The 72089-nt window shown below is 41.2% G+C and overlaps 2 protein-coding genes and 1 long non-coding RNA gene across 9 annotated transcripts; all 3 read right to left on the reverse strand.

Moving 5' to 3' along the window:
* Positions 1–3545: 3545 nt before the first annotated feature.
* On the reverse strand, positions 3546–6553 carry LOC145866067 (NACHT, LRR and PYD domains-containing protein 3-like). The gene is made up of 3 exons (XM_082970932.1): positions 6331–6553; positions 5419–5946; positions 3546–3550 (listed from the first exon to the last, which is right to left on the reverse strand). Exons 1-3 carry the CDS (start codon positions 6542–6544, stop codon positions 3546–3548), a joined length of 747 nt encoding a protein of 248 aa, XP_082827058.1. The 5' UTR covers positions 6545–6553.
* Positions 6554–26628: 20075 nt separating this feature from the next.
* LOC145866110 (uncharacterized) lies at positions 26629–30373 on the reverse strand. Its single transcript, XR_014383152.1, has 2 exons — positions 30266–30373; positions 26629–27587 (listed from the first exon to the last, which is right to left on the reverse strand). It is a non-coding gene; the product is annotated as an uncharacterized LOC145866110 (long non-coding RNA).
* Positions 30374–31171: 798 nt separating this feature from the next.
* Positions 31172–56618, reverse strand: LOC123735046 (NLR family CARD domain-containing protein 3-like). Of its 7 annotated transcripts, XM_082970948.1 has the most exons (10): positions 56401–56618; positions 54771–54914; positions 47779–47895; positions 45820–45936; positions 43679–43798; positions 42498–42560; positions 36075–36310; positions 34109–35909; positions 33605–33778; positions 31172–31376 (listed from the first exon to the last, which is right to left on the reverse strand). In XM_082970948.1, exons 2-10 carry the CDS (start codon positions 54896–54898, stop codon positions 31187–31189), a joined length of 2946 nt encoding a protein of 981 aa, XP_082827074.1. In that variant the 5' UTR covers positions 54899–54914; positions 56401–56618; the 3' UTR covers positions 31172–31186. The 7 variants fall into 7 exon arrangements, with proteins under 7 accessions (XP_082827074.1, XP_082827076.1, XP_082827077.1 ...); XM_082970950.1 differs by lacking the exon at positions 47779–47895; XM_082970951.1 differs by lacking the exon at positions 45820–45936.
* Positions 56619–72089: the final 15471 nt, after the last annotated feature.

Consider the following 72089-nt stretch of genomic DNA (forward strand, 5'->3'; position numbering starts at 1 on the left):
ACCATTACCAATAACAGAGGCTACAAAACATGCTAACCTCTCACCATTAACAATAAGAGGTTACAAAACATGCTAACCTCTCATCATTACCAATAATAGAGGCTACAACAAAACATGCTAAACTCTCACCATTACCAATAACAGGGGATACAACAAAACATGCTAACCTCTCACCATTACCAATAAAAGAGGCTACAACAAAACATGCTAACCTCTCACCATTACCAATAACAGAGGCTACAACAAAACATGCTAACCTCTCACCATTACCAATAACAGAGGCTACAACAAAGCATGCTAACCTCTCACCATTACCAATAACAGAGGCTACAACAAAACATGCTAACCTCTCACCATTGGCAATAACAGAGGCTACAACAAAACATGCTAAACTCTCACCATTAACAATAACAGAGGCTACAAAACATGCTAACCTCTCACCATTAACAATAAGAGGTTACAAAACATGCTAACCTCTCATCATTACCAATAATAGAGGCTACAACAAAACATGCTAAACTCTCACCATTACCAATAACAGGGGATACAACAAAACATGCTAACCTCTCACCATTACCAATAAAAGAGGCTACAACAAAACATGCTAACCTCTCACCATTACCAATAACAGAGGCTACAACAAAACATGCTAACCTCTCACCATTACCAATAACAGAGGCTACAACAAAGCATGCTAACCTCTCACTATTACCAATAACAGAGGCTACAACAAAACATGCTAAACTCTCACCATTACCAAAAACAGAGGCTACAGCAAAACATGCTAACCTCTCACCATTACCAATAACAGAGGCTACAACAAAACATGCTAACCTCTCACCATTACCAATAACAGAGGCTACAACAAAACATGCTAACCTCTCACAATTACCAATAACAGAGTCTACAACAAAAAATGCTAACCTCTCACCATTACCAATAACAGAGGCTACAACAAAACATGCTAACCTCTCACAATTACCAATAACAGAGTCTACAACAAAACATGCTAACCTCTCACCATTACCAATAACAGAGGCTACAACAAAACATGCTAAGCACTCACCATTACCAATAACAGAGGCTACAAAACATGCTAACCTCTCACCATTACCAATAACAGAGGATACAACAAAACATGCTAACCTCTCACCATTACCAATAACAGAGGATACAACAAAACATACTAACCTCTCCACATTACCAACAACAGAGGCTACAAAAAACATGCTAACCTCTCACCATTACCAATAACAGAGGCTACAAAACATGCTAACCTCTCACCATTAACAATAAGAGGTTACAAAACATGCTAACCTCTCATCATTACCAATAATAGAGGCTACAACAAAACATTCTAAACTCTCACCATTACCAATAACAGGGGATACAACAAAACATGCTAACCTCTCACCATTACCAATAAAAGAGGCTACAACAAAACATGCTAACCTCTCACCATTACCAATAACAGAGGCTACAACAAAACATGCTAACCTCTCACCATTACCAATAACAGAGGCTACAACAAAGCATGCTAACCTCTCACCATTACCAATAACAGAGGCTACAACAAAACATGCTAACCTCTCACCATTGGCAATAACAGAGGCTACAACAAAACATGCTAAACTCTCACCATTAACAATAACAGAGGTTACAACAAAACATGCTAACCTCTCACCATTACCAATAACAGAGGCTACAACAAAACATGCTAACCTCTCACCATTACCAATAACAGAGGCTACAAAACATGCTAACCTCTCACCATTAACAATAAGAGGTTACAAAACATGCTAACCTCTCATCATTACCAATAATAGAGGCTACAACAAAACATGCTAAACTCTCACCATTACCAATAACAGGGGATACAACAAAACATGCTAACCTCTCACCATTACCAATAAAAGAGGCTACAACAAAACATGCTAACCTCTCACCATTACCAATAACAGAGGCTACAACAAAACATGCTAACCTCTCACCATTTCCAATAACAGAGGCTACAACAAAGCATGCAAACCTCTCACCATTACCAATAACAGAGGCTACAACAAAACATGCTAACCTCTCACCATTGGCAATAACAGAGGCTACAACAAAACTTGCTAAACTCTCACCATTAACAATAACAGAGGCTACAACAAAACATGCTAACCTCTCACCATTACCAATAACAGAGGCTACAACAAAACATGCTAACCTCTCACCTTTACCAATAACAGAGCCTACAACAAAGCATGCTAACCTCTCACCATTACCAATAATAGAGGCTACAACAAAACATGCTAACCTCTCACCATTACCAATAACAGAGGATACAACAAAACATGCTAACCTCTCACCATTACCAATAACAGAGGCTACAACAAAACATGCTAACCTCTCACCATTACCAATAACAGAGGATACAACAAAACATGCTAACCTCTCACCATTAACAATAACAGAGGCTACAACAAAACATGCTAACCTCTCACCATTACCAATAACAGAGGCTACAACAAAACATGCTAACCTCTAACCATTACCAATAACAGGGGCTACAACAAAACATGCTAACCTCTCACCATTACCAATAACAGAGGCTACAACAAAACATGCTAACCTCTCACCATTACCAATAACAGAGGCTACAGCAAAACATGCTAACCTCTCACCATTACCAATAACAGAGACTACAGCAAAACATGCTAACCTATCACCATCACCAATAACAGAGGATACAACAAAACATGCTAACCTCTCACCATTACCAATAACAGAGGCTACAACAAAACATGCTAAGCACTCACCATTACCAATAACAGAGGCTACAAAACATGCTAATCTCTCACCATTACCAATAACAGAGGATACAACAAAACATACTAACCTCTCCACATTACCAATAACAGAGGCTAAAAAAAAACATGCTAACCTCTCACCATTACCAATAACAGAGGCTACAAAACATGCTAACCTCTCACCATTACCAATAACAGAGGCTACAAAACATGCTAACCTCTCACCATTACCAATAATAGAGGCTACAACAAAACATGCTAAACTCTCACCATTACCAATAACAGAGGCTAAAACAAAACATGCTAACCTCTCACCATTACCAATAACAGAGGCTACAACAAAACATGCTAACCTCTCACCATTACCAATAACAGAGGCTACAACAAAACATGCTAACCTCTCACCATTACCAATAACAGAGGCTACAACAAAACATGCTAACCTCTCACCATTACCAATAACAGAGGCTACAACAAAACATGCTAACCTCTCACCATTACCAATAACAGAGGCTACAACAAAACACGCTAACCTCTCACCATTACCAATAACAGAGGCTACAACAAAACATGTTTACCTCTCACCGTTACCAATAACAGAGGATACAACAAAACATGCTAACCTCTCACCATTACCAATAACAGAGGCTACAACAAAACATGCTAACTTCTCACCATTACCAATAACAGAGGCTACAACAAAACATGCTAACCTCTCACCATTACCAATAACAGAGGCTACAACAAAACATGCTAACCTAACACCAATACAAATAACAGAGGCTACAACAAAACTCGCTAACCTCTCACCATTACCAATAACTGAGGCCACAACAAATATGCTAACCTCTCACCATTAACCTCAAATAAAAGGTGACATTCTGTACTGTCACCTAATATGAAACATTCTATCTCAAATCCAAAATGCTGGAGCATAGCACCAAATGTAAAATGTAAGCTTCACTGTCCAAACACATATGGTGTGGACTATGTGTGTCTGGTAAACACATGTGGATCTGGTGAACAGTTATCACTTGTTGACCAACTACAGGAATACTGACCTCAGAGTCTCCAGTTTACAGTGGGGATTCCCCAGTCCAGCAGAGACCAGCTTCACTCCTGAATCCTTCAGGTCATTGTTACTCAGATCCAGCTCTCTCAAGTGTGAAGGGTTTGACCTCAGAGCTGAGACCAGAGAAGCACAGCCTTTCTCTGTGACTCCACAGCCTGACAGCCTGCAACAAGATCATCATGACTTCACAAACACACTGTTTATTTAACACCAGTAGTGTAGAAGGACAATGATATTCATTTCTTCCTGATGATAAGTTCTTAAATGTCATTCTATTTACTCACAGAGCAGCTCTGGAGGCTTTGACCACTGGCAGCAGCCTCAGAAGACCTTCCTCTGATCTGGAGAATTTCTTCAGGTCAAACACATCCAGCTCCTTTTCTGAAGTCAGCAACACAAAGACCAGAGCTGACCACTGTGCAGGTGACAGGTTGGGTTTTGAGAGACTTCCTGAGCTCAGGAAGCTTTGGATCTCCTCCACTAGAGAATGGTCATTCAGTTCATTCAGACAGTGGAACAGATTGATGCTCCTCTCTGGAGAGGGATTCTCCCTGATCTTCTCTTTGATGTACTTTACTGTCTCTTCATGGCTCTGTGAGCTGCTTCTTGTCTTTGTCAGTAGACCTCGTAAGTGCTTCTGATTGGACTCCAGTGAGAGTCCCAGAAGGAAGCGGAGGAACAGGTCCAGGTTTCCCGTCTCACTTTGTAAGGCTTTATCCACAGCACTCTTGTAGAAAGAAACTTCAGACTTGTCTCTGTACAGCAGAGAAAAGATACTGGACTTTGTTTGCAGTTTGTCCATGAGATTCTCATTGTTGTTGATGAATGAGAGGAACACATACACAGCAGCCAGAAACTCCTGAATGCTCAGATGAACGAAGCAGTACACCTTGTCTTGGTACAGAACACATTCCTCTTTAAAGATCTGTGTGCACAATCCTGAGTACACCGAGGCTTCATTGACATCAATGCCAGCCTCTTTCAGGTCTTCTTCATAGAAAATCAGATTGCCATTCACAAGCTGTTGAAAAGCCAGTTTTCCCAGTGACAGAATGCTCTCTTTATTCCAGTGTGGACCTGTCTCTTCTTCCCCAAGATACTTTTCATCCTTCTGTTTGGTATAAAACTCCACAAGGTGTGTGTACATCTCAGTCAGAGTCTTGGGCATCTCTTCTCTCTTATGTTTCAGCATGTGTTCGAGGACTGTTGCAGAAATCCAACAGAAGACTGGAATGTGGCACATGATGTGGAGGCTCCTTGATGTCTTTATGTGTGAGATGATTCTGCTGGCCAGGTCCTCATCACTGAATCTCTTTCTGAAGTACTCCTCCTTCTGTGGGTCATTGAACCCTCGTACCTCTGTCACCTGGTCAACACACCCTGAAGGGATCTTATTGGCTGCTGCAGGTTTGGTAGTTATCCAGAGGAGAGCAGAGGGAAGCAGATTTCCCTCGATGAGATTTGTCAGCAGAACATCCACTGAGGTTGACTCTGTGACGTCCCAACAGATCTTGTTCTTCTGGAAGTCTAGGGGCAGTCGACACTCATCCAGACCATCAAAGATGAACACAACTTTGTACTTGTCATAGTTGGAGATTCTTGATTGTTTGGTTTCCATTGAGAAGTGATTGAGAAGTTCAATGAATGTGTGTTTGTCCCCTTTCATCAAATTCAGCTCCCGAAAAGGGAATGAAAACACAAATTGGACATCCTGATTTGCTTTTCCTTCAGCCCAGTCCAGAATGAACTTCTGCACAGAGACTGTTTTTCCAATGCCAGCGACTCCCTTTGTCAGCACAGTTCTGATACGTTTGTCTTGTCCAGTTAAGGGTTTGAAGATGTCGTTACATTTGATTGCAGACTCTGGTCTTGCTTGTTTCCTGGTTGTTGTCTCAATCTGTCTCAGCTCATGTTCATTATTGACCTCTCCTGTTCCACCCTCTGTGATGTAGAGCTCTGTGTAGATCTTATTGAGAAGTGTTGGGTTTCCTTGTTTAGCGATCCCCTCAAATACACATTGAAACTTCTTCTTTAGATTAGATTTGAGTTCACGTTGGCAAATCATAGCAAGCTCATCTGAATCTAGAAATAACACAGAGGATATTAATATTACGTCTGTTTTAATAACTACAGTATTGTAGGACTGTTATAAAGTTTTAAATTATAATCATTTATTCTCTTAACTGACTGTATAATTGTGTAAATATTTTCATAATACATTACAGACTGGTGTGACTGATTATATTATTATTGGTATTATTGATGGTATTATTAATGTTGTCTCTCTCTCTCTCTCTCTCTAAATTAATCAACACAACACATCCCTGCTGCTACTTGATGAGGTCACTAGGTGTTGTGTTAAGGCTGCTACAATATCATTGAGTTACACAGCTACTTTTGCTGTACTTTAGCTACAGCTTTTAAATGTTATAAAACAGCATTCAACACGAGGCAGACAGATCTTACAGTTCTCCAGTGTGTCAGCGAGCTCCTTCTGGTTCATTTTCCTCAGGACGTGCAGTGTGATCTTCAGAGCCCCCTCTCTGGCACTGCTCTCCTGCTTCTCATCTTCAGCATCCACCACTTCCTCATCCTGCTTCTGACTCTCAAAGCATTCTGGGAGTTCTGGACTAAGAATCCTCTTGAACATCTTCAGCTCGTTCTTCACAAATGTCATCATTTTCTCTTCAAGCAACTAAAATAAATCAAGTAAATAAGTTAATCAAGAGAAGAAATGCTTTCTCATTAACACATTAATGAATGATTGACAGATCAACTTTACTTGAGGTAAACAAAAACAAATGTACATAACAGGATCACATACACTGAATATAGAGTCCAGGTCTGTTTGATGACTCTGGGAAGACTGACCACTGAGAATCTCTGACTCTGATCTCTCCTGTTGGTTTCTGTGGACAAAACATGAGATTACAGTACCCACACACACACACACACACACACACATACACACACACACACACACACACACACCACACACACACACACACACACACACACACACACACACACACACACACACACACACACACACACACACAGGGAGGGAACGTTGTGTTTGTTTAATTAATATTGTTTTAGGACTATGAAAATGGACAAAAGTATTAGCCTATGGATTATGAAAACAACAAAAAGAAATGTGAAAATGGGAGAGGAGAAATGACTAGAGACAGTGTTGTTTAACTCACTGACCATGACCCATGAGTTCTTCTTACCTTTGTTCAGTAGAAAAGTCTCCCTCTCTAAACTCTATAGGATGATTCATAGACCAGTCACTCTTCATGGACACACAGCTGGGAACAGGGGAGTCTGGTCTCTCCTGCTTGATTGGACTTCAACACAACAGAGACAAACATTACATCTCTCATCTACTCTGAGCTCAGATGGGAAACAAGAAGAGTTCTGGATCAGACAGACAGACAGACGGAGATAGATACAGACAGACAGACAGACAGACAGACAGACAGACAGACAGACAGACAGACAGACAGACAGACAGACAGACAGACAGACAGACAGACAGACAGACAGACAGACAGACAGACAGACAGACAGACAGACAGACAGACAGACAGACAGACAGAGCTCAGATGGGGAAACATAAGAAGAGTTTAATTCCAAAACGCTACATATCCATTTTCAGAAATGTTGGTAAATTAGCTTTTATTGTTTAAACCTGTTAGGGCTAGGGTGCAGTATTTGCACGGCCGGATTAAAAAACGTACCCGATTTAATCTGGTTATTACTACTGCCCAGAAACTAGAATATGCATATAGATAGAAAATACCCTAAAGTTTCTAAAACTGTTTGAATGGTGTCTGTGAGTATAACAGAACTCATATGGCAGTCAAAACACTGAGACAAATCCTGACAGGAAACTGAAATCTGATGTGTGGATATCACTTCAAACATTTGCCATTGAAACACACAGGGGCTTGCGATTCATTTAGCACTTCCTATGGCTTCCACTAGATGTCCCCAGTCTTTACAAAGTGTTTTGAGCCTCCTACCATCAAAATTGACTGAAAGAGAGGATGTTTACCTTGGTCACAGGAAATGGGCCATTACCATTGTGACGTCGGCGCCCATGGGTACTCTCCCTTTTTGAAACGTTTTGAAAGACAATGCAACCGTCCCAATGGAATATTATTGAAGCCCTGGATGAAAAAGCCCCTAAAGATTTATGTTATACAACGTTTGACATGTTTGAACGAACTTAACCTGTTAGGGCTAGGGGGCAGTATTGACACGGCTGGATAAAAAACATACCCGATTTAATCTGGTTACCACTCCTACCCAGTAACTAGAATATGCATATACTTATTACATATGGATAGAAAACACCCTAAAGTTTCTAAAACTGTTTGAATGGTGTCTGTGAGTATAACAGAACTCAAATGGCAGGTCAAAACCTGAGAGATCCCTTTACAGGAAGTGGCCTGTCTGACCATTTCTTGAACTTCTTTTCCATCTCTATCTTTTACTAAGGATCTCTGCTCTAACGTGACACTTCCTACGTCGTCCATAGGCGCTCAGAGCCCGGGAAAAAACAGAATGTCGTCATCCCAGCCCCAGGCTGAAACACATTATCGCCTGTCTCAAGTGGCCGATCAAGGGACACTGGGCTTAGGCGCGTGACCCGACCGCCCCCGCCTTTGTGATTTTTTCCTGTGTTTGCCGAAAAGGAGATTCCCGGTCGGAATATTATCGCTTTTCTACGAGAAAAATGGCGTAAAAATTGATTTTAAACAGCGGTTGACATGCTTCGAAGTACGGTAATGGAATATTTAGAATTTTTTGGTCACGAATTGCGCCATGCACTACCATTTCGGATAGTGTCTGGAACGCACGAACAAAACGCCGCTATTCGGATATAACGATGGATTATTTTGGACCAAACCAATATTTGTTATTGAAGTAGCAGTCCTGGGAGTGCATTCTGACGAAGACAACAAAAGGTAATCAAAGTTTTATAGTAGTAAATCGGATTATGGTGAGTGCTAAACTTGCCGGGTGTCTAAATAGCTAGCCCGTGATGCCTGGGCTATGTACTTAGAATATTGCAAAATGTGCTTTCACCAAAAAGCTATTTTAAAATCGGACATATCGAGTGCATAGAGGAGGTCTGTATCTATAATTCTTAAAATAATTGTTATGCTTTTTGTGAACGTTTATCGTGAGTAATTTAGTAAAATCAACGGCAGAGTTCGGTGGGAATGCTAGTCACATGCTAGTCACATGCTAATGTAAAAAGCTGGTTTTTGATATAAATATGAACTTGATTGAACAGAACATGCATGTATTGTATAACATAATGTCCTAGGGTTGTCATCTGATGAAGATCATCAAAGGTGAGTGGTGCATTTAGCTGTCTTCTGGGTTTTGGTGACATTATATGCTGGCTTGAAAAATGGGTGTCTGATTATTTCTGGCTTGGTACTCTGCTGACATAATCTAATGTTTTGCTTTCGTTGTAAAGCCTTTTTGAAATTGGACAGTGTGGTTAGATTAACGAGAGTCTTATCTTTAAAATGGTGTAAAATAGTCATATGTTTGAGAAATTGAAGTAATAGGATTTCCAAGGTATTTGAATATCGCGCCACAGGATTAGACTGGCTGTTGCGTAGGTGGGACGCAAGCGTCCCACCTAGCCCAGAGAGGTTAACACAACAAGGTTGTGAAATTGCCATAATATTATTATTATATTTAGCCAGAATAAGCGTAATAACGGTAGACTTAGGTTAGCCATGTGTCAACAGGGGGGATAGTAGAGCAGGTTCGGAAACACTTTGTGGCCTATTGGATAACGAACTACTTAAAAAAAAAACATTTTTTATAATAGATAAGTATATTAAATGGGAAGAAGCGGTCCCAACTTACTGGGTGGACACGATTAGGGTAGTTGGTTTACTAGGATCTATCTCTTTAAATAATAGATTACATTTTAGCTGATCAGGTAAACCATATAGAATGCCAGAGTTAGGGAGGCCAGAACAGGTAGACATAGAAGTTGAAGATATATTAACAGAACACATGGTTAACCAAACCCGTATGTCCGCGACTTTGTGTCCAACAGGTGAATTACAGGAGAAGATGATTCACTCAATCCAACCAGGAGACTGGGTGTGGATCCAGTCCCTGAGGAGAAAAGAACTGGAAGCAGCCACGGTGAGAGGGCCCATACCAAGTGTTCCTGGTAATAGCCTTCGCAGTGAGAATAGCTGAAAGAGCAACCTGGGTTCATATCACACATTGCGGGAGGGTAAGACACACTGACACTGTCGAACAATCACAGAGTTAGGAGAAGAACCGAATACCAATAAGGTTCGGGGGTTACCTCTCTAACGAAGATTCCCTAACCCGCCCGATCCTCACTGTGTGCGTTCATAGAAGTGAAAGTGTGGTTTGGCCTCTAGCCAGTGATATATTCTCCGGGAGGGGGTGGGGCTTTACAGGGGTACTGGTCAGTCTGAGCTGTCTGATTGTGGGAGCCATATTCCTAATACACCATGAACCACTCGAGAAGTCAGAAAGTGGTAACTTGACCCATAGTGTAGAAGATGAGGAGTTTTTATGGCCTAGGTACAAAAGGTCACTCGATCTGGATAAAAAGGAAGTGAGAGTAGAGGTAGGGAAGGATCTCAATAGAGTTCTATGCAGACCAAATGGGGTCCCTAACCCTCCTGGCAGTCTAGGACTCGGACTTCATGGGGAAGATATCTGTGTAGATCCCGGTGTAACTCATGGAATCAGGTTATAGCTCACACAGAGAGAGAAGGCTATGTCAATCCACACACCCAATATAGAAACAGATGGAGTATAGTGAAGGCCAGTGTTTTTGACTGCAATCCAGAGCAAGGGAAGTATTGCTTGAAGATAGGAATGACCATTAAAAGCATAAAGAAAGAGGATTTAGGGTTATGGTATGTTGGCCTTGACCAGACCATTGTCAACACTGCGGTACCATTCTGAGTAGTAGAGGTTAGGACATGGAATTAATTTACCAAGGGGAATGGCCTGTATGGTAAAGCTGTTCATGAAGGCAAGGAAGCCAGACAGTTGCACTGATCTGCATTATCTGTATCCTATGTGCCCATTAGATCCAGACTTCCCCCTTTCACAGTCGCAGGAGGAGACTATTATTGTGTGGCTCGACACAACACACACGGATGGAACGTAGGGGAAGTAAGAACATGCAATAGGACAGAGAATGTTACAACTGACAAGACAATGAGGGACCTGACTGGGTGGTTGATTTCCGAGGACTTTAGTAAGATAAAAAGGCCGAGAAAGGATGTCTGGTGATTGTGTGGAGGTATGAAGCTGTGGCCAAACCTGCCTGCAAAATGGACTGGTATTTGTGCATTGGTACAGTTAGGCATGCCCTTCACCCTTATACAACACAAAGACCTAGTGTCAGGTGAAAGAGAGAGGAGGAGTGCTCCGTCAGGGTCCTTTGACGATAGAATTTACATTGATAGCATTGGGGTTCCAAGGGGGGTACCTGATGAGTTTAAAGCTAGGAATCAGATATGGGCTGGATTGGAATCAAGTCTTTTTTGGTGGTCGACTCTCAATAAAAATGTGGATTGGATAAATTACATTTATTATAACCAACAGCGTTTCATCAACTATACCAGAGAGGCAATTCAAGGGTTAGCAGAACAGACAGCTGCGACCACTTTGATGGTATTGCAGAATAGAATAGCTTTGGATATGCTTCTGGCTGAAAAGGGTGGTGTGTGTGTGATGTTCGGATCTGAATGCTGTACTTTCATCCCTGAGAACACAGCTCCAGATGGATCAGTGACCAAGGCCCTGGCCGGTCTAAACAATTTAGCTCAGGAGTTAGCAGAAAATTCCGGGGTGGACACGGCACTCACGGGATGGTTTGATAGTACGTTCTGAAAATGGAAAAAGGTTGTAATCACTGTTTTCACCTGTATGACTGTGTTGATATTATGTGGTTGTTGTTTGGTCCCTTGTGCGAGAGGTCTCATTTCCAGAGCTCTGGAGAGATCGATGACGGAGCAGATGGTGAGATACGGACCGATTCCAAGATCAGAACATTGGGATGACAAATACCTACCGCCGAGCCTGTTGGAGGATTCATTCAATTACGAGGAGCCCATGTTAGACGAGACCATCTTTAGGGTTTAGGAAGACTGTTTCTCTAAATGAAGGTCATAGCAAAAATCCTAATCCGAAGAGTTTTGACTGGACATAGGCTTAGAACAGTCATTAATAAGTATGTAATGAAAATACATGTATTCGTTTTCTTTGATCTAGTTTGATTTTGTGTGACATTTCTGAATCCAATAAAAATAGATGTGTTATAGTGTATGTGAAATATTTAGCCAATAGGGTGGATTGTAGTGGAAATAATATGATTAAAGGTTTGACTAAAGGATTTCACCCTGAAAAGGTATAACCGAGTGATTATAAGATGAATGTACTAATGTGTGTGTGTCGGAAAAGTTGAAGCTTAATGATTTAGCAATGTAAGCAACCAGACAGCAGACAACTTGTGACCACTGTGAAACTGATAACAGGAAGAAGGTCTCCCCACCCAGGGAGGGGAGAAACCTTTAGGCTTGCAGTAGATTATGTAACATGGGGCAGGATATGATACGCAATGTATGAGATGGAGAAGGCTTGTAAATAAGCATTGACAGTGTTAAAGAAGAGGAGGGGCATTTGTAAGGGGTATGACATATGGTATGACCAAATGTCAGGTATAAAAGGCTGTGTACATTGTATGATATTCAGAGCTCTCGTAAATAAACATTCTGACCAATTGTAGGCTGGCTCTCCATCTGCTTCATTCAACCAGAATCTTACACCCTCTGGGGGGCAGACTGAGTAGTTTAATTGAAGTTCGGTTTATGAACATTGGGAACAGAATTCCCATGACAATTTGGTCCTTCAAGCCGGATTCCAACATCTGTCCCTGTCTTCCTAAGGTAACACGCCGAAAACCGTGCACGGGCAGGTCATTGACTCGTAAACTGTCCTGTCCCCTGAAATTGGGGTTCCATATCAGGCCGGTAAATATCTAAGGTCGACAGGGACGGTGACGGAATCGAACCTACATTGCTTTTCCCAGCCTACAAGACAAAGGTCAGTAAATCTTTATTTACGCGGATTTGGGGGAATAATACCTATGATTGCATGTAGTGGATAAGGGAGTTAGTGTAGTCTAGGTGTTAATTGGGGCTAGGTGGGACGCTAGCGTGCCACCCGTGGTGCACTCCATCAACAGCAGGTGCATTTCAAGAGCGGCAAATTTGAATCCAAATAAATGTCAAAATTCAAATTTTTCAAAAATACAACTATGTTACACCATTTGAAAGATAAACATCTCCTTAATCTAACCACGTTTTACGATTTCAAAAAGGTTTTACGGCGAAAGCATAAATTTAGAGTATGTTAGGACAGTACATTTACAAGAGTTGTGTGTAATGTTTTGTCAAGTCAAAGACAGGGTCACCAAAACCATAAAACCAGCTAAAATGATGCACTAACCTTTTACAATCTCCATCAGATGACACTCCTAGGACATTATGTTAGACAATGCATGCATTTTTAGTTCTATCAAGTTCATATTTATATACAAAAACAGCGTTTTACTATGGCATTGATGTTGAGGAAATCGTTTCCCTCCAATAACCGGCAGTCAAGTCAGCGTCAGAAATTAAATAATTAAAATTAGAAAACATTGGTAAAATATTATATTGTCATTTAAAGAATTATAGATTTACATCTCTTGAACGCAATCAACTTGCCAGATTTAAAAATAACCTTACTGGGAAATCACACTTTGCAATAATCTGAGCACTGCGCCCAGAAAAATACGCGTTGCGATACAGACTAGACGTCATGTTGGGGAGATCTAAAATCGAAAATACTATGTAAATAATCCATTACCTTAGATTCTCTTCATCAGATGTCACTTCCAGGTATCACAGGTCCATAACGAATGTAGTTTTGTTCAAAAAAGCTCATCATTTATGTCCAAAAATCTCCGTCTCGTTAGCACATGATGTAAGCCAGCCGGACTTCTCGTCATGAACGAGGGGAAAAAATATATTTCCGTTCGTTCAAACATGTCAAACGTTGTATAGCATAAATCATTAGGGCCTTTTTTAACCAGAACATGAATAATATTCAAGGTTGACGAATGCATACTCTTTTATAACGTATTGGAACGAGGGTACCCAACATGAAGTAGCGCGCCAGGTGTCTAATGGGACATCACCGTTCCATGGCTCTTGTTCGGTCAGATCTCCCTCCAGAAGACTCAAAACACTTTGTAAAGGCTGGTGACATCTAGTGGAAGCAATAGGAAGTGCCAAAATATTCCTAAACCCCTGTGTTTTTCAATGGGATAGGTTTAAAGTCAATACAACACATCAGGTATCCACTTCCTGTCAGAAAATGTCTCAGGGTTTTGCCTGCCAAATGAGTTCTGTTATACTCACAGACACCATTCAAACAGTTTTGGAAACTTTAGAGTGTTTTCTATCCATATATAATAAGTATATGCATATTCTAGTTACTGGGTAGGATTAGTAACCAGATTAAATCAGGTAAATTTTTTTTATCCAGACGTGCAAATGCTGCCCCCTAGACCCAACAGGTTAAACGCCGAAATATCCATTGGGGCATACTAACCTGGTGACCTGTCTTTAGAATATTGTGTGGAGAACCCTGATATAGGTAGTATTCTATGCAATTGGAAGAGAGGAATTGGGTGTAGAGCCATCCTAGGCAAGGTGTGGGGGGGTACGTAATGACCCTAGGTATCTGTGGCCACTACCAATGTAAACTATCTAATGTTGAGACCTAAAGGTTAACCTGTTGGGTCTAGGGGGCAGCATTTGCACGTCTGGATAAAAAAAATGTACCCGATTTAATCTGGTTACTAATCCTACCCAGTAACTAGAATATGCATATACTTATTATATATGGATAGAAAACACTCTAAAGTTTCTAAAACTGTTTGAATGGTGTCTGTGAGTATAACAGAACTCATTTGGCAGGCAAAACCCTGAGACATTTTCTGACAGGAAGTGGATACCTGATGTGTTGTATTGACTTTAAACCTATCCCATTGAAAAACACAGGGGCTTAGGAATATTTTGGCACTTCCTATTGCTTCCACTAGATGTCACCAGCCTTTACAAAGTGTTTTGAGTCTTCTGGAGGGAGATCTGACCGAACAAGAGCCATGGAACGATGATGTCCCATTAGACACCTGGCGCGCGAGTTCATGTTGGGTACCCTCGTTCCAATACGTTATAAAAGAGTATGCATTCGTCCACCTTGAATATTATTCATGTTCTGGTTAAAAAAGGCCCTAATGATTTATGCTATACAACGTTTGACATGTTTGAACGAACGGAAATATATTTTTTCCCCTCGTTCATGACGAGAAGTCCGGCTGGCTTGCATCATGTGCTAACGAGACGGAGATTTTTGGACATAAATGATGAGCTTATTTGAACAAAACTACATTCGTTATGGACCTGTGATACCTGGAAGTGACATCTGATGAAGAGAATCAAAGGTAATGGATTATTTACATAGTATTTTCGATTTTAGATCTCCCCAACATGACGTCTAGTCTGTATCGCAACGCGTATTTTCCTGGGCGCAGTGCTCAGATTATTGCAAAGTGTGATTTCCCAGTAAGGTTATTTTTAAATCTGGCAAGTTGATTGAGTTCAAGAGATGTAAATCTATAATTCTTTAAATGACAATATAATATTTTACCAATGTTTTCTAATTTTAATTATTTAATTTGTGACGCTGACTTGACTGCCGGTTATTGGAGGGAAACGATTTCCTCAACATCAATGCCATAGTAAAACGCTGTTTTTGGATATAAATATGAACTTGATAGAACTAAAAATGCATGCATTGTCTAACATAATGTCCTAGGAGTGTCATCTGATGGAGATTGTAAAAGGTTAGTGCATCATTTTAGCTGGTTTTATGGTTTTGGTGACCCTGTCTTTGACTTGACAAAACATTACACACAACTCTTGTAAATGTACTGTCCTAACATACTCTAAATTTATGCTTTCGCCGTAAAAACCTTTTTGAAATCGTAAAACGTGGTTAGATTAAGGAGATGTTTATCTTTCAAATGGTGTAAAATAGTTGTATTTTTGAAAAATTTGAATTTTGACATTTATTTGGATTCAAATTTGCCGCTCTTGAAATGCACCTGCTGTTTATGGAGTGCACCACGGGTGGCACGCTAGCGTCCCACCTAGCCCCAAGAGGTTAAACTGGTCGATAAACATTGGGCAAGCTAATGCGCTTAGATCTAAAGGATAACTGATCTAGAGTATATTAGTGGGGAGGGGAGTCGAGATCTAACAGGGCGCAAAAATTGGTCTGGCTATTCTATGGAAGGTGGAAGCACACACACATAGATTGTGAGAAGTGAAAAGCACATACACAGAGATCGTGTGCATAGAGTGTGAGCACCCACACAGAGAGGAGTGATAAACACATAGATTGTGATACACATAGAAGGTTTAACCTGTTAGGGCTAGGGGGCAGTATTGACACGGCTGGATAAAAAACGTACCCGATTTAATCTGTTTAGTACTCCTGCCCAGAAACTAGAATATGCATATAATTATTGGCTTTGGATAGAAAACACTCCAAAGTTTCTAAAACTGTTTGAATGATGTCTGTGAGTATAACAGAACTCAAATGGCAGGTCAAAACCTGAGAGATTCCTTTACAGGAAGTGGCCTGTCTGACCATTTATTGTCTTTCTTTGACATCTCATTCAATTACAAAGGATCTCTGCGGTAACGTGACACTTCCCACGGCTCCAATAGGCTCTCAGAGCCCGGGAAAAACCTGAATGTCGTCATTCCAGCCCCAGGCTGAAACACATTATCGCCTTTCTCAAGTGGCCGATCAAGGGACTGTGGGCTTAGGCGCGTGCACTGGCCGCCCCCGTCTTTGTGATTTTTCCTCTGTTTCCCGAAAAGGAGATTCCCGCTAACCACACTGTCCGATTTCAAAACGGCTTTACAGCGAAAGCAAAACATTAGATTATGTCAGCAGAGTACCAAGCCAGAAATAATCAGACACCCATTTTACAAGCTAGCATATAATGTCACAAAAACCCAGAAGACAGCTAAATGCAGCACTAACCTTTGATGATCTTCATCAGATGACACACCTAGGACATTATGTTATACAATACATGCATGTTTTGTTCAATCAAGTTCATATTTATATCAAAAAACAGCTTTTTACATTAGCATGTGACGTTCAGAACTAGCATACCCCCCGCAAACTTCCGGGGAATTTGCTAACAATTTACTAAATTTACTCACGATAAACGTTCACAAAAAGCATAACAATTATTTTAAGAATTATAGATACAGAACTCCTCTATGCACTCGATATGTCCGATTTTAAAATAGCTTTTTGGTGAAAGCACATTTTGCAATATTCTAAGTACATAGCCCAGCCATCACGGGCTAGCTATTTAGACACCCGGCAAGTTTAGCCTTCACCAAAATCAGATTTACTATTATAAAAGTTTGATTACCTTTTGTTGTCTTCGTCAGAATGCACTCCCAGGACTGCTACTTCAATAACAAATGTTGGTTTGGTCCAAAATAATCCATCGTTATATCCAAATAGCGGCGTTTTGTTCATGCGTTCAAGACACTATCTGAAATGGTAAATCAGGGTCGCTCGCATGGCGCAATTCGTGAAAAAAAAAATCTAAATATTCCATTACCGTACTTCGAAGCATGTCAACCGCTGTTTAAAATCTATTTTTATGCAATTTATCTCGTAAAAAAGCGATAATATACCGACCGGGAATCTCCTTTTCGGCAATCAGAGGAAAAAACACAAAGACGGGGGCGGCCAGGGCACGCGCCTAAGCCCACAGTCCCTTGATCGGCCACTTGAGAAAGGCGATAATGTGTTTCAGCCTGGGGCTGGGATGACAACATTCAGGTTTTTCCCGGGCTCTGAGCGCCCATGGAAGACGTAGGAAGTGTCACGTTAGAGCAGAGATCCTTTGTAAAAGATAGAGATGGCAAAGAAGTTCAAGAAATGGTCAGACAGGCCACTTCCTGTAAAGAAATCTCTCAGGTTTTGACCTGCCATTTGAGTCCTGTTATACTCACAGACACCATTCAAACAGTTTTAGAAACTTTGGAGTGTTTTCTATCCAAAGTCAATAATTATATGCATATTCTAGTTACTGGGCAGGAGTAGTAACCAGATTAAATCGGGTACGTTTTTTATCCAGCCGTGAAAATACTGTCCCCTAGCCATAACAGGTTAAAAGAGGAAGTAAACATAGACAAAGCTAAATTAAAATTGTCAGTCTAGAGCACCAGTGAAAGGGATTTCGAAATGGGAGAAGTTAGGAGCAATTTATATAAGGACGGTATTTGGTATCATGATAAGTTACCAATACTACCTAAGTCATTGTTTAGAGATGCGGCAAGATTGACACATGGGCAGAGCCATGTGTCAACAGGGGGATAGTAGTGCAGGTTCGGAAACACTTTGTGGCCTTTTGGATAAGGAACTACTTAAAAAAAACATTTTTTATAATAGATAAGTATATTAAATGGGAAGAAACGGTCCCAACGTACTGGGTGGACACGATTAGGGTAGTTGGTTTACTAGGATCTATCTCTTTAAATAATGGATTACATTTTAGCTGATCAGGTAAACCATATAGAATGCCAGAGTTAGGGAGGCCAGAACAGGTAGACATAGAAGTTGAAGATATACTAACAGAACACATGGTTAACCAAACCCGTATGTCCGAGACTTTGTGTCCAACAGGTGAATTACAGGAGAAGATGATTCACTCAATCCAACCAGGAGACTGGGTGTGGATCCAGTCCCTGAGGAGAAAAGAACTGGAAGCAGCCACGGTGGGAGGGCCCATACCAAGTGTTCCTGGTAATAGCCTTCGCGGTGAGAATAGCTGAAAGAGCTACCTGGGTTCATATCACACATTGCGGGAGGGTAAGACACACTGACACTGTCGAACAATCACAGAGTCAGGAGAAGAACCGAATACCAACAAGGTTCGGGGGTTACCTCTCTAACGAAGATTCCCTAACCCGCCCGATCCTCACTGTGTGCATTCATAGAAGTGATTAGCGTGGATTGGCCTCTAGCCAGTGATATATTCTCCGGGAGGGGGTGGGGCTTTACAGGGGTACTGGTCAGTCTGAGCTGTCTGATTGTAGGAGCCATATTCCTAATACACCATGAACCACTCGAGAAGTCAGAAAGTAGTAACTTGACCCATAGTGTAGAAGATGAGGAGTTTTTATGGCCTAGGTACAAAAGGTCACTCGATCTGGATAAAAAGGAAGTGAGAGTAGAGTTAGGGAAGGATGTCTCAATAGAGTTCTATGCAGACCAAATGGGGTCCCTAACCTCCTGGCAGTCTAGGACTCGGACTTCATGGGGAAGATATCTGTGTAGATCCCGGTGTAGCTCATGGAATCAGGTCATAGCTCACACAGAGAGAGAAGGCTATGTCAATCCACACACCCAATATAGAAACAGATGGAGTATAGTGAAGGCCAGGGTTTTTGACTGCAATCCAGAGCAAGGGAAGTATTGCTTGAAGATAGGAATGACCATTAAAAGCATAAAGAAAGAGGATTTAGGGTTATGGTATGTTGGCCTTGACCAGACCATTGTCGACACTGCGGTACCATTCCGAGTAGTAGAGGTTAGGACAGGAGATAGTTCTACCGCCAGCCAGAATACCAGTAGTACCCCTGATAAAACGGACATTACCCGTGTAGTCATCCAGAACCAAGGACCGGTGAGGATAGTTCAGACGAAAGATCTTAAAACCTCTTACATCTAGACGTTCCGCTAGCGGAACACCTGCTCCAATATCCAATGATAGGCGTGGCGCGAATTACAAATTCCTCAAAAATACAAAAACTTCAATTTTTCAAACATATGACTATTTCACAGCATTTTAAAGACAAGACTCTCGTTAACCTCTTGGGGCTAGGTGGGACGCTAGCGTGCCACCCGTGGTGCACTCCATCAACAGCAGGTGCATTTCAAGAGCGGCAAATTTGAATCCAAATAAATGTCAAAATTCAAATTTTTCAAAAATACAACTATGTTACACCATTTGAAAGATAAACATCTCCTTAATCTAACCACGTTTTACGATTTCAAAAAGGTTTTACGGCGAAAGCATAAATTTAGAGTATGTTAGGACAGTACATTTACAAGAGTTGTGTGTAATGTTTTGTCAAGTCAAAGACAGGGTCACCAAAACCATAAAACCAGCTAAAATGATGCACTAACCTTTTACAATCTCCATCAGATGACACTCCTAGGACATTATGTTAGACAATGCATGCATTTTTAGTTCTATCAAGTTGATATTTATATACAAAAACAGCGTTTTACTATGGCATTGATGTTGAGGAAATCGTTTCCCTCCAATAACCGGCAGTCAAGTCAGCGTCACAAATTAAATAATTAAAATTAGAAAACATTGGTAAAATATTATATTGTCATTTAAAGAATTATAGATTTACATCTTTTGAACGCAATCAACTTGCCAGATTTAAAAATAACCTTACTGGGAAATCACACTTTGCAATAATCTGAGCACTGTGCCCAGAAAAATACGCGTTGCGATACAGACTAGACGTCATGTTGGGGAGATCTAAAATCGAAAATACTATGTAAATAATCCATTACCTTTGATTCTCTTCATCAGATGTCACTTCCAGGTATCACAGGTCCATAACGAATGTAGTTTTGTTCAAAAAAGCTCATCATTTATGTCCAAAAATCTCCGTCTCGTTAGCACATGATGTAAGCCAGCCGGACTTCTCGTCATGAACGAGGGGAAAAAATATATTTCCGTTCGTTCAAACATGTCAAACGTTGTATAGCATAAATCATTAGGGCCTTTTTTAACCAGAACATGAATAATATTCAAGGTGGACGAATGCATAGTCTTTTATAACGTATTGGAACGAGGGTACCCAACATGAAGTAGCGCGCCAGGTGTCTAATGGGACATCACCGTTCCATGGCTCTTGTTCGGTCAGATCTCCCTCCAGAAGACTCAAAACACTTTGTAAAGGCTGGTGACATCTAGTGGAAGCAATAGGAAGTGCCAAAATATTCCTAAACCCCTGTGTTTTTCAATGGGATAGGTTTAAAGTCAATACAACACATCAGGTATCCACTTCCTGTCAGAAAATGTCTCAGGGTTTTGCCTGCCAAATGAGTTCTGTTATACTCACAGACACCATTCAAACAGTTTTGGAAACTTTAGAGTGTTTTCTATCCATATATAATAAGTATATGCATATTCTAGTTACTGGGTAGGATTAGTAACCAGATTAAATCGGGTACATTTTTTTTATCCAGACGTGCAAATGCTGCCCCCTAGACCCAACAGGTTAATCTAACCACACTGTCCGATTTCAAAAAGGCTTTACAGCGAAAGCAAAACATTAGATTATGTCAGCAGAGTACCAAGCCAGAAATAATCAGACACCCATTTTTCATGCTAGCATATAATGTCACAAAAACCCAGAAGACAGCTAAATGCAGCACTAACCTTTGATGATCTTCATCAGATGACACACCTAGGACATTATGTTATACAATACATTAATGTTTTGTTCAATCAAGTTCATATTTATATCAAAAAACAGCTTTTTACATTAGCATGTGACGTTCAGAACTAGCATACCCCCCGCAAACTTCCGGGGAATTTGCTAACAATTTACTAAATTACTCACGATAAACGTTCACAAAAAGCATAACAATTATTTTAAGAATTATAGATACAGAACTCCTCTATGCACTCGATATGTCCGATTTTAAAATAGCTTTTTGGTGAAAGCACATTTTGCAATATTCTAAGTACATAGCCCAGCCATCACGGGCTAGCTATTTAGACAACCGAGCTAAGATCCTCACTCTTCAATAAACAGAGACAAGAAGAACGACACCTTGTCAGACAGGCCACTTCCTGCATGAAATCTTCTCAGGTTTTTGCCTGCCATATGAGTTCTGTTATACTCACAGACACCATTCAAACAGTTTAAGAAACGTTAGGGTGTTTTCTATCCAAAGCCAGTAATTATATGCATATTCTAGTTACTGGGCAGGAGTAGTAACCAGATTAAATCGGGTACGTTTTTTTATCCAGCCGTGAAAATACTGCCCCCTAGCCATAACAGGTTAACCTGTTAGGGCTAGGGGGCAGTATTGACACGGCTGGATAAAAAAAACATACCCGATTTAAGGAAGTGATTGAGGTGGAGACTTGGTTTGGGGATTCCAACCTATGGCTGGAATGGATTCAGTATACAGCTAGATCAGTAGCTAAAGAAGAAGGTTATGCCCCCCCGAGAGGGGGAACCTGATCCTAGATCATAATGAATCAGATTACAAGGAGAGGGGGACCTGATCCTAGATCAGAATGAATCAGATTACATGGAGAGGGGGGACCTGATCCTGGATCATAATGAATCAGATTACATGGAGGGGTGGACCTAATCCTAGATCAAAATGAATCAGATTACATGGAGAGGGGGGACCTGATCCTAGATCATAATGCATCAGATTACATGGAGAGGGGGGACATGATCCTAGATTATAATGAATCAGATTAAATGGAGAGGGGGGCCTGATCCTATATCATAATGAATCAGATTACATGGAGAGGGGGAACCTGATCCTATGTCATAATGAATCAGATTACATGGAGAGGGAGGACCTAATCCTAGATCATAATGAATCAGATTACATGGAGAGGGGGGGACCTGATCCTAGATCATAATGAATCAGATTACATGGAGAGGGGGGACCTGATCTTAGATCATAATGAATCAGATTACATTGAGAGGGGGGACCTGAACCTAGATCATAATGAATTAGATTACATGGAGAGGGGGGACCTGATCCTGGATTATAATGAATCAGATTACATGGAGAGTGGGGACCTGATCCTAGATCATAATGAATCAGATTACATGGAGAGGAGGGACCAGATCTTAGATCATAATGAATCAGATTACATGGAGAGGGGGGACCTGATCCTAGATTATGATGAATCAGATTACATGGAGAGGGGGTACCTGATCCTAGATCATAATGAATCAGATTACATGGAGAGGGGGGGACCTGATCCTAGAACATAATGAATCAGATTACATGGATAGGGAGGACCTGATCCTAGATCATAATGAATCAGATTACATGGAGAGGAGGGGACCTGATCCTAGATCATAATGAATCAGATTACATGGAGAGGAGGGGACCTGATCCTAGATCATAATGAATCAGATTACATGGAGAGGGGGGACCTGATCCTAGATCATAATGAATCAGATTACATGGAGAGGGGGGGGACCTGATCCTAGATCATAATGAATCAGATTACATGGAGAGGAGGGACCTGATCCTAGATCGTAATGAATCAGATTACATGGAGAGCCGGATATATACACTGCTCAAAAAAATAAAGGGAACACTTAAACAACACAATGTAACTCCAAGTCAATCACACTTCTGTGAAATCAAACTGTCCACTTAGGAAGCAACACTGATTGACAATACATTTCACATGCTGTTGTGCAAATGGAATAGACAACAGGTGGAAATTATAGGCAATTAGCAAGACACCCCCAATAAAGGAGTGGTTCTACAGGTGGGGACCACAGACCACTTCTCAGTTCCTATGCTTCCTGGCTGATGTTTTGGTCACTTTTGAATGCTGGCGGTGCTTTCACTCTAGTGGTAGCATGAGATGGAGTCTACAACCCACACAAGTGGCTCAGGTAGTGCAGCTCATCCAGGATGGCACATCAATGCGAGCTGTGGCAAGAAGGTTTGCTGTGTCTGTCAGCATAGTGTCCAGAGCATGGAGGCGCTACCAGGAGACAGGCCAGTACATCAGGAGACGTGGAGGAGACCGTAGGAGGGCAACAACCCAGCAGCAGGACCGCTACCTCTGCCTTTGTGCAAGGAGGAGCAGGAGAAGCACTGCCAGAGCCCTGCAAAATGACCTCCAGCAGGCCACAAATGTGCATGTGTCTGCTCAAACGGTCAGAAACAGACTCCATGAGGGTGGTATGAGGGCCCGACGTCCACAGGTGGGGGTTGTGCTTACAGCCCAACACCATGCAGGACGTTTGGCATTTGCCAGAGAACCCCAAGATTGGCAAATTCGCCACTGGCGCCCTGTGCTCTTCACAGATGAAAGCAGGTTCACACTGAGCACGTGACAGACGTGACAGAGTCTGGAGACGCCGTGAAGAACGTTCTGCTGCCTGCAACATCCTCCAGCATGACCGGTTTGGCGGTGGGTCAGTCATGGTGTGGGGTGGCATTTCTTTGGGGGGCCGCACAGCCCTCCATGTGCTCGCCAGAGGTAGCCTGACTGCCATTAGGTACCGGGATGAGATCCTCAGACCCCTTGTGAGACCATATGCTGGTGCGGTTGGCCCTGGGTTCCTCCTAATGCAAGACAATGCTAGACCTCATGTGGCTGGAGTGTGTCAGCAGTTCCTGCAAGAGGAAGGCATTGATGCTATGGACTGGCCCGCCCGTTCCCCAGACCTGAATCCAATTGAGCACATCTGGGACGTCATGTCTCGCTCCATCCACCAACGCCACGTTGCACCACAGACTGTCCAGGAGTTGGCGGATGCTTTAGTCCAGGTCTGGGAGGAGATCCCTCAGGAGACCATCCGCCACCTCATCAGGAGCATGCCCAGGCGTTGTAGGGAGGTTATACAGGCACGTGGAGGCCACACACACTACTGAGCCTCATTTTGACTTGTTTTAAGGACATTACATCAAAGTTGGATCAGCCTGTAGTGTGGTTTTCCACTTTAATTTTGAGTGTGACTCCAAATCCAGACCTCCATGGGTTGATACATTGGATTTCCATTGATTATTTTTGTGTGATTTTGTTGTCAGCACATTCAACTATGTAAAGAAAAAAGTATTTCATAAGATTATTTCTTTCATTAAGATCTAGGATGTGTTGTTTAAGTGTTCCCTTTATTTTTTTGAGCAGTATATAATATACCCTACTATTTTTTAATATTTAATATGCCATAAACTATTGTTTTTTTTAAGTTTCATTAATTCATTGTAATTAACTTAATCATTATGACACACCCCTCTCTATTATCATTGGTTGCACTAATTGCACTGTTTGTCTACATAACCTGGTTCAAGTATTGATGACATCACCCTGAAGAAGGCACAGTGATGCTGAAACGTTGGTAAATACCCAATAAATTACTGGGAGTTTATATATGGAGTGTGGGATTCTCTTTATTTTTATAGTTTATAACTCTTATGTATGTGCCACCTTTTTGTGTTTTTCAGGCAGCCTGGGAAAGAACTGAAAAAACTCACTAAAGAGTCAAGACAGAGACACCAGAAAGACCCAAGAAGACTTGGACGCAGCATCTGAGGACAGAGAGGGATGTTCAGAACTCACTCAGTCTGGTAAGTTGGTGAGGGTAGACTTGGAGGCTGCTTACCTGACATGGAGGAAGTCCCCCCCCCCCCATTATGTTCGAACATCATGTTTATTTGTTTGAATCTTGTCTTTGTTTGTGATCAGGTTAGAAGAGAATGACTCCTCAACCCAAGAGGCCCTGGAGCAGCTGTGATCAGGTTAGAAGAGAATGACTCCTCAACCCAAGAGGCCCTGGAGCAGCTGTGATCAGATTAGAAGAGAATGACTCCTCAACCCAAGAGGCCCTGGAGCAGCTGTGATCTGGTTAGAAGAGAATGACTCCTCAACCCAAGAGGCCCTGGAGCAGCTGTGATCAGGTTAGAAGAGAATGACTCCTCAACCCAAGAGGTCCTGGAGCAGCAGTGATCAGGTTAGAAGAGAATGACTCCTCAACCCAAGAGGCCCTGGAGCAGCTGTGATCAGGTTAGAAGAGAATGACTCCTCAACCCAAGAGGCCCTGGAGCAGCTGTGATCAGGTTAGAAGAGAATGACTCCTCAACCCAGGAGGCCCTGGAGCAGCTGTGATCAGGTTAGAAGAGAATGACTCCTCAACCCAAGAGGCCCTGGAGCAGCTGTGATCAGGTTAGAAGAGAATGACTCCTCAACCCAAGAGGCCCTGGAGCAGCTGTGAGAGAGCATCAGTGTGGAAGCATTTGGGGAAATTTAAAGAAGGTTTCCTGGAAAAGAGGATTGACAGTTACGTAAAGGGTCAGAGCCACTGAGTGGACAAAATATTAAGGATACCTTCCTAATATTGAGTTACGCCTGGTCAGTTTGTCATGGAAAGAAAGGTGTCCTTAATGTTTTGTGTAAATTACATAATAATTATACATTTATGGATTGTTTTATGTAGCCTATTGTTTTCTTTTTATTAAACCTGCCATCTACCCACCTGGGGACTGAGGGTTATGAGAGAACCCTCACATCACTAGCTTCTCTTTATTCAACCTGCCATCTACCCACCTGGGGACTGAGGGTTATGAGAGAACCCCCACATCACTAGCTTCTCTTTATTCAACCTGCCATCTACCCACCTGGGGACTGAGGGTTATGAGAGAACCCCCACATCACTAGCTTCTCTTTATTCAACCTGCCATCTACCCACCTGGGGACTGAGGGTTTTGAGAGAACCCCCACATCACTAGCTTGCAGGTTCTGCAGCCTTGTAAAGATAGGGAGGGGACGACTGGGAGGCAGGTTGGCATTTATTGTCATGAATTACATTTTACATTTACATTTTAGTCATATAGCAGACACTCTTATCCAGAGCAACTTACAGTAGTGAATGCATACATTTCATACATTTTTTTTTTTTTTGTACTGGCCCCCACCTCTGGCGTTGCACACACCATGCTCTACCAACTGAGCCACAGGGAAGACTTGCCCTGGAGGTAGGTTGCCATTTATTGTCATGAATCTTGCCCTGGAGGCAGGTTGGCATTTATTGTCATGAATCTTGCCCTGGAGGCAGGTTGGCATTTATTTTCATGAATCTTGCCCTGGAGGCAGTTCAGCAAAGTATTCCCTAGCTGACACAGGCACAAAGTAATACAATCCGATTTTAATCCTAACCTCAACCCTAACCACACTGCTAATCCTTCCCTTAAATTAAGACCTTAAAACAACATTTTCCACAGCCAATTCTGACTTTGCAGCTGACATATCTAGAGGAAATCTCACAGTTCTGCCTCCAGGTCAAGATTCATGACAAACGTCAACATGAGACTGGGAGAAGCAATGTAAAATCAATAACTAAATTGTTTTCACAATTAACATGCTTTTTCTTGTTTCAAGTATGTTTTATTATGAAAAGTACAATATATCCATATATACTTGTACAACTATGGAGCGTATGTCCACATAATTGTACAATTAGTTTTTCCAACATAAAAGACAAGAAATGATCACATTGGTATTTTAACAGTGTTATTGTAAGAGTTTAAATGTTTAAACAGAGGATACATCTAAAACAGGATAAAACAAGTGCAGTATGTTGTGAGAATGTTACTTTAACGGCGACTCATAACGTCACACTATAACTTCATGGGAGTCTTGTGGAAAGACTGCATGTTGTTTTGGGTGGATTGAGTGACGTCTTCATCAACATTTTGCAGAATATTCCGGTAATATTTTCACCTCTTGTCGGCTGCAGACATTCATAAGGAGTTCCAGTAGTTTATTTGCCATTTGCAGGTATTAAAAGTAATACATACATTGTAATTCCTTGTTGGAGCTCTCTCACATACAGGACAGTACATACCAGAGGAGGCTGCTGAGGGGAGGACGGCTCATAATAATGTCTGGAACAGAGTGAATGAAATGGAACACATGGAAACCACGTGTTTGATACCATTCCACTTATTCCACTCCAGCCATTACAAGCCTGTCCTCCCTAAATAAGGTCCCACCAACCTCCTGTGGTACAAACACAAACAGTAAAATATATCATAATAAATGCAAAGTGGTAAAAGATCAGAAAATATTACAAGCCTGTCACGTGTGAGTGTCCAGTGTGTGTTTGTCCATTGTGTGTGTCCAGTGTGTGTGTTTGTATGTGTGTGTCCAGAGTGTGTGTGTGTATCCAGTGTGTGTGTGTGTGTGTGTGTGTGTGTGTGTGTATCCAGTGTGTGTGTATCCAGTGTGTGTGTGTATCCAGTGTGTGTGTGTGTGTGTGTGTGTGTGTATCCAGTGTGTGTGTGTGTATCCAGTGTGTGTGTGTATCCAGTGTGTGTGTTTGTGTGTGTGTGTGTGTGTGTATCCAGTGTGTGTGTCAAGCGTGTGTGTGTCAAGCGTGTGTGTGTCAAGCGTGTGTGTGTGTGTGTCAAGCATGTGTGAGTGTGTGTCAAGCATGTGTGTGTCCAGTGTGTTTGTCCAGTTTGAGTGGGTGGCCAGCGTGTGTGTGTGTGCCTAGTGTGTGTGTCTGTGTCCAGTGTGTGTGTGTTCCAGTGTGTGTGTGTGTGTCCAGTGTGTGTATGTCCAGAGTGTGTGTTTGTTCAGCATGAGTTCAGCGTGTGTGTGTGTGTGTGTGTGTGTCCAGTGTCTGTGTTCAGTGTGTGTGTTGAGTGTGTGTGTGTGTTGAGTGTGTGTGTCCAGTGTGTTTGTGTGTCCAGTGTGTGTGTGTGTGTGTATCCAGTATGTGTGTGTGTGAGTCTAGTGTGTCTAGTGTGTGTCCAGTGTGTGTGTGTCCAGTGTGTGTGTGTCCATGTCCATTTTGTTTCCAGTGTGTGTGTGTCCAGTGTGTTTGTAAGTGTGTGTGTAAGTGTGTGTGTACATGTGTGTCCAGTTTGTGTCCAGTGTGTGTGTGTGTGTGTGCGTCCAGTGTGTGTGTGTGTGTGTGTGTGTGTGTGTGTGTGTGTGTGTGTGTGTGTGTGTGTGTGTGTGTGTGTGTGTGTGTGTGTGTGTGTGTGTGTGTGTGTCCAGTGTGTGTGTGTGTGTGTGTGTGTCCAGTTATTATTTCAGGGACACTGAAGAGCCAACATAATCAACCCTAAACCCTGGATAGAGGGGCTCAGTGAATGTGGAGGTGAATGTGATCAGGTGGGTCAGTGTGTCAGAGGAGGCTCTATAGAAGGACAGAGTGCCGGCTGGCCAGTCCAGATACACTCCTACTCTGTGGGATCTGGAGGGGCGGACGTCTATGGTAGTGAGATTATTATTATGCCTGGCAGAGTAACTGTTGTCAGAGCAGAACAGACTCCAGGACTTGTCAGTGTATCCAAGCCAACAGTCCTTAACCTCTTCTCTCCTGCTGATTCCTTTATATGTCACTCCTATAACAGGCCCCCCACTCCACTCTACCTCCCCTCTCCCACTCCACTCTACCTCCCAGTAACAGCGCCCAGTCAGACCCTCTCTACACAGCACCTGTCCATAGACCTCAAATCTCTCTGGGTGATCAGGATACGGCTGCTCCTCTCTCCTACCTGTCACCTTTCTGTTCTCCACAGACAGAGAGAGGCGTCTGTTTACTGTGTTTGGGTCCAGTGTGAGATCACAGACATCTGATGGATGAAACCAGACACAATATTAGAAATCATCATCATTCACATTAGAATGTTAACTCACTTTTCACTAATTCATTTAATGTAGATGTTTCTAGGTATCAAAAGGAGAAGTTAAGGTGACTTGAGACTTGTTGAATGATCATATGTTATACTGTATGGTAATATAAAACACACTTATTCACAATAATTACACCACACCAACACACACACACACACACACACACACACACACACACACACACACACACACACACACACACACACACACACACACACACACACACACACACACACACACACACACACACACACACACACTGTCAAAGCAACTCTTTGTAAACTTTGGTGTCCCTGATTTGTGCTTCTGTAGAACTACAGCTGATAATTAATATGACCAAGTCAGTAATGATGGTGGTCTTTGACTTTGACTTAACTTAAGACTTATTCTTAGTCATATTCTCCACATCAGTCAACACTCACATTTTCTAAGTCCAGGTTTCATTCTGTTCTCTCCACCATGTTCCACACTGTAGCGGTAAGCAGAAAAACAGACAGTCATTGAGGGATACACCTGAACTCACTCACACACACACACACACACACACACACACACACACACACACACACACACACACACACACACACACACACACACACACACACACACACACACACACACACACACACACACACACACACACACACACACACACACACTTAGCATATAACTTTGTCCAAGTGGTGGTCAGAATGTTTGTCTTAACTAGCCTGAAAAGTCAAACATGTCTGATATGAACATTGACATAAACCCTCTACATACTTGAGTTTCTCCAGTCTGCAGTGTGGATCCTCCAGTCCAGCAGAGAGCAGTCTGACTCCTGAGTCTCCTGGGTGATTGTAGCTCAGGTCCAGCTCTCTCAGGTGTGAGGGGTTTGACCTCAGAGCTGAGACCAGAGAAGCACAGCCTTCCTCTGTGACTAGACAGCCTGACAGCCTGCAAAGAGTCAAATCATATTAAAATCACACTGCTATTCTTTGGTGGTGAAAATAGTGGCAGTATATTTTTTCAACATATTCAGATATATCAGTGTCCTGAAACCTTCCATATCTATTCATAAATTAATGTATCATAATATAAATGACAAATTATCAAAGTTTTGCCTGCAGATAGAAACATGATTGAGAAAGATCATGAATAATAATGAGTGAGAAAGTTACAGAGGCTACAACAAAACATGCTAACCTCTCACCATTACCAATAACAGAGGATAGAACAAAACATGCTAACCTCTCACCATTACCAATAACAGAGGCTACAACAAAACATGCTAACCTCTCACCATTACCAATAACAGAGACTACAACAAAACATGCTAACTAACCTCTCACCATTACCAAAAACAGAGACTACAACAAAACATGCTAACCTCTCACCATTACCAATAACAGAGGCTCATTCCTCATTATTCACAATTAATTCCTGATTTTTCATAATCATGGTAGCATCCACATGAATGTAGAAGTGTTCAGAAACATCTTCTCTTCTTACTGACAATACAAGTGAAGTGACTCCAAAATGACAGGACATTATTCACCATTAAGTTACTATTAGGAAAAATATAATCTAAAACACAACCAAATTTAAAACTGTAAGCTTCACTGTCCAAACACATATGGTGTGGACTATGTGTGTCTGGTAAACACATGTGGATCTGGTGAACAGTTATCACTTGTTGACCAACTACAGGAATACTGACCTCAGAGTCTCCAGTTTACAGTGGGGATTCCCCAGTCCAGCAGAGAGCAGCTTCACTCCTGAATCCTTCAGGTCATTGTTACTCAGATCCAGCTCTCTCAGGTGTGAGGGGTTTGACCTCAGAGCTGAGACCAGAGAATCACAGCCTTCCTCTGTGACTCCACAGCCTGACAGCCTGCAAAGAGTCAAATCAAATTAAAATCACACTGCTATGCTTTGGTGGTGAAAATAGTGGCCGTATCATTTTTCAACATATTCAGATATCAGTGTCATGAAACCTTTCATATCTATTCAGAAATTAATGTATCATATTATAAATGACAGATTATCAAAGTTTTGCCTGCAGATAGAAACATGTATAGTACAAATATTTGAGTAGACTGACCAGACCAGTTTAAAAGCAGTATCAGTCAAAAGACAGACAGTGAGGTATCAGATTTAGATTGTATTGAGTATACAGTCCACACCATATCTGTTTTGACAGTGAAGATAACATTTTAAATGTGGCTCTAAACTCCAACATTTTGGATTTCAGATCAAATGTTTCATATGAGGTGACAGTATATAATGTCACCTTTTATTTGAGGATATTTTCATACATATCTGTTTCACCATTTAGAAAAATGAAATCACTTATGTATCTAGTCCCCCTATTTGAATAAGTCATTAGTATTCTGACCAATTCACTCATAGTGTATTAAAATAGTCAAAAGTTTAGTATTTGGTCCCATATTCTTTGACTGCAATGACTACATCAAGCCTGTGACTGCCATGATCGAGAAAGATCATGAATAATAATGAGTGAGGAAGTTACAGAGGCTACAACAAAACATGCTAACCTCTCACCATTACCAATAACAGAGACTACAACAAAACATGCTAACCTCTCACCATTACCAATAACAGAGGCTACAACAAAACATGCTAACCTCTCACCATTACCAATAACAGAGGCTACAACAAAACATGCTAACCTCTCACCATTACCAATAACAGAGGATACAACAAAACATGCTAACCTCTCACCATTACCAATAACAGAGGATACAACAAAACATGCTAACCTCTCACCATTACCAATAACAGAGGCTACAACAAAACATGCTAACCTCTCACCATTACCAATAACAGAGGCTACAACAAAACATGCTAACCTCTCACCATTACCAATTACAGAGGCTACAACAAAACATGCTAACCTCTCACCATTACCAATAACAGAGGCTACAACAAAACATGCTAACCTCTCACCATTACCAATAACAGAGGATACAACAAAACATGCTAACCTCTCACCATTACAAATAACAGAGGGTACAACAAAACATGCTAACCTCTCACCATTACCAATAACAGAGACTACAACAAAACATGCTAACCTCTCACCATTACCAATAACAGAGGCTACAACAAAACATGCTAACCTCTCACCATTACCAATAACAGAGGCTACAACAAAACATGCTAACCTCTCACCATTACCAATAACAGAGGATACAACAAAACATGCTAACCTCTCACCATTACCAATAACAGAGGATACAACAAAACATGCTAACCTCTCACCATTACCAATAACAGAGGCTACAACAAAACATGCTAACCTCTCACCATTACCAATAACAGAGACTACAACAAAACATGCTAACCTCTCACCATTACCAATAACAGAGGCTACAACAAAACATGCTAACCTCTCACCATTACCAATAACAGAGGATACAACAAAACATGCTAACCTCTCACCATTACCAATAACAGAGGCTACAACAAAACATGCTAACCTCTCACCATTACGAATAACAGAGGATACAACAAAACATGCTAACCTCTCACCATTACCAATAACAGAGGCTACAACAAAACATGCTAACCTCTCACCATTACCAATAACAGAGGATACAACAAAACATGCTAACCTCTCACCATTACCAATAACAGAGGCTACAACAAAACATGCTAACCTCTCACCATTACCAATAACAGAGGATACAACAAAACATGCTAACCTCTCACCATTACCAATAACAGAGGCTACAACAAAACATGCTAACCTCTCACCATTACCAATAACAGAGGCTACAACAAAACATGCTAACCTCTCACCATTACGAATAACAGAGGATACAACAAAACATGCTAACCTCTCATCATTACCAATAACAGAGGCTACATCAAAACATGCTAACCTCTCACCATTAACCTCAAATAAAAGGTGACATTCTGTACTGTCACCTAATATGAAATATTCTTTCTCAAATCCAAAATGCTGGAGCATAGCACCAAATTTAAAATGTAAGCTTCACTCTCCAAACACATATGGTGTGGACTATGTGTGCCTGGTAAACACATGTGGATCTGGTGAACAGTTATCACTTGTTGACCAACTACAGGAATACTGACCTCAGAGTCTCCAGTCTGCAGTGTGGATCCTCCAGTCCAGCAGAGAGCAGCTTCACTCCTGAATTCTTCAGGTCATTGTTACTCAGGTCCAGCTCTCTCAGGTGTGAGGGGTTTGAACTGAGAACTGAGGCCATCACTTTACAGGATGTGTCTGTGAGTTTACAGCCAGTGAGTCTGCCAACACAGAAGAAATACAATGACAGACAGGTTGTATTAAAATGATACGCTTAGCTTTCCCTGCTTACACTGTAAGCCGTGCACTAATAATGTGTATATCGTGCATTTATGGTTCAATGCTACAACCTTTCTGATCAGTTTGTACTATAGTTTAAGAGTTTTCAGCTGATAGAAAGTTTAGTCAGCCAATGAAAATACTGTTGTTCCTTAATACAGTAAAGTTTGTTCCGAGGGATAGTTACATGGGTACTTAGAGCCAGTCAGCCAATGAAAATACTGCTATGATTACAATTTATTTTGGTGTGTGTTATTTACATGAATACTTACAGAGCTTTCCTGCAGCCTCTCACAGCTGGGAGCAGTCTCCTACGACCCTCCTCTGATGTCTTGTATTCCTTCAGGTTAAACACATCCAGAACCTCCTCTGATATCTGCAGCATGTAGGCCAGCGCTGAACACTGAGCAAGGGAGAGGTTTTTGGATCTGTTCTCTGACCTCAAGTACTCTTGGATTTCCTCCTGTACTGAATGGTCTTTCATCTCTATCAGACAGTGGAAGAGATTGATGCACCTCTCAGGGGACATGTTCTTCCTTTGCATCACCTTAAGGGATCGGATTGTTTTCTGGATGCTCTCCGGACTGCTTTCTGTCTGTGTCACCAGACCTCGTAGGAGTTTCTGATTGGACACTAGTGACATGCCATGAAGGAAGCGGACAAAAAGGTCCAGGTGTCCATTCTTACTCTCCAAGGCTTTATCCACGGTACTCTTCAGCAGCTCATGCAAGGTTAGCTCTTCAGACACACCTCTAGACTTTCGCTTGAGGAAAGGCTTCAGTGCATCCATGTTCCTGGCTGTGTAACAATGGTACATGTAGACAGCTGAGAGAAACTCCTGAATGCTGAGATGAACAAAGCAGTACACCACTCTCTGAAATATCACAGACTCTTCTTTAAAGATTTGTGTGCACACTCCTGAGTACACTGAGGCTTCTTTGACATCAAGGCCACACTCTTTCAGGTCTTCTTCATAGAACATGAGATTACCCTTCTCCAGATTTTCAAACGCCAGCCTCCCCAGCTTCAGAAGAATTTCCTTATCTGACTCCATGAGCTCCTCTTGATCCATCTCATCTCTTCCATGATACTTCTGGTTCTTCAGGCTGGTCTGAATGAGCAGGAAGTGTATGGACATCTCAGTCAGAGTCGTGGGCATCTCTCTCCTCTTGTCTGTCCTCAACATGTGTTCAAAGACTATTGCAGAAATCCAACAGAACACCGGCATGTGGCACATGATGTGGAGGCTCCTTGATGTCTTTATGTGTGAGATGATTCTGCTGGCCAGGTCCTCATCACTGAATCTCTTCCTGAAGTACTCCTCCTTCTGTGGGTCATTGAACCCTCGTACCTCTGTCACCTGGTTAACACACTTAGGGGGGATCTGATTGGTTGCTGCTGGTCGGGAGGTTATCCATAGGAGAGCAGAGGGAAGCAGATTCCCCTTGATGAGGTTTGTCAGCAGAACATCAATAGATGATGTCTGGGTGACATCAGACACCTTTTCATTGTGCTGGAAATCTAATGGAAGTCTGCTTTCATCCAAACCATCAAAGATGAACATAGCTTTACAGGCAGTGAGTTTCTTTGCATTGCCTATGTCTAGTTCTGTGTGGAAGTCATTTAAAAGTCTGAGAAGACTGTACTGACGATCTTTGATCAAGTTCAGCTCCCGGAAAGGAAGCACAAATATGATCTCCACATCTTGGTTTGCCTTCCCTTCAGCCCAGTCTAGGATGAACTTCTGCACAGAGACTGTTTTTCCGATGCCAGCGATGCCCTTGGTCAGCACAGTTCTGATGCTTCTCTCTTGGCCAGGTAAGGGTTTAAAGATGTCATTGCAGTGGATTGCTGTGTCATGTGAGGTTGGTGTCCTGGATGCTGTCTCTAGATGCCACACCTCATGTTCATTGTTAACACCTTCACTCTCTCCTTCTGTGATGTAGAGCTCTGTGTAAATCCTGTTGAGGGGAGTTTGGTTCCCTGCTGTTTCCATGCCTTCTATCACACATTCATACCTCCTTTTCAGACTGGCTTTATGGTTTACTATAGCTCTCTGCAGGCTGTCATCCACTACAAGGGAGGAGTAAAATGGATGTGTATCAGACACAGTCATTGACAGGATGAAATGTGGGCCTCCACAACTACAGTAACTTATATTATCTCATATTATTGTAGTTAACTACATTTAAATCATATTGAGGTATTGACTTAGCACAGGTCTGCAAGTGTTCTTACTGTTTTCAGAGCCTCTTGCATCATTGGGTTCCCTCAGGTTCTGTAGTACAGGAAGTGTTCTGGATCTCTTTCTACACTGAGGACAGTCATAGTCTCCTGAAGGAGCAGGTTTATCCCAGTATCTGGTGATGCACTGTCTGCAGAACCTGTGTCCACAGGTGATAGAGACCGGATCCCTCAGAACCTGCTGACACACTGCACACCTGGACTCATCCTCTGGCAGAGTAGACCATCCACTACAGAGATAAAGGAGAGAGAGATACTGATCCTCTGGCAGAGTAGACCATCCACTACAGAGATAAAGAAGAGAGAGATAATGATCCTCTAACAGAGTAGACCATCCACTACAGAGATAAAGGAGAGATACTGATCCTCTAATAGAGTAGACCATCCACTACAGAGATAAAGGAGAGAGAGATACTGATCCTCTAACAGAGTAGACCATCCACTACAGAGATAAAGGAGAGATACTGATCCTCTAACAGAGTAGACCATCCACTACAGAGATAAAGGAGAGAGAGATACTGATCCTCTAACAGAGTAGACCATCCACTACAGAGATAAAGGAGAGATACTGATCCTCTGGCAGAGTAGACCATCCACTACAGAGATAAAGGAGAGAGAGATACTCATCCTCTGGCAGAGTAGACCATCCACTACAGAGATAAAGGAGAGAGAGATACTGATCCTCTGGCAGAGTAGACCATCCACTACAGAGATAAAGGAGAGAGAGAGAGACTTGTAGATGTTACTACTGATCCTCTAACAGAGTAGACCATCCACTACAAGGATAAAGGAGGGAGAGATAGTGATCCTCTAACAGAGTAGACCATCCACTATAGAGATAAAGGAGAGAGAGATACTGATCCTCTGGCAGAGTAGACCATCCACTACAGAGATAAAGGAGAGAGAGATACTGATCCTCTAACAGAGTAGACCATCCACTACAGAGATAAAGGAGAGAGAGAGAGATACTGGTCCTCTAACAGAGTAGACCATCCACTACAGAGATAAAGGAGAGAGAGATACTGATCCTCTAACAGAGTAGACCATCCACTACAGAGATAAAGGAGAGAGAGAGAGATACTGGTCCTCTAACAGAGTAGACCATCCACTACAGAGATAAAGGAGAGAGAGATACTGATCGTCTGGCAGAGTAGACCATCCACTACAGAGATAAAGGAGAGAGAGATACTGATCCTCTGGCAGAGTAGACCATCCACTACAGAGATAAAGGAGAGATACTGATCCTCTAACAGAGTAGACCATCCACTACAGAGATAAAGGAGAGAGAGATACTGATCCTCTAACAGAGTAGACCATCCACTACAGAGATAAAAGAGAGAGAGATACTGATCCTCTGGCAGAGTAGACCATCCACTACAGAGATAAAGGAGAGATACTGATCCTCTAACAGAGTAGACCATCCACTACAGAGATAAAGGAGAGAGAGATACTGATCCTCTAACAGAGTACACCATCCACTACAGAGATAAAGGAGAGAGAGATACTGATCCTCTAACAGAGTAGACCATCCACTACAGAGATAAAGGAGAGAGAGATACTGATCCTCTAACAGAGTAGACCATCCACTACAGAGATAAAGGAGAGATACTGATCCTCTAACAGAGTAGACCATCCACTACAGAGATAAAGGAGAGAGAGATACTGATCCTCTAACAGAGTAGACCATCCACTACAGAGATAAAAGAGAGAGAGATACTGATCCTCTGGCAGAGTAGACCATCCACTACAGAGATAAAGGAGAGATACTGATCCTCTAACAGAGTAGACCATCCACTACAGAGATAAAGGAGAGAGAGATACTGATCCTCTAACAGAGTAGACCATCCACTACAGAGATAAAGGAGAGATACTGATCCTCTAACAGAGTAGACCATCCACTACAGAGATAAAGTAGAGAGAGATACTGATCCTCTAACAGAGTAGACCATCCACTACAGAGATAAAGGAGAGAGAGAGAGATACTGGTCCTCTAACAGAGTAGACCATCCACTACAGAGATAAAGGAGAGAGAGATACTGATCCTCTAACAGAGTAGACCATCCACTACAGAGATAAAGGAGAGAGAGATACTGATCCTCTGGCAGAGTAGACCATCCACTACAGAGATAAAGGAGAGAGAGATACTGATCCTCTGGCAGAGTAGACCATCCACTACAGAGATAAAGGAGAGAGAGATACTGATCCTCTAACAGAGTAGACCATCCACTACAGAGATAAAGGAGAGAGAGAGAGATACTGGTCCTCTAACAGAGTAGACCATCCACTACAGAGATAAAGGAGAGAGAGATACTGATCCTCTGGCAGAGTAGACCATCCACTACAGAGATAAAGGAGAGAGAGAGAGACTTGTAGATGTTACTACTGATCCTCTAACAGAGTAGACCATCCAATACAAGGATAAAGGAGGGAGAGATAGTGATCCTCTAACAGAGTAGACCATCCACTATAGAGATAAAGGAGAGAGAGATACTGATCCTCTGGCAGAGTAGACCATCCACTACAGAGATAAAGGAGAGAGAGATACTGATCCTCTAACAGAGTAGACCATCCACTACAGAGATAAAGGAGAGAGAGAGAGATACTGGTCCTCTAACAGAGTAGACCATCCACTACAGAGATAAAGGAGAGAGAGATACTGATCCTCTAACAGAGTAGACCATCCACTACAGAGATAAAGGAGAGAGAGAGAGATTCTGGTCCTCTAACAGAGTAGACCATCCACTACAGAGATAAAGGAGAGAGAGATACTGATCGTCTGGCAGAGTAGACCATCCACTACAGAGATAAAGGAGAGAGAGATACTGATCCTCTGGCAGAGTAGACCATCCACTACAGAGATAAAGGAGAGATACTGATCCTCTAACAGAGTAGACCATCCACTACAGAGATAAAGGAGAGAGAGATACTGATCCTCTAACAGAGTAGACCATCCACTACAGAGATAAAAGAGAGAGAGATACTGATCCTCTGGCAGAGTAGACCATCCACTACAGAGATAAAGGAGAGATACTGATCCTCTAACAGAGTAGACCATCCACTACAGAGATAAAGGAGAGAGAGATACTGATCCTCTAACAGAGTAGACCATCCACTACAGAGATAAAGGAGAGAGAGATACTGATCCTCTAACAGAGTAGACCATCCACTACAGAGATAAAGGAGAGAGAGATACTGATCCTCTAACAGAGTAGACCATCCACTACAGAGATAAAGGAGAGATACTGATCCTCTAACAGAGTAGACCATCCACTACAGAGATAAAGGAGAGAGAGATACTGATCCTCTAACAGAGTAGACCATCCACTACAGAGATAAAAGAGAGAGAGATACTGATCCTCTGGCAGAGTAGACCATCCACTACAGAGATAAAGGAGAGATACTGATCCTCTAACAGAGTAGACCATCCACTACAGAGATAAAGGAGAGAGAGATACTGATCCTCTAACAGAGTAGACCATCCACTACAGAGATAAAGGAGAGATACTGATCCTCTAACAGAGTAGACCATCCACTACAGAGATAAAGTAGAGAGAGATACTGATCCTCTAACAGAGTAGACCATCCACTACAGAGATAAAGGAGAGAGAGAGAGAGATACTGGTCCTCTAACAGAGTAGACCATCCACTACAGAGATAAAGGAGAGAGAGATACTGATCCTCTAACAGAGTAGACCATCCACTACAGAGATAAAGGAGAGAGAGATACTGATCCTCTGGCAGAGTAGACCATCCACTACAGAGATAAAGGAGAGAGAGATACTGATCCTCTGGCAGAGTAGACCATCCACTACAGAGATAAAGGAGAGAGAGATACTGATCCTCTAACAGAGTAGACCATCCACTACAGAGATAAAGGAGAGAGAGAGAGATACTGGTCCTCTAACAGAGTAGACCATCCACTACAGAGATAAAGGAGAGAGAGATACTGATCCTCTGGCAGAGTAGACCATCCACTACAGAGATAAATTAGAGAGAGATACTGATCCTCTAACAGAGTAGACCATCCACTACAGAGATAAAGGAGAGATACTGATCCTCTAACAGAGTAGACCATCCACTACAGAGATAAAGTAGAGAGAGATACTGATCCTCTAACAGGGTAGACCATCCACTACAGAGATAAAGGAGAGAGAGAGAGATACTGGTCCTCTAACAGAGTAGACCATCCACTACAGAGATAAAGGAGAGAGAGATACTGATCCTCTAACAGAGTAGACCATCCACTACAGAGATAAAGGAGAGAGAGATACTGATCCTCTGGCAGAGTAGACCATCCACTACAGAGATAAAGGAGAGAGAGATACTGATCCTCTGGCAGAGTAGACCATCCACTACAGAGATAAAGGAGAGAGAGATACTGATCCTCTAACACAGTAGACCATCCACTACAGAGATAAAGGAGAGAGAGAGAGATACTGGTCCTCTAACAGAGTAGACCATCCACTACAGAGATAAAGGAGAGAGAGATACTGATCCTCTGGCAGAGTAGACCATCCACTACAGAGATAAAGGAGAGATACTGATCCTCTAACAGAGTAGACCATCCACTACAGAGATAAAGGAGAGATACTGATCCTCTAACAGAGTAGACCATCCACTACAGAGATAAAGGAGAGAGAGATACTGATCCTGTAACAGAGTAGACCATCCACTACAGAGATAAAGGAGAGAGAGATACTGATCCTCTAACAGAGTAGACCATCCACTACAGAGATAAAGGAGAGAGAGATACTGATCCTCTAACAGAGTAGACCATCCACTACAGAGATAAAGGAGAGATACTGATCCTCTAACAGAGTAGACCATCCACTACAGAGATAAAGGAGAGAGAGAGAGATACTGGTCCTCTAACAGAGTAGACCATCCACTACAGAGATAAAGGAGAGAGAGATACTGATCCTCTAACAGAGTAGACCATCCACTACAGAGATAAAGGAGAGAGAGATACTGATCCTCTGGCAGAGTAGACCATCCACTACAGAGATAAAGGAGAGAGAGATACTGATCCTCTAACAGAGTAGACCATCCACTACAGAGATAAAGGAGAGAGAGATACTGATCCTCTAACAGAGTAGACCATCCACTACAGAGATAAAGGAGAGAGAGATACTGGTCCTCTAACAGAGTAGACCATCCACTACAGAGATAAAGGAGAGAGAGATACTGATCCTCTGGCAGAGTAGACCATCCACTACAGAGATAAAGGAGAGAGAGATACTGATCCTCTAACAGAGTAGACCATCCACTACAGAGATAAAGGAGAGAGAGATACTGATCCTCTAACAGAGTAGACCATCCACTACAGAGATAAAGGAGAGAGAGAGAGATACTGGTCCTCTAACAGAGTAGACCATCCACTACAGAGATAAAGGAGAGAGAGATACTGATCCTCTGGCAGAGTAGACCATCCACTACAGAGATAAAGGAGAGATACTGATCCTCTAACAGAGTAGACCATCCACTACAGAGATAAAGGAGAGAGAGATACTGATCCTCTAACAGAGTAGACCATCCACTACAGAGATAAAGGAGAGATACTGATCCTCTAACAGAGTAGACCATCCACTACAGAGATAAAGGAGAGAGAGATACTGATCCTGTAACAGAGTAGACCATCCACTACAGAGATAAAGGAGAGAGAGATACTGATCCTCTAACAGAGTAGACCATCCACTACAGAGATAAAGGAGAGATACTGATCCTCTAACAGAGTAGACCATCCACTACAGAGATAAAGGAGAGAGAGATACAGAGTAGACCATCCACTACAGAGATAAAGGAGAGAGAGATACTGATCCTCTGGCAGAGTAGACCATCCACTACAGAGATAAAGGAGAGAGAGAGAGATACTGGTCCTCTAACAGAGTAGACCATCCACTACAGAGATAAAGGAGAGAGAGATACTGATCCTCTAACAGAGTAGACCATCCACTACAGAGATAAAGGAGAGAGAGATACTGATCCTCTAACAGAGTAGACCATCCACTACAGAGATAAAGGAGAGAGAGAGATACTGATCCTTTAACAGAGTAGACCATCCACTACAGAGATAAAGGAGAGAGAGATACTGATCCTCTAACAGAGTAGACCATCCACTACAGAGATAAAGGAGAGAGAGATACTGATCCTCTAACAGAGTAGACCATCCACTACAGAGATAAAGGAGAGAGAGATACTGATCCTCTAACAGAGTAGACCATCCACTACAGAGATAAAGGAGAGAGAGATACTGATCCTCTAACAGAGTAGACCATCCACTACAGAGATAAAGGAGAGAGAGATACTGATCCTCTAACAGAGTAGACCATCCACTACAGAGATATAAGAGGGTGCAGTAATAAACTCAGTTACAACAAATTACAAATTACAACAACATATCTATATGTGGTGACGTACCTTCGGTCAAAGGTGATTGATTTTCCACCACTGGAATTAACAGGATGATCCATGGAGAAGTCACTGTTCATAGACAGACAGCTGGGAACAGTATACTGTGTTCATAGACAGACAGACAGCTGGGAACAGTATACTGTGTTCATAGACAGACAGCTGGGAACAGTATACTGTGTTCATAGACAGACAGACAGCTTGGAACAGTATACTGTGTTCATAGACAGACAGCTGGGAACAGTATACTGTGTTCATAGACAGACAGCTGGGAACAGTATACTGTGTTCATAGACAGACAGACAGCTGGGAACAGTATACTGTGTTCATAGACAGACAGCTGGGAACAGTATACTGTGTTCATAGACAGACAGCTGGGAACAGTATACTGTGTTCATAGACAGACAGACAGCTTGGAACAGTATACTGTGTTCATAGACAGACAGCTGGGAACAGTATACTGTGTTCATAGACAGACAGCTGGGAACAGTATACTGTGTTCATAGACAGACAGCTGGGATCAGTATACTGTGTTCATAGACAGACAGCTGGGATCAGTATACTGTGTTCATAGACAGACAGCTGGGAACAGTATACTGTGCTGTCTGAGTGTGGTAGTAGCCTCTGGAATGAATAACATGTCCACAACTCCATTACTAGAATTTTGTGCCTGAGACCTACCACAATACCCCATTCAAAGGTACTTAAATATATTGACTTGCCCATTCACCCTCTGAATGGCACACATACACAATCCATGTCTCAATTGTCTCAAGGCTTAAAAATCCTTCTTTAACCTCCCCTTCATCGACACAAATTGAAGTGGATTTAACAAGTGACATCAATAAGGGATCATTGCTTTCACCTGGATTCACCTTGTCAATCTACGTCATGGAAAAAAATCCTTCTTTAACCTCCCCTTCATCGACACAAATTGAAGTGGATTTAACAAGTGACATCAATAAGGGATCATTGCTTTCACCTGGATTCACCTTGTCAATCTACGTCATGGAAAAAGCAGGTGTTCATAATGTTTTGTACACTCAGTGTCTTAAAATATATGACATAAACAACAAATGATAAGCAGATGCTTTACAGTATATACTCAGATACTCAAAATACATCTGGTTTCAGATCTTGAAGGTTCTCCTCTTCAATAGTAATATCATCAATTCTGACCAGTAACTTACCTGGGGTCAAAGGTCCCTGATCCATCACTAAAATGTATAGGATGATGCATAGAGGAGTCACTCTTCATGGACAGATGACTGGGTACTGGAGAGACTGATCTCAGAGTTTGGTTAGAGAATCTGGAAAACATAATGAATCACCATCAAACTACAATATATATAATATATAAAACCATATTTCAATAGATAAAATACATTACATAAAGCACTAAAATATATGCTGACATAAAGCATTAAAATATGTGCCATTACATTAATTAAACATTGAATTATGTGACATTACATAAATCAACAAACATCAACAAACAAAATAAATGTGAAAACATTAACACCCTCCTAATATTGAGTTGTCACATACAGATACTGATTCACTTCATCTCAGTTCCACTTGAATCCTTCAGAGTCTATTGATGCACATACTTTATAGTATGTCCATATGTACAGTACCAGTCAAACAGTAACACAATAAAACATCAATATGTCTATATATACAGTACCAGTCAAACAGAACACATTAAAACAAACAATAATGAGACTATACGGAGTACCAGTACTGAGTCAATATGCAGGGGTACCAGGTAGTTGAGGTAATAATGAGACTATAAGGAGTACCAGTACCGAGTCAATGTGCAGGGATACCAGGTAGTTGAGGTAATAATGAGACTATAAGGAGTACCAGTACTGAGTCAATGTGCAGGGGTACCAGGTAGTTGAGGTAATAATGAGACTACAAGGAGTACCAGTACTGAGTCAATGTGCAGGGGTACCAGGTAGTTGAGGTAATAATGAGACTATAAGGAGTACCAGTACTGAGTCAATGTGCAGGGGTACCAGGTAGTTGAGGTAATAATGAGACTATAAGGAGTACCAGTACTGAGTCAATGTGCAGGGGTACCAGGTAGTTGAGGTAATAATGAGACTACAAGGAGTACCAGTACTGAGTCAATGTGCAGGGGTACCAGGTAGTTGAGGTAATAATGAGACTATAAGGAGTACCAGTACTGAGTCAATGTGCAGGGGTACCAGGTAGTTGAGGTAATAATGAGACTATAAGGAGTACCAGTACTGAGTCAATGTGCAGGGGTACCAGGTAGTTGAGGTAATAATGAGACTATAAGGAGTACCAGTACTGAGTCAATGTGCAGGGGTACCAGGTAGTTGAGCTAATAATGAGACTATAAGGAGTACCAGTACTGAGTCAATGTGCAGGGGTACCAGGTAGTTGAGGTAATAATGAGACTATAAGGAGTACCAGTACTGAGTCAATATGCAGGGGTACCAGGTAGTTGAGGTAATAATGAGACTATAAGGAGTACCAGTACTGAGTCAATGTGCAGGGGTACCAGGTAGTTGAGGTAATAATGAGACTATAAGGACTACCAGTACTGAGCCAATGTGCAGGGGTACCAGGTAGTTGAGGTATTAATGAGACTATAAGGAGTACCAGTACTGAGTCAATGTGCAGGGGTACCAGGTAGTTGAGGTAATAATGAGACTATAAGGAGTACCAGTACTGAGTCAATGTCCAGGGGTACCAGGTAGATGAGGTAATAATGAGGCTATAAGGAGTACCAGTACTGAGTCAATGTGCAGGGGTACCAGGTAGTTGAGGTAATAATGAGGCTATAAGGAGTACCAGTACTGAGTCAATGTGCAGGGTACCAGGTAGATGAGGTAATAATGAGGCTATAAGGAGTACCAGTACTGAGTCAATGTGCAGGGGTACCAGGTAGTTGAGGTAATAATGAGGCTATAAGGAGTACCAGTACTGAGTCAATGTGCAGGGTACCAGGTAGTTTAGGTAATTGAGGTAATATGTAAATGTAGGTAGATGTAAAAGTGACTAGGCAATCAGGATAGAGATTACATGTCCTCGTCCAGGGATTGCACACACACACACACACACACACACACACACACACACACACACACACACACACACACACACACACACACACACACACACACACGTGGAGGGAACGTTGTGTTTGTTTAATATTGTTTTAGGACTATGAAAATGGACAAAAGTATTAGCCTATGGATTATGAAAACAACCAAAAGAAATGTGAAAATGGGAGAGGAGAAATGACTAGAGACAGTGTTGTTTAACTCACTGACCATGACCCATGAGTTCTTCTTACCTTTGTTCAGTAGAAAAGTCTCCCTCTCTAAACTCTATAGGTGTACCCATAGACCGATCACTCTTCATGGACACACAGCTGGGTACAGGGGAGGCTGTTCTCTCCGGCTTGATTGGTCTTCAACACAACAGAGACAAACATTACATCTCTCATCTACTCTGATCTCAGATGGGAACATAAGAAGAGCTCCAACATGCAACATATCACTTTACAGAAATGTTCGGAAATGTGCCTTTATGGTTTAAAGAAATTATGGAAGAGATTGGTGTGTTATTTCACTATCTAATCATGGCATGGCGTTGTTCAGTGACAGACATGTATTTGTTTAAAATCTATCACTTGATGGTTTCATTTCAGAGAGAGAAATAATGTTTTTTTGCTAAATGCTATATATCTGCCTCACTCTCAGAGAAATCAGTAGTACTGCTAGGTTTAACACAGTAATAATATATATCTGCCTCACTCTCAGAGAAATCAGTAGTACTGCTAGGTTTAACACAGTAATAATATATATCTGTCTCACTCTCAGAGAAATCAGTAGTACTGCTAGGTTTAACACAGTAATAATATATATATGCCTCTCAGAGAAATCAGTAGTACTGCTAGGTTTAACACAGTAATAATATATAACTGCCTCTCAGTGAAATCAGTAGTACTGCTAGGTTTAACACAGTAATAATATATATCTGCCTCTCAGAGAAATCAGTAGTACTGCTAGGTTTAACACAGTAATAATATATATCTGCCTCTCAGTGAAATCAGTAGTACTGCTAGGTTTAATACAGTAATAATATATATCTGCCTCTCAGAGAAATCAGTAGTACTGATAGGTTTAACACAGTAATAAAATATATCTGCCTCTCAGAGAAATCAGTAGTACTGCTAGGTTTAATACAGTAATAATATATATCTGCCTCTCAGAGAAATCAGTAGTACTGCTAGGTTTAATACAGTAATAATATATATTTGCCTCTCAGAGAAATCAGTAGTACTGCTAGGTTTAATAGAGTAATAATATATATCTGCATCACTCTCAGAGAAATCAGTAGTACTGCTAGGTTTAACACAGTAATAATATATATCTGTCTCACTCTCAGAGATCAGGCTATATGGAGTACCAGTACTGAGTCAATGTGCAGGGGTACCAGGTAGTTGAGGTAATAATGAGACTATAAGGAGTACCAGTACTGAGTCAATGTGCAGGGGTACCAGGTAGTTGAGGTAATAATGAGACTATAAGGAGTACCAGTACTGAGTCAATGTGCAGGGGTACCAGGTAGTTGAGGTAATAATGAGACTATAAGGAGTACCAGTACTGAGTCAATGTGCAGGGGTACCAGGTAGTTGAGGTAATAATGAGGCTATAAGGATTACCAGTACTGAGTCAATGTGCAGGGGTACCAGGTAGTTGAGGTAATAATGAGACTATAAGGAGTACCAGTACTGAGTCAATGTGCAGGGGTACCAGGTAGTTGAGGTAATAATGAGACTATAAGGAGTACCAGTACTGAGTCAATGTGCAGGGGTACCAGGTAGTTGAGGTAATAATGAGACTATAAGGAGTAACAGTACTGAGTCAATGTGCAGGGGTACCAGGTAGTTGAGGTAATTGAGGTAATATGTACAGGTAGGTAAGGATAAAAGTGACTAGGCAATCAGGATAGAGATTATATCTCTTCATCCAGGGAGAGCACACACACACACACACACACACACACACACACACACACACACACACACACACACACACACACACACACACACACACACACACACACACACACACACGTGGAGGGAACGTTGTGTTTGTTTAATATTGTTTTAGGACTATGAAAATGGACTAAAGGATTAGCCTGTGGATTATGAAAACAACCAAAAGAAATGTGAAAATGGGAGAGGAGAAATGACTAGAGACAGTGTTGTTTAACTCACTGACCATGACCCATGAGTTCTTCTTACCTTTGTTCAGTAGAAAAGTCTCCCTCTCTAAACACTATAGGATGACCCATAGACCAGTCACTCTTCATGGACACACAGCTGGGAACAGGGGAGGCTGGTCTCTCCTGCTTGATTGGACTTCAACACAACAGAGACAAACATTACATCTCTCATCTACTCATTTTCAGAAATGTTCATAAATTAGATTTTATTGTTTAAGTGTGTTTTTTCACTATCTAATCATGGCATCGGATTGTTCAACGACAGACATGTATTTGTTTAAAATCTATCATTTGATGGTTTCATTTCAGAGAGACAATGTTTTTTTGCAAAATGTTATATATCTGCCTTTCTCTCAAATGAACGGCTCGGTCTTATGTAGCAAAATTTGAAATTGTGTTTTTCACATTTGATAATAGTAGAGCCTCAGAGCTAGAACATGGTATATCATACACTACAGTTGAGGAACAGTGGAAAAGTGTTTCTGCTTTGGAAGATGATATACTTGTAACCTCACTTTGAGAAAATGGCCTTTGAATGTTTTGGTACCTGCTGGAGAGCTCTTTTTGGTCTACATTATTTTGCATGTACATGTTTTTGCATTTTGCATCTACATGTTATTTTGGCAGATAATGTCACCCATCTAAATAAATAGTTTTAAATATATAATTAACTAAATGTGTGATGTTTATGGTTAACTTGTTATGGATAGGGGGCAGTATTTTCACGGCCGGATAAAAAACGTACCCGATTTAATCTGATTATTACTCCTGCCCAGAAACTAGAATATGCATATAATTATTAGCTTTGGATAGAAAACACTCCAACGTTTCTAAAACTGTTTGAATGGTTCTGTGAGTATAACAGAACTCATTTGGCAGGCCAAAACCTGAGAAGATTCTGTACAGGAAGTACCCTGTCTGACCATTTCTTGGCCTTCTTGATCATCTCTATCCAAAACAGGGGATCTCTGGCATAACGTGACATTTTCTAACGCTCCCATGGGCTCTCAGAAGGCGCCAGAACTTTGAATGATGACTTTGCAGGCCATGGCTGAAAAACAGTAGCGCATTTGGATAGTGGTCGATCTGAGAACAATGAGACTGGGGGCGCATGCACGAGGAGACTCCATGTTTTTATTTTTTCATCTTTGAACTAGGCTCATAATCTGAGGTAGCAACTACGTCAGATCTACAAATCAATGAGCTAGACCTATCCATTTGGTTTGCAACTCTGTGAACCTACGCAACTCTGTGAACCTGCGATGCAACGATTTCAATGCATATCCAATTACCCAGCAGCCATTTAGAAACAACAAGTCATCAAAAAAAGTGTTATTTCTTAATTAAAAAATGTATTCTGGATGTTTAAAATCGGCCACATCTGAAAAAGAGGACAGGGACATGCGTTTTGTTTAGGTGGTATACCTTTTTCTGAAAACAAATATGGTTAACCATGACCAGAAAATGGTTAACGTTTAGGACTGTGGGCCACCACAATATGTACCCAAGCGAACAGGGATAACACTCACAAAGTAGCCAGAACCCTGTTAATAATAATAAGTTACCTGATAATAATAATAATAATAATAATAATAATTGAGGTCAGCCTACAAGGTTAATAGTAATTTACCCGAGGTCGGCGTTCATGGTTATTGCCGACAGGTCTCATTGATAACAATAGAGAAGCTGCCATTTTAACGCAGAACAATGAGCTGGGAATAGAACGTTCAGAAGGTGAGTTGGCGTCACGGTGCTCAATTGAACTAGTAGGAGCTGGCAGGGTGAAAAATGACCTAAAATAAGGTCTGTTTTTTAGCGATTACTTCATAACATAACGTAATATTATGAAACTGAGCTCCATGGAGGATGCAATGAACTAGTTTTCATCAGAAAAAAAAAACATTGTTAAAAATGTCATGTGTCCAGCCTACTTGAGGCGCCCGAAAATAATATTCAAAAGTTCAGTCCATGGACACAGAGGGGTTAAACACTAAAGTTACAGTCCATCTAGTGAAGAGAGGAGAATCGGACAGAGGTAACTTCTGCCGAAGTCGGTCCCTCTCCTTGTTCGGCGGTCGACACTACCGACCTTCTAGCCATCACTGATCCATTTTTCATTTTCCATTGGTTTTGTCTTGTCTTCCATCACACCTGGTTCCAATCCCATCAATGACATGTTGTGTATTTAACCCTCTGTTTCCCCTCATGTCCTTGTCGGAGATTGTTTGTTGTATGTAGGTGTTTATTGTTATTCTGGTGTGCGACGGGTTTTGCACCCTCTATTTGTTATTTTGTATACTTTGGTTTTCCGAGGTTTTGATGTTTATTAAACAGCTCCATTTTTACCAAGTTCATTCTCCTGCGCCTGACTTCCCTGCCACCAGCACGCAACGCATTACAGCATCCATCAACGAGAGAGGGAGAAGCCCTCCACGGGATTTAACAGGTGGAAGAAACAACTGGGGAGCTCCAACGGTCCACAAGAAGTACAGGCAGCCGGTGATGATGTAGTGTTAGCTAGGATAACTAAGATGCTGCTGGTAGAGTAGCTAGCTAGCTTACCTAGCTGTACCGACTAGCTAGGATAACTAAAATACTGCTGGTAGAGTAGCTAGCTAGCTTACCTAGCTGTACCGACTAGCTAGGATAACTAGGATGCTGATGGTAGAGTAGCTAGCTAGCTTACCTAGCTGTACCGACTAGCTAGGATAACTAAGATGCTGATGGTAGAGTAGCTAGCTAGCTTACCTAGCTGTACCGACTAGCTAGGATAACTAAGATGCTGCTGGTAGAGTAGCTAGCTAGCTTACCTAGCTGTACCGACTAGCTAGGATAACTAAAATACTGCTGGTAGAGTAGCTAGCTAGCTTACCTAGCTGTACCGACTAGCTAGGATAACTAGGATGCTGATGGTAGAGTAGCTAGCTAGCTTACCTAGCTGTACCGACTAGCTAGGATAACTAGGATGCTGCTGGTAGAGTAGCTAGCTAGCTTACCTAGCTGTACCGACTAGCTAGGATAACTAGGATGCTGCTGGTAGAGTAGCTAGCTAGCTTACCTAGCTGTACCGACTAGCTAGGATAACTAGGATGCTGCTGGTAGAGTAGCTAGCTAGCTTACCTAGCTGTACCGACTAGCTAGGATAACTAGGATGCTGCTGGTAGAGTAGCTAGCTAGCTTACCGAGCTGTACCGACTAGCTAGGATAACTAAGATGCTGCTGGTAGAGTAGCTAGCTAGCTGTACCGACTAGCTAGGATAACTAGGATGCTGCTGGTAGAGTAGCTAGCTAGCTTACCTAGCTGTACCGACTAGCTAGGTTAACTAGGATGCTGCTGGTAGAGTAGCTAGCTAGCTTACCTCGCTGTACCGACTAGCTAGGATAACTAGGATGCTGCTGGTAGAGTAGCTAGCTACCTTACCTAGCTGTACCGACTAGCTAGGATAACTAGGATGCTGCTGGTAGAGTAGCTAGCTAGCTTACGTAGCTGTACCGACTAGCTAGGATAGCTAGGATAACTAGGATGCTGCTGGTAGAGTAGCTAGCTAGCTTACCTAGCTGTATCGACTAGCTAGGATAACTAGGATGCTGCTTGTAGAGTAGCTAGCTAGCTTACCGAGCTGTATTGACTAGCTAGGATAACTAGGAAGCTGCTGGTAGAGTAGCTTGCTAGCTTACCGAGCTGTATCGACTAGCTAGGATAACTAGGATGCTGCTGGTAGAGAAGCTAGCTAGCTTACCGAGCTGTATCGACTAGCTAGGATAACTAGGATGCTGCTGGTAGAGTAGCTAGCTAGCTTACCTAGCTGTACCGACTAGCTAGGATAACTAGGATACTGCTGGTAGAGTAGCTAGCTAGCTTACCTAGCTGTACCGACTAGCTAGGATAACTAGGATGCTGCTGGTAGAGTAGCTAGCTTGCTTACCGAGCTTTATCGACTAGCCAGGATAACTAGGATGCTGCTGGTAGAGTAGCTAGCTAGCTTACCTAGCTGTACCGACTAGCTTGGCTAGGTAGCAGGTTGTTCTGTACTTCGTCTCGAGGATGATGATGAATCCGGTGAACCACAAAATGAAACAAGGACAGAGAGTGAAAAGGATCTGGCGACACTCATACTGTCCCTGACCGTAAAGCAAAAAGCAAATTCAACAATAAACTTCGACGTCTCAACACTGTAGCGAACTCCATCGTTATTCTCCAAGATCACCTCAGCCACTCTGCGCGTAACCGTGACAATATGCTTGGCGCCGCACCGGACGCGGACAGTTCTGTACGGGGACGGGGACAGTTCCAGAACGCGGACATGAGCAGTGCCACACAATAAACTAAACCCAGTCTTTACAGTGGGTTACATTAGTAATATTCATTTTTTATTATTATTATGAAAAACTGAATTATTCATTTTTTAAAACAATATTTTGAGATTGATTTTAGAAGTGCTGACAATGAAGACAATTTACTCTTATAGGTATATGGGGGGGTATTGCAATGTATTGTAATATATTGTAATGTATTGTATAGTAATGTATAGTATTGTATAGTAATGTATAGTAATGTATAGTAATGTATAGTAATGTATAGTATTGTATAGTATTGTATAGTAATGTATAGTATTGTATAGTATTGTGTAGTATTGTATAGTAATGTATAGTATTGTATAGTATTGTGTAGTAATGTATAGTGTTGTATAGTAATGTATAGTATTGTGTAGTAATGTATAGTATTGTGTAGTAATGTATAGTATTGTATAGTATTGTATAGTAATGTATAGTATTGTATAGTATTGTATAGTAATGTATAGTATTGTATAGTATTGTATAGTAATGTATAGTATTGAAAAAAAGTCCGTTGTTGTCTGTCTTCCTAAGTGATTTATTTATTGTATTATAATGTATTGTATTACAATGTATTGTATTATAATGTATTTTATTATAATGTATTGTATTATAATGTATTGTTTTATAATGTATTGTATTATAATGTATTGTTTTATAATGTATTGTATTGTATAGTAATGTATTGTTTTGTTTTGTATTGTATTGTAATGTATTGTAATGTAAGGTATTGTATAGTAATGTATTGTATTGTATTGTATTGTATTGTATTGTATTGTAATGTAATGTAATGTAATTTATTGTATTGTATTGTATTGTTATGTATTGTATTGTATTGTATTGTATTGTAATGTATTGTAATGTATTGTATTGTATTGTATAGTATTGTAATGTATTGTATTGTATTGTAATGTATTGTATTGTATTGTATTGTATTGTATTATATTGTATTATATTGTAATGTATTGTATTATATTGTATTATATTGTAATGTATTGTATTGTAATGTATTGTATTGTATTGTATTGTATAGTAATGTATTGTATTGTATTGTAATGTATTGTATTGTATTGTATTGTATTGTAATGTATTGTAATGTATTGTATTGTATTGTAATGTATTGTATTGTATTATAATGTATTGTATTATAATGTATTGTATTATAATGTATTTAATTATAATGTATTGTATTATAATGTATTTAATTATAATATATTGTATTATAATGTATTGTATTGTAAAGTGTTGTAATATATCATATTGTAAAAAAGTCAGCCAGAGTTGACGTGGGCCATCGTTCAAACAAAGAAATGCCTCCCTGACCACCAGTGTGTTTGGATATAATGAAGATCAATTCAGCGAAGAAGAACCTCTAGAGTTCTGATCAAAGAGCCTTATAAAGGATTCTATATATATTATATATATACTGTATACTCAGACACTTCCTAACCTCCTATAAAGGGTTCTACATATATTATATATACTGTATACCCAGACACTTCCTAACCTCCTATAAAGGGTTCTATATATATATTATATATACTGTATACTCAGACAGGCTAACCTCCTATAAAGGGTTCTATATATCTTATATATATACTGTATACTCAGACAGGGTAACCTCCTATAAAGGGTTCTATATATATTCTATATATACTGTATACTCAGACAGGCTAACCTCCTATAAAGGGTTCTATATATATTCTATATATACTGTATACTCAGACAGGCTAACCTCCTGTAAAGGGTTCTATATATATTCTATATATACTGTATACTCAGACAGGCTAACCTCCTGTAAAGAGTTCTATATATATTCTATATATACTGTATACTCAGACAGGCTAACCTCCTATAAAGGGTTCTATATATACTGTATACTCAGACAGGCTAACCTCCTATAAAGGGTTATATATATATTCTATATATACTGTATACTCAGACACTTCCTAACCTCCTATAAAGGGTTATATATATATATTCTATATATACTGTATACTCAGACAGGCTAACCTCCTATAAAGGGTTCTATATAGAACTTTAGTGGTTCCGTATATTAAGAAAGATAGAACCCTTTTTGGTTTAAACAGGAGTGAAGACTGGGTTGATATAACGGATATATTGTCCAAATTCAGCTTGTAACACCGATCAGAATTAGTAAGAACAATAAAGTTATGCCTGCCAACATATTAGGCAATAATTAAGAGTAGGCTAAATGATTGTGTCATGCTAAAATTCTATAGAGATGAGTGTGTATACTGGTAAAGATGTGTGTGTGTGTGTGTGTGTGTGTGTGTGTGTGTGTGTGTGTGTGTGTGTGTGTGTGTGTGTGTGTGTGTGTGTGTGTGTGTGTGTGTGTGTGTGTGTGTGTGTGTGTGTGTGTGTGTGTGTGTGTGTGTGTGTGTGTGTGTGTGTGTGTGTGTGTGTGTGTGTGTGTGTGTGTGTGTGCTGGTGAGACAACCACATATCACAGTGAAATATACAGGATACAAACATTTCATTCCAGCTATGTAGCGTTTTGCAAAACAAAAATGAATACACAAAAATCTATGAATTAAAATCTTACAACAACAATATTTTACAGACACATGAAGGTACCCGTAAGAAATCATTTCCGATTAAAAATAACAAATGTTGGAAATAATGTTTAAGAAACAAAGTCCATTGTCATCTCACCTCTTAGCTTTGTTGTCATGTCCCTCAGAGAGATGCATTTTAGAGGCAGGGCCCCCCTCCTCTCTCTCCCCAGAGAGACTCATTTTAGAGGCAGGGCCCCCCTCCTCTCTCTCCCCAGAGAGACTCATTTTAGAGCACTGACCCCTGTAAACAGAGATCCAGCATGTTGGTTGTGGTTGACACAGTGACAACTAAACAGAGATCCAGCATGTTGGTTGTGGTTAACACAGTAACAACTAAACAGAGATCCAGCATGTTGGTTGTGGTTAACACAGTGACAACTAAACAGAGATCCAGCATGATGGTTGTGGTTAACACAGTGACAACTAAACAGAGATCCAGCATGTTGGTTGTGGTTAACACAGTGACAACTAAACAGAGATCCAGCATGTTGGTTGTGGTTAACACAGTAACAACTAAACAGAGATCCAGCATGTTGGTTGTGGTTAACACAGTGACAACTAAACAGAGATCCAGTATGTTGGTTGTGGTTAACACAGTGACAACTAAACAGAGATCCAGCATGTTGGTTGTGGTTAACACAGTGACAACTAAACAGAGATCCAGCATGTTGGTTGTGGTTAACACAGTAACAACTAAACAGAGATCCAGCATGTTGATTGTGGTTAACACAGTGACAACTAAACAGAGATCCAGCATGTTGGTTGTGGTTAACACAGTGACAACTAAACAGAGATCCAGCATGTTGGTTGTGATTAACACAGTGACAACTAAACAGAGATCCAGCATGTTGGTTGTGGTTAACACAGTGACAACTAAACAGAGATCCAGCATGTTGGTTGTGATTAACACAGTAACAACTAAACAGAGATCCAGCATGTTGGTTGTGGTTAACACAGTGACAACTAAACAGAGATCCAGCATGTTGGTTGTGGTCTCAGAGCGAGTGACGTCACCCGATTGAAACGCTATTTGCGCGCACCACCGCTAACTAACTAGCCATTTCACATCGGTTACACAAACAGTCAGGTGATTTAATGCATCACATGAACATGTAGTCGTGACTGATATTTTCACCTTTTCTCCATGTAGTTTAATTAATAATAATAATAATAATAACAACAATATAATATTAATATATATATACATGTAGTGGAACTAATAATAATAATAATAATAATAACATAATATTAATAAGTCACTTTCTCTTTTAATAATTTCTCTCATTCTAGTGTGTTGTTTTGTTCAACAGGTATGATATTATTATGCTGTTACTGAATTCAGTTCATAATAACAATGTTAAGAAAAGTATGTTCAGTGGTACATACCAAATTACACAGGAAGCAGGAGCTCATTGTAGTTTAGAAAACAACAAATGTTCTGATATTCTGAAAGATGATTTAGAACTATGATACTTGAAATTTTTTTACAAATGGTAAAATAATCCCGATATATGAATCATATAATACGATATATGAACATTATGTTATTGAATTTGACTTGCCTACGCCCAGTTAGCGCCATTTTGTATGATTGAACTGTCACGTAGCTGTCCCAGGTGAAATGGACTGTTAGATCTGAGTGTTTTACTGTCAGTCACTATACTAAAATAACACCATACATTTAATTTCTCTACACACTTTACAATAATCACTGGGAAGATTCTTACCTTGTAGCCTGAATTCACAACCAGAACATGTCAAGTCATTGAGATATTTTCCGTTGTTCTGAGAGAGCAGCTTCCTGATAACAAGTGGCTCTGTATCTATGTTCTAGGTACAGTTGATCTTTGGATGCAATAATATCTGGTCAAAGTCTAGTGACACAACACCATAGTATATCATAAACATAACAGCAGTTGGCCAGAAAAGGCCATGACATACTGTAAAACAGGGTTCATCAACAACACCATAGTATATCATAAACATAACAGTAGTTGGCCAGAAAAGGCCATGACATACTGTAAAACAGGGTTCATCAACAACACCATAGTATATCATAAACATAACAGCAGTTTAACCTTTGGCCAGTAAAGGCCATGGCATACTATAACATGGAGAATCATTATGATGGATCCAGGTTCATACTATAACATGTAGAATCATTATGATGGATCCAGGTTCATACTATAACATGTAGAATCATTATGATGGATCCAGGTTCATACTATAACATGGAGAATCATTATGATGGATCCAGGTTCATACTATAACATGTAGAATCATTATGATGGATCCAGGTTCATACTATAACATGTAGAATCATTATGATGGATCCAGGTTCATACTATAACATGGAGAATCATTATGATGGATCCAGGTTCATACTATAACATGTAGAATCATTATGATGGATCCAGGTTCATACTATAACATGGAGAATCATTATGATGGATCCAGGTTCATACTATAACATGTAGAATCATTATGATGGATCCAGGTTCATACTATAACATGTAGAATCATTATGATGGATCCAGGTTCATACTATAACATGTAGAATCATTATGATGGATCCAGGTTCATACTATAACATGTAGAATCATTATGATGGATCCAGGTTCATACTATAACATGTAGAATCATTATGATGGATCCAGGTTCATACTATAACATGTAGAATGATTATGATGGATCCAGGTTCATACTATAACATGTAGAATCATTATGATGGATCCAGGTTCATACTATAACATGTTGAATCATTATGATGGATCCAGTTTCATACTATAACATGTAGAATCATTATGATGGATCCAGGTTCATACTATAACATGTAGAATCATTATGATGGATCCAGGTTCATACTATAACATGTAGAATGATTATGATGGATCCAGGTTCATACTATAACATGTAGAATCATTATGATGGATCCAGGTTCATACTATAACATGTAGAATCATTATGATGGATCCAGTTTCATACTATAACATGTAGAATCATTATGATGGATCCAGGTTCATACTATAACATGTAGAATCATTATGATGGATCCAGGTTCATACTATAACATGTAGAATCATTATGATGGATCCAGGTTCATACTATAACATGTAGAATCATTATGATGGATCCATTTTCAGCCTTTACCCATTGCCCTTCATTCTCTAGACTTCCAGGTAATACATAGATCTCCACCAGGTGAATCTCCTTGCTGGATTCATGTTGAAACAGCTATGAACAGGTGATCTTGGTTGGCCACTTGTATATTACTCTAAATTATAAAGCCTGTCTTGTTGTTCTTCTTCTCTGCTGCAGATATAATGTCCAGCTTCTTGGACTTCTGAGACACGTGTGCTGTACAATGTATCACTGTGGCTTTAAATGCCATAAAATCCACTTTCTACACAAAGAGTGTATCCCAGTGCCGGAATTATGACATATATTGGGGGGACACATCCAATATTCAAATATGCTCAAAATATCCCCCAAATATATTGATATAAATAATATAAATAAATAAAAGATTTGCTGTGCTATTTCATTACTTTCAAATGTATTAAAAAGTGTAAAACTAGAACGTAATATGAGTGTTACGTAGGCTATATCACTGTCGATTGTGATGTTTTAACGTCAACGACAATACGTCATTTTGCGCTGGAACTGTAATTGTGGAAATAAATAATATTTTGCTAAAAAGTGTCAGTAATTGCATGGAGTGGAAACAAAAGTTTTTGGTGAAAATGGACCGATTTGCGAGTGCTAATCAATCAACCATCACTAAAGTTACCTGGAACGTTAATTAGCCACACATTCACCCAGCGACCAACAATGGTGCTCACGGACGTATTCAACTAACGTTAATGTCTTTATTACGTTCTATTGGTCAGAAAGCCCAGGTGAAGTCTGAGTAAAGTGTCAATCATTTATGTTGTGCTGCATCTGTAATTTATGTAGACAGTAGTAGCTTTAATTTATTACATATTCCTATAGTATACTGTATAGCTGTTCTGTATAACTGTACTGTATAGGATACTGTATAGCTGTACTGTATAACTGTACTCTATAGTATACTGTATAGCTGTTCTGTATAACTGTACTGTATAGTATACTGTATAGTGTACTGTATAGCTGTACTGTATAACTGTACTCTATAGTATACTGTATAACTGTACTGTATAGTATACTGTATAGCTGTACTTCCTTATGATAAATAGCATTATTAGTGTTTGTTTGATTAAAGTGAAAACAGTTTTATTACAGTCAGCTTTCATTCACAGTGATGTCATCATGAGGAAGAGGAAGGGTGGCAGTGACCTTCATCAGTTTTATTACAGTCAGCTTTAATTTACAGTGATGTCATCATGAGGAAGAGGAAGGGTGGCAGTGACATTCATCAGATTTTTGAGCCTCAGAAAATAAGAAAAGTCAGTTGAGAGAAAATGAGAACCAATCAGATGATAGAAGTCTACAGTAGAACAAGAGATGAGTCAATGTTTCTATAATAATCACCAGTCAGATTCACGTCATTTAGCAGACGCTCTTATCCAGAGCGACTTATAGTAGTGAATGCATATATTTCATAATTTTTTTTCTCTGTACTGGTCCCCCGTGGGAATCGAACCCACAACCCTGGCGTTGCAAACACCATGCTCTACCAACTGAGCAACAAGGGACAGATGATAGAAGTCCACAGTAGAACAAGAGATGAGTCAATGTTTCTATAATAATAATCATTGCCGTTCAGATTAGAAATGGTTAGTAATCCATTCCTGAACGTCAGGGCAAGAAACACCACTTGTTTACTGATAATATTTATTTCATTTTCACTCTGGTGCGTTCAGAGTAAAGAGAGAGAGGGAGAGAGAGAGAGAGCATGAGGATGGTGACAGGACAGGGAGAGAGAGAGCATGAGGATGGTGACAGGACAGGAAGAGAGAGAGCATGAGGATGGTGACAGGACAGGGAGAGAGAGAGCATGAGGATGGTGACAGGGCAGGGAGAGAGAGAGCATGAGGATGGTGACAGGGCAGGGAGAGAGAGAGCATGAGGATGGTGACAGGACAGGGAGAGAGAGAGCATGAGGATGGTGACGGGGCAGGGAGAGAGAGAGAGAGAGCATGAGGATGGTGACAGGACAGGGAGAGAGAGAGCATGAGGATGGTGACGGGGCAGGGAGAGAGAGAGCATGAGGATGGTGACAGGACAGGGATAGAGAGAGCATGAGGATGGTGACAGGACAGGGATAGAGAGAGAGAGAGCATGAGGATGGTGACAGGGCAGGGAGAGAGAGAGCATGAGGATGGTGACAGGGCAGGGAGAGAGAGAGCATGAGGATGGTGACAGGACAGGGAGAGAGAGAGCATGAGGATGGTGACAGGACAGGGATAGAGAGAGCATGATGATGGTGACAGGACAGGGAGAGAGAGCATGAGGATGGTGACAGGACAGGGAGAGAGAGAGAGCATGAGGATGGTGACAGGACAGGGAGAGAGAGAGCATGAGGATGGTGACAGGACAGGGAGAGAGAGAGAGCATGAGGATGGTGACAGGACAGGGAGAGAGAGAGCATGAGGATGGTGACAGGACAGGGAGAGAGAGAGAGCATGAGGATGGTGACAGGACAGGGAGAGAGAGCATGAGGATGGTGACAGGACAGGGCAGAGAGAGAGCATGAGGATGGTGACAGGACAGGGAGAGAGAGAGCATGAGGATGGTGACAGAACAGGGAGAGAGAGAGCATGAGGATGGTGACAGGACAGGGAGAGAGAGAGCATGAGGATGGTGACAGGGCAGGGAGAGAGAGAGCATGAGGATGGTGACAGGGCAGGGAGAGAGAGAGCATGAGGATGGTGACAGGGCAGAGAGAGAGAGCATGAGGATGGTGACGAGAGAGAGAGAGAGAGAGAGAGAGAGAGAGAGAGAGAGAGAGAGATGTGAATGTCATACCTAGTCCAACCCTGTCAAATAGGACTCTACTTTCAGGAGTAATGGTATTAAGATTATACTGGGCTCCATTACAACCCCTCCTTAAAGGGGCTCCTCTGTGTCACAAACTAGCTGTGATGACTTAGATTCAGGAGCCAAAGCCTGTTAATGTGCAACTTTCACATGAGCTGGAAAGACAGCAGCAACAAGCGAGGAGAAATCTGATGAAGATTGTTGGGGGTGTGAAGTCAGGCTTTTCGAGGCGTTGATAAGGAGAGTGGGAATTTCAGCCAGCTTCTAAAGTACAAGGCAGAGGGCGATGCAGAGCTGACCACCTGGCTGAAAGGTCACTTTGATTTCACCAGTCCCCAAAGGCAAAACTACATTTTGAAGCTGGTGGGCAATACAATCGTCAAAGAAATTGTGTCGGAAACAACATCAATGCCAGTGTTCCAGTTCGCACGTATCATTGATGGAACCCAGGATATACCAGGAGTTGATCATTATTCTATATGTTTGAATCCACACAGGATATATCAGGAGTTGATCAGGAGTCAATATGTTTGAATCCACCCAGGATAGATCAGGAGTTGATCAGGAGTCAATATGTTTGAATCCACCCAGGATAGATCAGGAGTTGATCAGGAGTCAATATGTTTGAATCCACACAGGATATACCAGGAGTTGATCAGGAGTCAATATGTTTGAATCCACACAGGATATATCAGGAGTTGATCAGGAGTCAATATGTTTGAATCCACCCAGGATACATCAGGAGTTGATCAGGAATCAATATGTTTGAATCCACCCAGGATACATCAGGAGTTGAACAGGAGTCAATATGTTTGAATCCACCCAGGATATGTCAGGAGTTGATCTGGAGTCAATATGTTTGAATCCACCCAGGATACATCAGGAGTTGATCTGGAGTCAATATGTTTGACTCTTTGTAGATGCAGATCTACAACCAAAGGAAGAATTCCTGGGACTCTACGAAGTGTCATCAACGACAGGGCAAAATATAGCCCAGATGGCATGTGATGTGATGATGCGTCTAGGCCTTCCTCTGTCCCAACTTCCAGGACAAACCTATGAGGGTGACACAAACATAGCTGGATGATTGCAGGGGGTGCAAGACATTTAAAGGAAAGAACAACCGCTGGCTATGTATTGTCACTGTGGTCCACACTGAGTTAACTTAGTTACGCATGCTGCCTGTGTAGCCTCTCCACTAGGAAGAGATTCAATGGGTCTGGTGCATGAATTGGGGGGCTTCTTTAATGACTGTCTCATCTCTGTACTCCACACATACAATTATCTGTAAGGTCCCTCAGTCGAGCAGTGAACACAGATGCAATCACAAAGACCAGGGAGGTTTTCCAATGCCTCGCATAAAAGGGCACCTACTGGTAGATGAAAAAAAGGGTGAAAAAAGACATTGAATATCCCTTTGAGCATGGTTGAGTTATTACACTTTGGATGCTGTATCAATACACACAGTCACTACAAAGATACAGGCGTCCTTCCTAACTCAGTTGCCGGAAAGGAAGGAAACCGCTCAGGGATTTCACCATGAGGCCAATGGTGACATTAAAGCAGTTACAAAGTGTAATGGCTGTGATAGGAGAAAGCTGAGGATGAATCAACATCATTGCAGTAACTCCACAGAGTGAAAAGAAGGAAGCCTGTACATAATACAAATATTCCAAAACATGCATCCTGTTTTCAACAAGGCACTGAAGTAATACTGCAAAAACTGTGGCAAAGCAATTCAAATTGTCCTGAATTCAAAATATGTTTGGGGCAAATTCAACACAAAACCTTAACGGGTACCGCTCTCCATATTTTCAAGCATAGTGGTGGGTGGATCATGTTATGGGTATGCTTATAATCCTTAATGATTGGGGAGTTTTCCAGGATAAAAAGAAATGGAATAAAGCTAAGCAAAGGAAAAATCCAGCGTTCTACCAGACGCTGGGAGATGAATTCACCTATCAGCAGACAATAATCTAAAACACAAGGCCAAATCTACACTGGAGTTGATTACCAAGAAGACAGTGAATGTTCCTGAGTTGCAGAGTTCTGGGCTAGGTGGCACCAAATCGTCCCACCTACGTAACAGCCAGCTGTGGCGCGATTTTCAAATACCTTAGAAATGCTATTACTTCAATTTCTCAAACATATGACTATTTTACAGCTATTTAAAGACAAGACTCTCGTTAATCTAACCACACTGTCCGATTTCAAAAAGGCTTTACAACGAAAGCAAAACATTAGATTATGTCAGCAGAGTACCCAGCCAGAAATAATCAGACACCCATTTTTCAAGCTAGCTTATAATGTCACATAAACCCAAACCACAGCTAAATGCAGCACTAACCTTTGATGATCTTCATCAGATGACAACCTAGGACATTATGTTATACAATAAATGCATGTTTTGTTCAATCAAGTTCATATTTATATCAAAAAACAGCTTTTTACATTAGCATGTGACGTTCAGAACTAGCATACTTCCGGGGAATTTACTAACAATTTACTAAATTACTCACAATAAACGTTCACAAAAAGCATAACAATTATTTTAAGAATTATAGATACAGAACTCCTCTATGCACTCGATATGTCCGATTTTAAAATAGCTTTTTGGTGAAAGCACATTTTGCAATATTCTAAGTACATAGCCCAGCCATCACGGGCTAGCTATTTAGACACCCAGCAAGTTTAGCCTTCACCAAAATCAGATTTACTATAACAAAAATGTTATTACCTTTGGTGTTCTTCGTCAGAATGCACTCCCAGGACTTCTACTTCAATAACAAATGTTGGTTTGTTCCCAAATAATCCATCGTTATATCCAAACAGCGGCGTTTTGTTCGTGCGTTCTAGACACTATCCGAAATGGTAAATCAGGGTTACGAGCATGGCGCATTTCGTGACAAAAAAATTCTAAATATTCCATTACCGTACTTCGAAGCATGTCAACCGCTGTTTAAAATCAATTTTTATGCAATTTATCTCGTAAAAAAGCGATAATATTCCGACCGGGAATCTGCGTTTCGGTAAATAGAGGGAAAAAAAGAAAGACGGGGGCGACCAGTGCACGCGCCTAAGCCCACTGTCCCCTGATCGGCCACTTGACAAAGGCGATAATGTTTTTCAGCCTGGGGCTGGAATGACGACATTCAGCTTTTTCCCGGGCTCTGAGAGCCTATGGGAGCCGTGGGAAGTGTCACGTTACCGCAGAGATCCTTTGTTTTGGAAAGAGATGTCAAAGAAAGCCAACAAATGGTCAGACAGGCCACTTCCTGTAAAGGAATCTCTCAGGTTTTTGCCTGCCATATGAGTTCTGTTATACTCACAGACACCATTCAAACAGTTTTAGAAACTTTAGGGTGTTTTCTATCCATATCTAATAAGTATATGCATATTCTAGTTACTGGGTAGGAGTAGTAACCAGATTAAATCGGGTACGTTTTTTATCCGGCGGTGTAAATACTGCCCCCTAGCCCTAAGAGGTTAAATCTACTTGAACATCTATGGAAAAACCTGAAAATGGTTGTCTAGCAATGGTCAACAACCAATTTGACAGAGCTTAAAGAACTTTGAAAAGAATAATGTACAAATGGTGGACAATCCAGGTGTGGAAAGACTCACAGTTGTAAGGTCCTTCTTCAAAGTATTAACTCAGGGGTGTGAATACTTATGGAAATTACATTTCTAAAAATGATTTCACTTTGTCACTGTGGGGCACTGTGTGGGTGAGAGAAAAATTAATTCAATCCATTTTCAATTCAGGCTGTAAGTATAAATACTTTCACTGTCCTCGCCGCCTTCGCAATACACATTGGAGAATACAAGCCTTGAATACACCTTTACATACTGGGGTCATAATAGTTTGTAGGCCACACCGTTTGGACTCTACAGACGTTTTCATGGGAAGACCGATTTTCGAGATGTCTCATGGTCTGACAAACAATGCTTTAGCTCTGCCACCTTCCACCACAGATGTGGAAGGCTGACATAGGCAGATGTGGTGGATGAGACGCAGTCAATGTAAAAGCTGATATCTTTCAATTTCACCATTGGATTTTGATGTTTTTTTTAAATTATGTTCCTTAATTTGATGCAACCGGTGCATAAATAGACTCTCAGGCTTTCTGTCTGTCACGCAGCATAATTTGGAGGTACCTGGCTTCTGGGACTGAGTTAAACCCATTGATGAATGTCTGTTGTGACAGAAAACAACATTGTTAATACAAAGTCTCCACTGTCATTATCTCTCTCTCGCCCTCTCTCTCGCTCTCTCTCTCGCTCTCTCTCTCGCTCTCTCTCTCGCTCTCTCTCTCGCTCTCTCAATGGGCGATGAAGCCACCTAGTGGTTAAAGTGAGAGATGAACTCACCATAGAGGTAAAATAGTGGTATTACAGACATGCCCATGGGCTTTTCTCAATTCATCCTTCCTTGATTCCTCCTTGCATCCTCTTGGTCTCTTCGCTTCCTTCTCAAAACGCATTGGATAATATTGGCCAATGGGAAGGACCGTAGACTTTTTCCTCTAATAGGGAGATGGGAGTAGAAGAGACAGGAGGAGAGGAGACAGGAGACAGTTGGAGAGGAGGGGAGAATAGGAGACAGGAGACGGGAGAAGAGGAGATGGGAAGAGAGGAGATGGGAGAAGAGGAGATGGGAAGAGAGGAGATGAGAGAAGAGGAGATGGGAAGAGAGGAGATGGGAGAAGAGGAGATGGGAAGAGAGGAGATGGGAGAAGAGGAGATGGGAAGAGAGGAGATGGGAGAAGAGGAGATGGGAAGAGAGGAGATGAGAGAAGAGGAGATGGGAAGAGAGGAGATGGGAGAAGAGGAGATGGGAAGAGAGGAGACGGGAGAAGAGGAGATGGGAAGAGAGGAGACGGGAGAAGAGGAGATGGGAAGAGAGGAGATGGGAGAAGAGGAGAAAGGAGCCTTAGTGTCAGAGAGAGACATAGAGGAGGAAGAAGAAAATTACAAGAATATCAGAAGAGATAAAAAACAAGACACATAATTGTTGTGTTTAGATTTAGAGGAGAGTATGCAGACATACTGAACTCTGTAAAATGATTCTTTATTATTTTATTAGAAACATGTCATATGATTTGCCATAGGCTTACGCTTGGTAAAAAAACGAAATAGGTGGGACCAATTATTAACCACTTCAATAATAAGAATAACAAAGTCACAGATTAATAAATAAAGGAACAATGTCCTTTAACAAGGTCGACCAGCTTCCTGATTGAATGTGATTAGATACTTAAAATAGTGTCACCTGTAGTTGGACACAGAAAGGGCAGAGCAGAACTGACACACACACACACACACACACACACACACACACACACACACACACACACACACACACACACACACACACACACACACACACACATAAAGTTCCCCTTTTAAACCTCTGATAAAGATGCAGACATAGATTTCCCCCACCACCTCTGAATAACTCTTCACACTGATGTCACAGAAAGACTGCATAGATAGAAAGAAAGGACCTTACATGGCCATCGATGGCCGGTCACAGAGTACAAGCCATAACGTGACTTCCTTATGAATGATACCCCAAACAGGCCTTATAAAGGGATAGGCTGAAAGGCTGCACTCATCACGACTTGTTGTCATGCAGCTATCATGTTATATCCCTGTGTTTAGATTATCCTGCCAGGTCTACCAACTTCCTGCTTGAAGGTGATTGGATACTCAAAACATTCTATCAACTGTAGTGGACAACAGAGAGGTACCCAGTGGAGACACATATCAGAGCAACTACTCAGCTACTTGTCAGTGAAGTTAGATATTACCATTAGGAGTCAGAAAGGTACTCCTACAGTAGATATTACCATTAGGAGTCAGTCAGAAAGGTATTCCTACAGTAGATATTACCATTAGGAGTCAGTCAGAAAGGTATTCCTACAGTAGATATTACCATTAGGAGTCAGTCAGAAAGGTATTCCTACAGTAGATATTACCATTAGGAGACAGAAAGGTATTCCTACAGTAGATATTACCATTAGGAGTCAGAAAGGTACTCCTACAGTAGATATTACCGTTAGGAGACAGAAAGGTATTCCTACAGTGGATATTACCATTAGGAGACAGAAAGGTATTCCTACAGTAGATATTACCATTAGGAGTCAGAAAGGTACTCCTACAGTAGATATTACCATTAGGAGTCAGAAAGGTACTCCTACAGTAGATATTACCATTAGGAGACAGAAAGGTATTCCTACAGTAGATATTACCATTAGGAGTCAGAAAGGTACTCCTACAGTAGATATTACCATTAGGAGACAGAAAGGTGTTCCTACAGTAGATATTACCATTAGGAGACAGAAAGGTACTCCTACAGTAGATATTACCATTAGGAGACAGAAAGGTACTCCTACAGTAGATATTACCATTAGGAGACAGAAAGGTATTCCTACAGTAGATATTACCATTAGGAGTCAGTCAGAAAGGTACTCCTACAGTAGATATTACCATTAGGAGACAGAAAGGTACTCCTACAGTAGATATTACCATTAGGATACAGAAAGGTATTCCTACAGTAGATATTACCATTAGGATACAGAAAGGTACTCCTACAGTAGATATTACCATTAGGATACAGAAAGGTATTCCTACAGTAGATATTACCATTAGGATACAGAAAGGTATTCCTACAGTAGATATTACCATTAGGAGTCAGTCAGAAAGGTATTCCTACAGTAGATATTACCATTAGGAGTCAGTCAGAAAGGTACTCCTACAGTAGATATTACCATTAGGAGACAGAAAGGTACTCCTACAGTAGATATTACCATTAGGATACAGAAAGGTACTCCTACAGTAGATATTACCATTAGGAGACAGAAAGGTATTCCTACAGTAGATATTACCATTAGGAGACAGAAAGGTACTCCTACAGTAGATATTACCATTAGGAGACAGAAAGGTATTGATACAGTAGATATTATCATTAGGATACAGAAAGGTACTCCTACAGTAGATATTACCATTAGGATACAGAAAGGTATTCCTACAGTAGATATTACCATTAGGATACAGAAAGGTATTCCTACAGTAGATATTACCATTAGGAGACAGAAAGGTACTCCTACAGTAGATATTACCATTAGGATACAGAAAGGTACTCCTACAGTAGATATTACCATTAGGAGACAGAAAGGTATTCCTACAGTAGATATTACCATTAGGAGACAGAAAGGTACTCCTACAGTAGATATTACCATTAGGAGACAGAAAGGTATTGATACAGTAGATATTATCATTAGGATACAGAAAGGTACTCCTACAGTAGATATTACCATTAGGAGACAGAAAGGTATTGATACAGTAGATATTACCATTAGGATACAGAAAGGTATTCATACAGTAGATATTACCATTAGGATACAGAAAGATATTCCTACAGTAGATATTACCATTAGGAGACAGAAAGGTATTCCTACAGTAGATATTACCATTAGGAGACAGAAAGGTACTCCTACAGTAGATATTACAATTAGGAGTCAGTCAGAAAGGTATTCCTACAGGAGATATTACCATTAGGAGACAGTCAGAAAGGTACTCCTACAGTAGATATTACCATTAGGAGTCAGTCAGAAAGGTACTCCTACAGTAGATATTACCATTAGGATACAGAAAGGTATTCCTACAGTAGATATTACCATTAGGAGACAGAAAGGTATTCCTACAGTAGATATTACCATTAGGAGTGTCATGACGTTGGCCTGTGGGTAAGGTTTATGACCCCCCCCCCATAAATACCTTTCTCTCTTCCTCTCTTCCTGACCCTACTGAAGGACTGCTGTCCTGTTAAATATAGAGAGTCTGGGAACATCAAACAAATGTGGAAAGGTATCACATATTTTGTTAATAAAACCAGTTGGAAATATGCTTGGGAACGTAATGAGTATGTATGTCAGTTCGGTTGTCATCTGAGACATTATGACTGATGACAGGACGACATAAATTGTATCTGAGAAAGTATACGCCCTCTAGTTATCAGAGTCACATGGAATTGTTATGCAATTGAAATGTTTGATATTGAAAATGTTTGTTAGGAGATGAAATGTAATTTTAGCTTCCGAATGAGAGATGTGGGTTTTCATAAGGAAAGTGTCCTGCTCGATCAGTAACCCAACCCTGTGAAGAGACAGGGGTTATAAACGATGAAACACATCCTCCCCCTTCCCACTATATAATCCTTTGACGAAAAGATAACCAGGTTGTTCCAGTACGGGAGGTCTGCAGCCTCTACGTTAGAAGGACACACATGTCAAGAACAGAACTAAGCCAACCTCGGCGTGAGCTTTGGTGGCGAATGGTATGAACTTTGAGCTTATTCACTACAGAAGTGCTACTTCCTAGCTGTTGAGTTAGCAGCGGCCGCTGCTTACGTGGGCTAGGAAAGGACGGACGACGGATCCAGTCTAACAACCAGACGAAGATACCACCACGTATCCAATTTACCACCAGAGACATTCTTCCGAGTACGGAAGGTCTGTTGGCCAACCCGGCCAGCATCTACGACCAATCTACCGAAGCGCAGCTCAGAGTAAATATTTATTGCATTTTCCTTTTCCAAATGGGCGGTAATTTAGAATGCATAAGATAATGTATTTACGATAGCATAGCTGCTGTTTCTCTGGTCCTAAATCTTCCCGCTCTTTCATTCAAGCCCAACCCCCTTTCCTTTGTGTAACCAGCCATCATACAGGTTCCGTCCACCAGGGACGTTTTCTGTATGACATAATTTGTATTCTGTGTGATTAGTTTGGTAGTTAATAAATAAATAATTAAACCCAATTTTGTATTACTGATTCAACTTGTTAGCCAGGGTTCGTGAAGATAACCAAGAATTTGCAACTTTCATATGAGACTGAAAATAAGGTGACGATTAATATTGACTACTATCGATGTAAAATATTACTAAGTATTTTAAGAGTTTATTCGGAAGATAACAGCTCTATAAACGTTCTTCCGTGGTGCCCCGACTTTCTAGTTAATTACATTTACATGATTAGCTAATTAGGTGATATTAATTACAGGAAAATTATTTTATAGAATAGCATGTCATATCACTTAATCCGGCATAGCCAAAGACACGACACTGGACACACACACACACACACACACACACACACACACACACACACACACACACACACACACACACACACACACACACACACACAGAAACACTTACTTACTGGACACACACGCACACACACACACACACTGGACACACACACGCACACACACACACACACACACACACACACACACACACACACACACACACACACACACATTGGACATACACACACAATGGACACACACACACACACACTTGACACACACACACACACAAACTGGACACACACACACTTTACATACACACACTGGATACACACACACACACAGGACACACCCACTGGACACACACTGGACAGACACACACACACACACACTGGACACTCATACACTTACACACACTGACACACACACACACACACACATCGCACTGACACACAGACACACACACACTGACACACACAAACACTGACAGACACACAGGACACACACACTGACAAACACAAAATGGACACACACACTGGACACACACACACTGGACACACACGCTGGACACACACACACACTGGACAAACACACACACACACACTCAGACAGGCTGGAAAAACACACACACACACAATGAACACGCGCACACACACACACACACACATACACTCACTGGACACAAAAACATACTCAATTGGACACACACACAAACACTGGACACACACACACTGGACACACACACACACACTTTACATACACACACACTGGATACACACACTGGACACACACACACACTGGACACTCACACACTGGACACACACTCACACACTTACACACACTGACACACACACACACACATCGCACTGACACACACACACACACACACACACTGACACACACAAACACTGACAGACACACAGGACACACACACACTGACAAACACACAATGGACACACACACACACACATTGATACACACTCACACTCACATTGGACACACACACACTGGACACACACACACACACACAACAGCACACACACACACTGGACACACACACACTGGACACACACACACTGGACACACACTCACACACTGGACACACACTGACACACACACACACACACATCACACTGACACACACACACACACACACACACACACTGACACACACAAACACTGACAGACACACAGGACACACACACACTGACAAACACACAATGGACACACACACACACACATATTGATACACACACACACTCACACTCAAATTGGACACACACAACAGCACACACAAAGCGGACACACACACAGGACACAAACACTGATACACACAATGGACACACACAAACACACACACTCTGACACACACACTGTCACACACACACACACACACACACACACACACACACACACACACACACACACACACACACACACACACACACACACACACACAATGGACACACACACACAAGCTGGACACACACACACAAGCTGGACACACACACAAACACTGAACATGCACACACACACACACACACACACACACACACACACACACACACACACACACACACACATACACTCAAACACTGGACACACACACACAAACACACACACTAGACACAAACACACTGGACACACACACACGCATACGTGTTTATATCACCTACTGGGGACACCTGTTCTCACACCACATTCTGGGGACACCTGTTCTCACACCACATTCTGGGGACACCTGTTCTCAGACCACATTCTGGGGACACCTGTTCGCACACCACATTCTGGGGACACCTGTTCTCACACCACATTCTGGGGACACCTGTTCTCACACCACATTCTGGGGACACCTGTTCTCACACCACATTCTGGGGACACCTGTTCTCACACCACATTCTGGGGACACCTGTCTCACACCACATTCTGGGGACACCTGTTCTCACACCACATTCTGGGGACACCACTTTCCTGACAACCTGGAGACAAGACGAAAACATCAAAAAAATCTATAATAAATACACCCCTTCAAATGTAATTGATTCATTGAAATGAGGGTAGATGACATTGTGGGGACTGGGAAGGTGATCAATGTGGGGACCGAAGAGGAAACTCCTTATTTGGCATCAACAGGAAGTCCCATCTGGGGACCAAGTTCCGACCAACTAGTACCATCTGGGGACAATAGTGTAGGCTATTGTTTAGGGCACAAGGGGAAGATGGAGTCTAATCTAGATCAGTTTGAATGTCACGATTGTCGTCGGTTAAAGAGGACCAAAACGCAGCAGGTATGTGTATGCTCATCTCGACTTTTTAATAAGTACAAAATGAACACCAAAATAACAAACAGAAATGCGAT

Source organism: Salmo salar, unplaced genomic scaffold (genome assembly GCF_965601325.2).
Source record: "Salmo salar unplaced genomic scaffold, fSalSal1 ptg000129l, whole genome shotgun sequence".
Classification (NCBI taxonomy): Eukaryota; Metazoa; Chordata; class Actinopteri; order Salmoniformes; family Salmonidae; genus Salmo; species Salmo salar.

What these genes read in the sequence shown, in the direction of transcription:
- LOC145866067 (XM_082970932.1), bottom strand. Translation starts at nt 6,544, where the DNA reads ATGATGACATTTGTGAAGAACGAGCTGAAGATGTTCAAGAGGATTCTT. An exon ending in CGCTGACACACTGGAGAACT is followed by an intron (nt 5,947 to 6,330) that starts GTAAGATCTGTC and finishes TGTTATTTCTAG; the next exon opens with ATTCAGATGAGCTTGCTATG.
- LOC123735046 (XM_082970948.1), bottom strand. Translation starts at nt 54,898, where the DNA reads ATGAGTCTCTCTGGGGAGAGAGAGGAGGGGGGCCCTGCCTCTAAAATG. An exon ending in CATGACAACAAAGCTAAGAG is followed by an intron (nt 47,896 to 54,770) that starts GTGAGATGACAA and finishes GTTGTGTTGAAG; the next exon opens with TCCAATCAAGCAGGAGAGAC. An exon ending in TGCAGACTGGAGACTCTGAG is followed by an intron (nt 31,377 to 33,604) that starts GTCAGTATTCCT and finishes GACTCTTTGCAG; the next exon opens with GCTGTCAGGCTGTGGAGTCA.